The 72,089-nt window shown below is 44.2% G+C and overlaps 1 protein-coding gene and 4 non-coding genes across 5 annotated transcripts; 2 read left to right on the forward strand and 3 right to left on the reverse strand.

Annotated features, from left to right (window-relative positions):
- Positions 1 to 27,803: 27,803 nt before the first annotated feature.
- TRNAN-GUU (transfer RNA asparagine (anticodon GUU)) lies at positions 27,804 to 27,877 on the reverse strand. The gene has a single exon. It is a non-coding gene; the product is annotated as a tRNA-Asn (tRNA).
- A 2,194-nt stretch (positions 27,878 to 30,071) lies between these two features.
- On the reverse strand, positions 30,072 to 30,145 carry TRNAN-GUU (transfer RNA asparagine (anticodon GUU)). Its single transcript has one exon. It is a non-coding gene; the product is annotated as a tRNA-Asn (tRNA).
- Positions 30,146 to 46,988: 16,843 nt separating this feature from the next.
- Positions 46,989 to 53,520, reverse strand: LOC147850750 (uncharacterized). Its single transcript, XM_087335988.1, has 9 exons — positions 53,110 to 53,520; positions 49,554 to 49,679; positions 49,388 to 49,391; positions 49,145 to 49,258; positions 48,620 to 48,908; positions 48,296 to 48,431; positions 47,826 to 47,920; positions 47,562 to 47,685; positions 46,989 to 47,446 (listed from the first exon to the last, which is right to left on the reverse strand). Exons 1-9 carry the CDS (start codon positions 53,518 to 53,520, stop codon positions 47,378 to 47,380), a joined length of 1,368 nt encoding a protein of 455 aa, XP_087192114.1. The 3' UTR covers positions 46,989 to 47,377.
- Positions 53,521 to 65,840: 12,320 nt separating this feature from the next.
- Positions 65,841 to 65,914, forward strand: TRNAN-GUU (transfer RNA asparagine (anticodon GUU)). Its single transcript has one exon. It is a non-coding gene; the product is annotated as a tRNA-Asn (tRNA).
- Positions 65,915 to 69,014: 3,100 nt separating this feature from the next.
- TRNAN-GUU (transfer RNA asparagine (anticodon GUU)) lies at positions 69,015 to 69,088 on the forward strand. The gene has a single exon. It is a non-coding gene; the product is annotated as a tRNA-Asn (tRNA).
- Positions 69,089 to 72,089: the final 3,001 nt, after the last annotated feature.

Below are 72,089 nucleotides of genomic sequence, written 5' to 3' on the forward strand. Positions count from 1 at the left end.
CTTTTAGAGCGAGTTAATGGTGCCAAGTTTTTTACTAAAATCGACCTACGAGGAGCGTATAACCTCGTGCGGATCCGACCGGGAGATGAATGGAAGACCGCCTTTTGCACGCGGTATGGGCATTTCGAGTATATTGTTATGCCGTTCGGCCTAACCAATGCACCCGCAGTATTCCAACACATGGCAAATGATATCTGTTTGATCATCTATCTGGATGATCTATTGATTTATTCGAAGACCCAGGAAGAGCACGATTCTCATGTACTATTAGTACTAAAGCGACTCTGCGAGAATGATCTTTATGCCAAGCTAGAAAAATGTAGCTTTGACTGCAAGCAAGTGGAATTTCTAGGCTACGTCATCTCCTCAAAGGGCATCGCCATGGATCCAGCTAAAATCCAAACTGTACTAGAGTGGCAAATTCCATGGTCGGTACGAGATGTACAATGTTTTCTAGGTTTTGCTAACTTCTACCGTAAGTTTATACAGGATTACTCGAAGATTATTTTACCTCTCACACAACTTACGAAGAAGGGCCAAGCATTTCTTTGGTCCATCGAAGCAGATATGGCTTTTCGACATCTTAAGAAAGCCTTTACATCAGCACCAATTCTAGCTCATGTGGATACAAGCAAACCATTCATCATGGAGGCCGACGCATCAGATTTCGCCCTCAGTAGCATCCTTTCTCAACAAGGAGATAAAGACGAGTTGCATCCGGTGGCTTTCCATTCGCGCAAATTCGATGTCGCAGAAATCAACTACGAAATACATGACAAAGAGTTATTAGCCATCGTGATTCATTTGTGCAATGGCGGCATTTCTTAGAGGGCTCTCCACATCAGGTCATTGTCTTTAGCGATCATAAAAATCTTGCTTATTTTCAGAACGCTCGCGTACTAAATCGACGGCAAGCTCGGTGGGCGCAATTCCTCACGCGTTTCGACTTCAAAATCACATATCGACCGGGGAAGCAACAAGGAAAAGCAGACGCACTATCACAGCGTTCATATCTTGCACCTCGTCCTGGTGATGCAACATTTGATAATCAAAAGCAAGTAATTTTGGGACCAACACGATTGCACACGACGCGGATTTTTCACACCCCGATGGATTCACGGATTACCGATGACATATGTGTAACCTTGAAGACGGATAGTTTTGCTCAAGACATCATGGCGCACATTGATACTTCTCGGGCATCCTGTTCTCGGTCTCAACAACCAGGTATTGACAACCGACAATTCGAATATCATGATGGTTTATTATTCTTTAAAAAGCGCGTATATGTCCCCGATTGCTCCTGTCGCCTTCAAATCGTCCAGCATTGTCACGACACCCATACGGCGGGACATTTCGGTAGTACTAAGACGTTGGAGCTAGTGCAGCGATCTTTTTGGTGGCCCCACATGCGCCGTTTTGTCGACGACTGTTGGGATTACGGTCCCTCCGGATGGGATGGTCGGATGTCCGGGAATCGGGAATGAAGTCCCGAATGAGGAGTACCCGGTATCGGAGCCGGATGATGAAGACCCGGTTCCGGATCCGGATGATGAAGACCCCGGCTACGGAGCCGGATGATGAAGACCCCGGCTACGGAGCCGGATGACGAATGTACCCGGAGGGAGATCCGGATGCGGGGACATATTTGTGAATATGTTTGCCAAGGGCCCTTCAGGCTATACTTGTCAATAGCCCGAAAGTCATATGTGTATAAATATGACTTAGGGCAAACAGTTTTGTTGTTGTTGCTCATTTTTCTGTTTTCCACTTAGAGAGAGCGAAGTGAGAGCAGTAGAGAGTGAGAGAGAGAGAGAGGGAAACGAAGAGGTCAACGCCTCTGTGTAATACCGCCACCTGTGGTGAGGACAGCGAGCTCAAGGTCGTCGCCTTGCAGCTCGCCATTGTACATTCCCTGCGTATAGTGATAGTTGGAGTCTTGCACTCCCGTGGTTTTTCCCGTCTAGGGTTTTCCACGCTAAACCCTGTGCATTCGTGTCTCTCTCTGTGTTTTCGATTTTCTGCTGCATTGATTCGTGTTTCCTCGGTTGTGGCCGAGAGGTGTAGAAATTGAAAGCGTCAATTTCTAACAATCTGGTATCAGAGCGACTACAGTGCAGAAAATGGAAGGCGGCAGCAGCGGGCAGCCGGGGATGATAGTGTTGAATGCGCAGAACTACGCCGACTGGAAGATAAAGATGAAGGATCTGCTCATTGTTCGGGACCTGTATGAACCGATCGATAGGTCGGAAATACCCAAGGGGGTACTTGAGACGGAATGGAGGCTTCTGAACCGGAAAGCCGTTGCAACCATTCGGCAATACGTCGACGTGAGCGTTCTACAACATGTGGCGAACGACACCAACGCATATGAGATGTGGCAGAAGCTGTCGGGCCTCTACGAGAGGAAGAATGCGTTGAACCGGACCTCCCTGATGAGGAAGATAGTGAACCTCAAGTACCGGGACGGCGAGAGTATGGTGGAACACGTAAGCACGTTCATGGGATTCGTGAACCAGCTTGCGGCGATCAAGTTCCCGTTGGAGGATGCAATGCAAGCCATCATCCTGATGTGTACTTTGCCGGCAAGCTAGGAGAACTTGGTGGTGACTCTCAGCACCTCCTGCACCGAAGATAACTTGTCCTTACAAACGGTAAAGACAAGCATTTTGAACGAAGAAGCGCGTCGGAGAGATAAAGAACCGGCCTCCGATCCGAAGATGCTGCTTACCGAATCGGATCGGGGAAGACAACGGAACCGGAGTCCGCAAAGACGGGGGAAGTCGGGGACCCGGTCGCAGTCAAGAGGAAGGCCCACATGCTTCCACTGTGGGAAGCCGGGGCACTTCCGAAAGAATTGTCGGCATTACCGAAAAGACAACGGAGCCGACGACACCGATTCGAAGAAGTCTTCGGAACGGAACGGTGCTTACCGGGGAGCCACGGACCGGAATGGTTCGGATCGGCGAGAGCAGGACCGGAAAGGAACGACGGCACTCGCGGCAAGTGAAGAGGAGATCATGCTCATCACCGAAGAAGGTGAACTAAACGTTGCCGGCGATGAGACTACCTGGGTGGTCGATTCCGGAGCGTCGTTCCACCTGACCCCGGAAAGAAGATACTTCTCATCTTACACAGTCGGTGAGCATGGCTGTGTTCGGATGGGAAATGAAGGTACGTGCCGGATTGCCGGCATAGGAGACGTGTGGTTGACAACCTCGACCGGATGCAAAATGTTGCTGAAGGATGTCCGACACGTTCCGGAGGTTCGATTGAACCTGATTTCGGCCGGGAGGCTAGACGATGAAGGCTACACAGGTAGCATCCGGAACGGCGTAATGAAGTTCAGCAAGGGGAGCCTGATAGTGGCTCGGGCCCGGAAAGTCAACACACTGTACCTTATGAATGCCTGGTTGTGTCCGGAGGAGTTGAACGTGGCAGCCGACACTGCCGGTGAGCTGTGGCACAAGAGACTGTGCCACATGAGTGAGAAGGGGATGAAGAGGCTTGCAGAAGACAACCTTATTCCAGTGAAGCATGTGCACCTGGAGAAGTGCACCGATTCCCTGGCCGGTAAGCAGAACCGAACCTCTTTCCACTCAAGGCCACCGACGAGACGTAGTGCACCATTGGAGTTGGTGCACACTGACGTGTGTCAAGTAGAAACGAAGTCACATGGCGGAGCCCAGTACTTCGTGACATTCATTGATGACCACAGCCGGAAGCTGTGGACGGCACCGTTGAAGACAAAGGACCAAGTGTTGTGCGTCTTCAAAGAACTCCACGCGAGAGTGGAAAGGGAATCCGGCAAGAAGCTAAAAGCGATACGAGCGGATAACGGAGGGGAATACCGAGGGCAGTTCGAGGAGTATTGTCGCTCGAAGGGAATCCGGCTCGAGTTTACTGTGCCGAAGACGCCGAATCTGAACGGGCTGGCCGAGAGGATGAACCGGACCATAATGGAGAGGGTCCGGAGTATGCTGGCGCATGCGAAATTACCCAAGGGGTTTTGGGCTGAGGCAATGTCGACGGCGACATACGTGATAAACAGATCACCCTCAGTACCTTTGGACGGAGACACGCCGCAGAGAGTGTGGACCGGTAGGGAAGTATCCTACCGGCATCTGAAGGTGTTCGGGTGTCTCGCATATGTGCATGTGGCAAAGGACCGGAGAGGAAAGCTAGATCCAAAGACCCGACCATGCATATTCCTCGGTTACGGCGATGACGAGTTCGGCTACCGGGTATGGGACCCGGTCGACAAAAGGATATTCCGGAGTCGTGATATCATCTTCATGGAGGACAAGACACTCGCCGACTGGGAGTCAGAGAAGAAGATGAAGAGCTCCAAGTCGACCAGTGAGGATCAACTCTACGAGGAGCAGTCCCGACCGGAAAGGGACAGGTTAGCACTCGAGGATCCGGCCGAAGACGGTGAAGAAACAGAACCGGCCGAGGAAGATGAAACTGATACCGGAACCGGCCCCGATCCCGAAATGGATTCGGATGAAGAGGAAACGGAGGAGCCGGTTACCGAAGCTCCGGAACGGAGATATCCTCTAAGAGAGAGAAGGCCCCCCGGAGATTTCCGGAACCAGAGCACGTGCTGCTAACCGACGAAGGGGAGCCGGAGAGTTTTGAAGAAGCAAAGCTTGACATCCATAGCCGCAGGTGGTTAAGTGCCATGCAGGAGGAGATGGATTCCCTGCATGAGAACCACACATATGAACTTGTGGAGTTGCCGAAAGGAAAGCGGGCACTTCGAAACAAGTGGGTGTTCAAGCTGAAACCGGGAGATGCCGGAAACCCCCCGAGATACAAAGCCAGGATCGTGGTGAAGGGGTTCCAGCAGAAGAAGGGCGTCGACTTCGACGAGATATTTGCCCCGGTAGTGAAGATGACCTCCATCCGGACGGTGCTGAGCATAGCGGCAAGCATGGACCTCGAGGTAGAACAGATGGACGTGAAGACGGCATTCCTTCACGGTGACCTCGAAGAAGAGATCTACATGCAGCAACCGGAAGGATTCGAGAAGAAAGGGAAGGAGCACCTGGTATGCCGGTTGAAGAAGAGCCTTTACGGACTGAAGCAGGCTCCCCGGCAATGGTACCGGAAGTTCGACTCTTTCATGACCGACGAAGGGTACCACAAAACGCAGTCCGATCACTGCGTGTTTGTGAAGAAGTTCGAAGGAGGAGACTTTTTAATACTCCTCCTGTACGTGGAAGACATGTTGATCGTCGGACGGGACCAGGTCAAGATACGGATGTTGAAGAAAGCGCTTCACCGAACCTTCTCAATGAAGGACCTGGGTCCGGCGAGGCAAATACTAGGGATGCACATCATCCGGGACCGGAAGAAGAAGCAGTTGTGGCTGTCACAGGAGAAGTACGTGACAAAGGTGCTTCACCGGTTCAACATGTCGGAAGCAAGACCGGTCGGGTCAACCCTTCCGGCAAACTGCAAGTTGTCCAGCAAGCAAAGCCCCAAGACAAAGGCTGAGAAGGAGGACATGATGAAAGTACCATATGCCTCTGCCGTCGGAAGCTTGATGTACGCAATGGTGTGTACAAGACCGGACATAGGATATGCAGTCGGAGTGGTGAGCCGGTACATGAGCAATCCCGGCAAAGAGCACTGGAACGCGGCCAAGTGGATACTCTGATACCTGAAGGGCACGGCAAACGTGTGCCTCCGATTCGGCTCCGGTAAGCCCGAACTCGACGGCTTTACCGATTCGGATATGTTGGCTGATGCAGATACCAGCCGGTCCACATCAGGGTATGTGATGACGTATGCAGGGGGAGCTGTTTCGTGGCAGTCGAGGCTGCAGAAGACGGTTGCATTGTCAACCACGGAGGCGGAGTACATGGCGGCTGTTGAAGCCGGCAAGGAAATGATATGGATGAAGGACTTCATTAGAGAGCTCGGTATCCGGCAGGAGGAGTACCGACTCTACTGCGACAGTCAGAGTGCCATCCACCTTGCCAAGAACGCGGCCTATCACTCCCGGACGAAGCACATCCAGCGAAGATATCACTGGATCCGGGAAAGGATAGAAGACCAGGAGTTCGTGCTGACGAAGATCCACACGGACGAGAACGGGTCAGATATGCTGACCAAAGTGCTCACACCCGACAAGCTGGAAGCGTGCCGGAAGAGGGTCGGACTGGAAAGACATCCCATGCCGAAGTGAAGGGGGAGTTTGTTGGGATTACGGTCCCTCCGGATGGGATGGTCGGATGTCCGGGAATCGGGAATGAAGTCCCGAATGAGGAGTACCCGGTATCGGAGCCGGATGATGAAGACCCGGTTCCGGATCCGGATGATGAAGACCCCGGCTACGGAGCCGAATGATCAAGACCCCGGCTACGGAGCCGGATGACGAATGTACCCGGAGGGAGATCCGGATGCGGGGACATATTTGTGAATATGTTTGCCAAGGGCCCTTCAGGCTATACTTGTCAATAGCCCGAAAGTCATATGTGTATAAATATGACTTAGGGCAAACAGTTTTGTTGTTATTGCTCATTTTTCTGTTTTAGAGAGAGCGAAGTGAGAGCAGTAGAGAGTGAGAGAGAGAGAGAGGGAAACGAAGAGGTCGACGCCTCTGTGTAATACTGCCGCCTGTGGTGAGGACAGCGAGCTCAAGGTCGTCGCCTTGCAGCTCGCCATTGTACATTCCCTGCGTATAGTGATAGTTGGAGTCTTGCACTCCCGTGGTTTTTCCCGTCTAGGGTTTTCCACGCTAAACCCTGTGCATTCGTGTCTCTCTCTGTGTTTTCGATTTTCTGCTGCATTGATTCGTGTTTCCTCGGTTGTGGCCGAGAGGTGTAGAAATTGAAAGCGTCAATTTCTAACAACGACTACGTTCGGACCTATGATGCTTGCTACCGAGCAAAGATGCCATGACACCATCCATATGGCTTGTTGGAACCCTTACCGATTCCAAGTAAGCCGTGGCAGTCTATTTGTCTTGATTTTATCATAGATCTGCCGGTCTCGAAGGGGTTCGATGCTATCCTAACCGTCGTCGATCGATATACGAAGATGGCACATTTTGTGTCGTGTACTAAAGCCATCACTAGCGAGGAAACCGCCGCCCTTGTTATGCGTGAGGTATTTCGCCATCATGGCCTCCCAGACAGTATTATCAGTGACCAAGGACCGCAATTTGTCTCCAAATTTTGGTAGCATCTCTTCAAGATGCTCAAGGTCTCTTGCAACCTCTCCTCCGGCTACCATCCTCAAACCGACGGGCAGGCAAAACGAACAAACCAAACGCTGGAGCAATATCTCCGATGTTTCCTGAGTTATCAACAGGACGATTGGGCCGAGATTCTCCACTTTGCGGAGTTTGCGTATAATAATGCTATTCACTCCTCGACTCGGGTCTCCCCATTTTTCGCTTATACCGGTTTCCATCCTCGCTGGTCGGTGATCGACACCCCGGAGCTACCTACCAACCCTCGTGCCGAGGATCATTTGGAGAGGCTACGCAAGATCCAGATGGATCTCTCTACTCACCTTCGTCATGCTCAACACACACAGAAGACTTATGCGGATCGTCATCGCATTCCCTCCTCTTTTGCCATCGGAGATCGAGTATGGCTCTTACGTCGTCACATCAAGACTACTCGACCGTGCGACAAGTTGGATTATCGACGACTCGGTCCCTTCCGTATTGCGGGTAAGATTAATGATGTCACATTCCGCCTTGATCTCCCTCCACAACTTCAGATACATCCAGTTTTCCATTGTTCTCTTCTTGAACCTTATAAAGCCAACACCATTCCCGATCGTGTGACACCTCCGCCGCCCCCGCTGGAGTTGGACACCGGCCCGGAGTATGAAGTTGCTGCCATCCTCGATTCCAAACTTGTTCACAACAAACTTTATTACTTGGTCGATTGGCTCCGTTATAGTCCGAGCGAATGTACTTGGGAACCTGTCGAGCATGTTGCCAATGCACAGGATCTTCTTGCTTATTTCCACCGAAAGTACCCAGACAAACCTGGTCCGCAATCAGCGCCGACTCGTTCCACTCGTCGTCTTTAAGGGGGAGATAGTGTCATGATATGGCAAGACTCGAACCCATGTCCTTAGGTTATATGGGTCGAGCTCCTGACCATTAGACCATCTATTGTAATACGTAGGATATTATTTTCATTTACATTTTATTATAGGAAATTAGTGTATATTCCAGATTTCTCTGGAACATTCTAGAAGCTTCAGGATTACTCCTGAAAACACTATAAAAGAGGGCACTAGGCATTATGTTTAACCAAATTGGTTCAACGCCAGTCTTAAGCCTCTTAGGCGCTTTGTACTTATCTTTCACATAATATATTAGTTGTTGTCATCATCTTTCTCTCTCTCTCTCATTCTCGCTATCTCTCTCTCTCCTCTTCTCACTTCCTCTCTCGGGAGTCTTACGCAGTCCCGTCCTCTTAGTACTAATAGTACTGCTCTTCTTTAGTACTAATTCCATCTCTGTTTTAGTACTATTCCTGACAACATGTGGCCGCCTAACGTGAAATCAAGGTGGCAGATTAACCCAATGGGGCGAACCAATCGCATATCGGTCATCCGAAGCCAAAAGGGGCAAGGTTCACATTGGTTCAGTCCGAGTGTGTGACATGTGGCCTCACTGATGACATTCACGCCGGACCCACCGTCAATTATGCATCCATGAAGGCCACCGTCGATTTTGGGAATCCATGATGGGTGGGCTCGTCTCTGTCGTGACTTGAGAATAGGAGAGAGAAAAATAAGATGACAGTAGAAGGTAGAGGGAGAGAGAGAGAAAGAACACTCGAAATGGAAAGAGAGTTTATATTATAAGAGTGCAAGGATTACAAAGAGTAGGCTAAGGGGCTACAAACTGGTGTTGAACCGAATGAGTTGTGATGAATGAACACCTATTTATAGGTCCTTATGGAGTATTCTGGAATGTTCTAGAATATTTTAGATATTTATGATATAATCATGGAATATCCTAGAATGTTCTAGAATACTCTAGAATGTTCTAGAATACTCTAAATGTCTTGTAATAACTAATAATATATTTATTATAACTATACATCATATATGTTAGTATAATGTTTAAAGGTCTAACATATAGACCAAGACGTCTTGAGCTCGAATCCTTGTAAGGCCAAAATGTATGTCGTCATGACATTATCCCCCCTTTTCGACGATGAGTTCCACGAGTCGGAAGACAAGATTTCTGACTTGGCTTATGAGGATATTTGTTGTGAAATGCAGCAACCATTTCAGAGGCATTAGCAAGATTCTCAAGAGGTTCCCATGTTCGATCCTTAGGTGTATAACCTAACCAGTCAACCAAATAATACAGTTTGTTGCGAACGATCTTGGAGTCGAGAATGGCAGCAACTTCATATTCGGAGCCATTCGAAATTTCGATTAGAGGTGGGGAAGATGTAAGACGGCCTGGAATAGAGCTGGTTGTGTACGGCTCCAAAAGTGAAACATGGAAGACCGGGTGAAGATGCATATGAGGGGGAAGATCAAGGAGAAATGCCACATCATTGATCTTACCAGATATCACATATGGGCCAAAACGTTGATAATCCAATTTGCAGCAAGTTCGGGTTGTTTTAATGCGACCTTGTAAAAGCCATACTCGATCCCCCACTTGAAACGTAGTCGATGAATCACGTCGATGACGGTCGGCAACCTTCTTTTGAGTGTTTTGAGCATCACATAAATGGTGCAAAAGGATATCTTGAACTTCTTGGAGTCGGGTGAGCCGATCTTCAGCAGCCGGGTTTGTCGAGAGTTCGGGATGTTCAAACATAGTCCAACGAGGATTGTACCCAATGTTTGCAAAAAATGGGGAATATCCAGTAGAAGAATGTTCTGAGTTATTGTAAGCAAATTCCACCAAATGTAATAGATCAACCCAATCATCTTGTTGATAGTTGACAAAACAACGAAGATATTGTTCTACTGTTTGGTTGGTGCGCTCACTCTATCCGTTAGTTTTTGGATGATAGCCGGAAGAGAGTTTGCAAGAAGTATGTAAGAATTTGAACATGTGCCGCCAAAATTTTGAGATGAACTGGGGACCCCGATCACTGATAATATCATCAGGAAGACCATGATGCCGAAACACCTCTCGCATGAGTAACTCGGTTGTCTCTTGGCTCGTAATGGCCTTTGTGCAGGGAAGAAAATGTGCCATCTTGGTAAAACGATCTACTACCGTGAGAATAGAATCAAAACCCTTGGAAGCTGGTAGATCCATAATGAAGTCCAATGAAATAGATTACCATGGACTCTCAGGAATAGGCATTGGCTGTAATAAGCCATATGGATGATGTTGAGGTTTTTTGGACGGCAACATGTATCACAACTACGAACATAATCCGTAACAAAATGGCGAAGTCGTGGCCACCACTACCTTCGAGAAATTAACGCCAAAGTCTTGTGGATGCCAAAATGTCCAGCCATTGGTGTATCATGACATTGTTGCAAGACTTGGAGTCGAGAAGGACCATCAGGCACATATAGGAGATTTTGTCGAAAAAGTAAACCATCATGCCAATTGAACTGGTTGTAGTCTTGACGAGGATTTTGAGATTGTGAACAAGAAGCATGATTTGGGATAATATGGCTCAGAATATCTTGGGCGAATTCATCAGTCTCAATATGCTCCCGAATGGAGTCTAGAAGACTTGAATCCTCGGGTGTGTCTATAGCATGAAAAGCCATTAGTCGTAAACGGTCAAGACCCAAGAGGATTTGCTTCTGACTTTCAAATGCGGCCTCTCCTGGTTGAAGTTCCATATATGAACGCCGAGATAAAGCATTTGCTTTGCCTTGTTGCGTCCCAGGGCGATATAGAATTACGAAGTCAAAACGAGTTAAAAACTGCGCCCAACGAGCTTGTCGACGACTCAAGACTCGAGCACTTTGGAAGTACGTTAGATTTTTGTGATCATTATAGACAATGATTTGTTGAGATGAACCCTCCAAAAAATGACGCCATTGTTGAAAAGAATCCACAATTGCAAGAAGCTCTTTGTCGTGAATTTCATAGTTGATTTCTGCAGCTTCGAATTTCCGTGAATGAAAAGCCACAGGGTGCAGTTGGCCATCATTGCTAATCTGGGATAATACGCTTCCTAGTGCGAAGTCGGATGCATCAGCTTCCAGTATAAAGCGCTTCAATGGATCAACATGCATCAAAATTGGTGCGGATGTAAATGCTTGCTTTAATCCTTCAAATGCAGAGTTTGCATTTATACTCCACACAAATGGTTGATTCTTCTGTGTCAGTTGAGTGAGGGGCAATACGATATTTGAATAATCTTTGATGAACTTGCGATAAAAGTTTGCGAACCCTAAAAAACATTGTACATCTCGCACAGACTGTGGTGTTTGCCAATCCAAAACTGTTTGAACCTTTGCTAGATCCATAGAGATGCCATGTGAAGAGACTATATACCCCAAAAATTCCACTTGACGCTGGTCAAAGCTGCACTTCTCCAATTTTGCATAGAGACCATATTCATGCAATCGTTGCAAAGCTTGTCGAACGTGTATATCATGATCCTCTTGAGTTTTTGAGTGGGTCAAGATATCATCTAGGTAAATTATGACGAAAATATCGAGGAAATCTTGAAAAATGTCATTCGCCATATGTTGGAAAACTGTTGGTGCATTCGTGAGACCAAATGGCATCACTGTATACTCAAAATGGCCATAGCGAGTACGAAAAGCAGTCTTCCATTCATCCCCAAGACGAATTCGAACAAGATTGTAAGCACCTCGAAGATCTAACTTTGTGAAATACTTAGCTCCATTGAGGCGTTCCAGAAGGCTCGAAATCAATGGTACAACATATCGGTTTCGAATAGTTACTTTATTCAATCCTCAATAATCCACGACCAGACGAAGCGAACCATCTTTCTTCTTAACGAAAAATATGGGTGCGCCGGTAGGAGATCTTGAATGCTGGATAAACCCATTCGCCAAGTTCTCATCAATATATTCCCGAAGAACCTCTAACTCTGTGGGTGAAAGGTTATAAATTGGCCCCCATGGAGGCTCTTTTCTAGGCTGCAAATCAATCGGGCAATCATATGGTCGATGCTCTGGTAGTCTATTGGCCTTCACCTTATCAAAAACATCGGAGAATTCTATATATTTCTTCGGTAGTTGGACCCCCGATTCTTGTGAGCTCGATGTGGGAGTTCCTAAAACTGTGAACACCAACATGTCTTCCTTTCGTCCTTCCTCACGTAATTGATGTATAGAGATTGTCGAAATCTTTTGGAATGTCATATCCTTTGTTGGAGTTTTAAGAGGCTCAGAATGTATTGTGACTTCTTCGATGGTTCTTTTTCTCCAATCAATAGTTGGGTTATGTAGCTCAAACCATGGAAGACCAAGAACTAGGGAGTGCTCTGGACTACTAATGATGTTGAATGAGATGACACTAGCCAAATTGCCTAGGACTACATGAATTGGTTCAGACTCTTCAACTATATCACTTGATGCTATGGGGCGTCCATCAATGACTCCGACGGACATTGGGCTTGGGAGCTTATGCAACTGAATATTATGCATTACAGCAAACTCACGATCCATGAAACAAGAGTTGGCTCCAGAGTCTAAGAGGGCAGAAGCTGGGACTCGATGGCACGTAGATGTGTTAAGCTCAACTTGTGCAGAGAAAACTCGACTAACTTGACCGGATGAAATGGAACCACAACTAGGGACGGACGTTACATGCCTAGGGTTGTCCAACCAAATGGCTCCGATTTTGGCCGGACTTACTCGTTTAACACATCATCTAATTGTCTCAAGACATCAAATGTATTTTTATGACAGGGACTACCAGGCCTACTTGGGTTACGAGAAGGCGGGGCAGAAATTGAGATGGGATTGTCATGAGCACTTACTTGGTTAACTTGTCGTCATGGTTTATGTGGACAATTCACAGCAATATGCCCTGGACCACCACAATAGAGGCATAGACGATTCACTCGTCGTCGTTGCTTTTCAGCATCCGATAATGGTCCTCGATGTCGTGTTGTCTCGATTTCCATTGGAGTAGGGCCTTCCACCACACTTGACTTTGATACTTGGGGTGGAGTTGCAACCACCGAAGCATATGTTTCTATTGGTCGAAAACGTAACATTTGTTGGCGCTCAGAACGCCGCTCAAATAAGCGATTGTCACATCGCACGGCCCGGCTTACTGCTTCAGTAAGAGATTTTGGATCATCATGGAAGGTAAGAAGTAAATCCTTCACATCATTGCGCAGACCTTGACGAAATTGGTCCATTAATGCTGCCTCGTCCCATGGAATATCACATGCTAGAAGGCGAAAATCTGCAGCATAAGCAGAAGCAGGACGATCTCCTTGTCGTAATCGCCGAATTTTGTTTATTGCAGTCCTCATACTATCAGTGTCTCCAAAGTTGGCTTGGAACTCATTAATAAACCCTTCAAAATCTTCTAATAATGGTGAGCGCTTCTCTAGGAGTGGTGCAAACCACGCTAATGCGGTACCCGTTAACAAGGTACCAACTAGACCCACACGAGCAACATCAGTTGGGTAACGGCTAGGATGCAATTTAATCACAAGCCGTACCTGATTTAAAAATCCACAAAACTGAGACCTTGTACCATCAAACTTGGTCGGCAGACTAATCTTGGGTTCCTTCGGCGAGGTTTGAACTTCCGCCGCTTGTTGTTGCAATAGAGTAGTCTCCAATTGATGCACCCGTTGAGATAATTCTTCATATTGTTGTACTTTTTCAGCACTTAATTGTTGTAGGTCTCCCAACAATCTTTGATTTTCATGCTCTAGTGCCACGAATTTGGTTGTTAGCATTTCGAACTCGGAGAGAACACGCATATATTCTTGCTTGCTGACGGACTCCATAGTTGCGATAGAAAATTGCTAGATTTGGTTGAATAAGGTTAAGATAAGAAGAAGAAGTTGGAGAAGAAGAAAAGAGATAGATTCGGTTCAAACTGTCGTGACTTGAGAATAGGAGAGAGAAAAATAAGATGACAGTAGAAGGTAGAGGGAGAGAGAGAGAGAAAGAACACTCGAAATGGAAAGAGAGTTTATATTATAAGAGAGCAAGGATTACAAAGAGTAGGCTAAGGGGCTACAAACTGGTGTTGAACCGAATGAGTTGTGATGAATGAATAGACACCTATTTATAGGTCCTTATGGAGTATTCTGGAATGTTCTGGAATATTTTAGATATTTATGATATTTAATATAATCATGGAATATCCTAGAATGTTCTAGAATACTCTAGAATGTTCTAGAATACTCTAAATGTCTTGTAATAACTAATAATACATTTATTATAACTATACATCATATATGTTAGTATAATGGTTAAAGGTCTAACATATAGACCAATACGTCTTGAGCTCGAATCCTTGTAAGGCCATACAAAATGTATGTCGTCATGACAGTCTCTGGCTCTGTCAGGTTAACAGGGAGTGCGACCGATTTTGTCATTAGTCGTGAGCATAGCCAAGGTATCCCGAAAGCGCAGCATGAGCGATAAAAGCTTATGCACGAGAACTGGTAAGGGCTTCCCACATATGTTCATCTTCTACCACAGTGGATGGTCCTGCGGTGGTGCACCGATGGTCACGTCCTGCATCTCTGTGTGCATCCGTTCCACGTTGCTTTTATTGACGGTCTCAATCCATTCCTTGGCTGCATGTCGGACGTCATCTTGTTCTTGCCTTTGGTTGGCTTCGGTCTTGCTACATGTAGTCACGTGTTGAACGTCAGCCATAATAGTATTCACAGTTGGGGCCTTGCCGCGGTCCGTGGTTGGGCATTGGGTAGCGTTGTCACGAAGATTCGCGCGTGCGTGTGCTACTCGAGCGACCACCGGGGTCTTGGACTGGGGAGGATGTTTGCAGAATTATCGAAGAGATGACGATCAATGTAAGATTAGATGAAATTGGTTTACTTGAGAAGAAGAAAGATTGTACACTTGAGAAGTAGAAAAATATGAAGAAGATAAAGACAAATATAATTATATTGATGATAGTGGTGTTGGTGATATCACATATTGAGCCCCCCTTACACAAGCCCAACTAGAGGCTTTTATACTAGGTCTTTCCATGCTTGTGACATGCACAAAACCATGGGCTAAAACCATGGTTTTGTGCACACAGTTTTGCTTATGTCATGCACAAACCATGGGTTTAGAACCATGGTTTTGTGCACATGGTTTTCTAATGGTTGTTTCATCTATAATTCATATATGAAAAGTAAATACATAAAATCTACACTATATGATAGTTGTCCTAGTCGTAAGGCAATTATCTTGTATCTTAGAGGTGCAAGGTTCAAACCTTGCTTGCACCCCTGTGTATGAACTCAAGTGCCACTAGGCCTTAGGTTTATTTGCTAAGTGCATGTGCAATGTTGCACATCCTTGGTTTATTCGTCTCACTCGGTTTCACACCGTAGCCGAAAATCGTCACAACAGCGTAGTGGCCGGGTTGGTTACACTTAAAGCAGGTAACTGATGCCGAGTTGTTGTTGTCACCGTGCTCTCTGTGAGGGAAAGGTTGTGAGTGGTTCCCGGCTGCTTGTGTAGGCGTGTTGGCCCGTGGCGTGTTGTCCAGGATGTTAGGAAGGGGGTCCCAACGACGATTGTCATTCTGTCGTCGATTGTTCCGCGAACCTCTGTAAGAGTTTCTTCTATCGTTTCGTGAATACTGTTGATCGTATTGGTCATCCCGGTCATCATCGTACCGGTCATACTCATCGTTTGCTCTATATTGGTCATCGCGGTCTTGGTCACGGCGGTCGTTCGATCTCCTGCGGTTGTCGTGGTGATAGCGGTCGTCGTCGCGGCGGTAGTCGTCGTCGCGGCGCCAACGATCTGGGGATCGTGGTCACTCGTTCTCCCGATTTTGGTATGACTGACGTTCGTCCTGCCATGAGTAAGTATTCTGAGGCTCGATCTGGTGAACCAAAGCCGTCGTTGTGTGGTTGAGCATGTTGTATTTGCATTGTTACCGTGTGGGATCGAGACTTACATATTGGACAATGTGGCCGGTGAGGGCACTCGAGAGCCAGATGGCCTGAGCCCGAACAAGTTGTGCATTGGAGGTCTTGTCGAAACTGGTTGTCCTCCTGAGGAAGAGTTCTTTGCAAAGAGCCCATGGAGAAAATCGTGGTATGTTGTGTCCGATCAATGGCAAGGACGTGTGCGATGACTTGCTCGATTGTTTGGTTCGAGAAATTGCTAAGTGCGAGAGTCATCCGTAGAGGCTCCCGTAGACTGGAAAGGAAGGTATCTGGAATGTGATGAGCGGAGACATCATTGGCCAGTTGTCGGTAGAGATCCTGAAACCGGATCGTGAATTGGGCGACCGTCTCGTGAGGTTCTTGGCTCATGGAAAAGAATTGCCGTAGCAGTTCGCGCTTTGGAACTTCGCGGTGAAATAATTCTAGAAACTTTGTTTGGACGTCCTGGAACGTTGTGACCTCCCCCACATCAAAGCGGGAATACCATCGAGCAGCCGGTCCATCGAGGGATAAAGCAAATTCCGAGATTTTGGAGGACTCGATTTCGGCAGCTGATAACCACTGCATCGAGTGGTTGGCCTGCCATGTGGACACGAAAGCACCGGTGTTTAATTCCGCGTCGGGGCCATCTGTATATCGTGGGAAAGGGTAATGCATGGTATCAAGATCCGGGTCTTCAGGTAAAGCCGGAAAAGGGTTAGGGTCAGGTTGGGTGACCTCTAGAGGGCTTGGCGGGGAGGTCGGTGCGGAATCAACTCGCGACTGGGTATCGGGTGGCGAGGATTGCAACCGGTGAGCCTCTGATAGTTCCTCGAAAGATTGTTCTGTGACCGCCGAGTCGGAAGTTCCTTTGACTGGCTCAGGGCATCGGGCAAGTGGCCGAGACCGCGTGATGCGATTGGGCGCCGTAATGGCGGCTAGGGTTTGCCTCCTACGTAGTTCGCTGTGACCTTACAGTTGTAACCGTCCATGCCAAATTGTGTTAACTGTTTCTGGGGAAACACCTTTGATGAGCCCACAGGCTATCAGTATCAAGGGATCATGTTATGTGGAAACCTCTTTTACACTGAGAAGAAAATATGAGAACGAGGAGCTTGCACGGGCTACAACCCGTTAAGCATAGACGTAGCTTGGTTGCGAGTACCGGGGAGAATACACCAATGAAGGAACAGTAAGAGTGAGATTTATATTAAATGAAAAGCTCACAATGATTATAGTACACGGCGCTCGGCCAAAAACAGGTTGTGCAAAGCTCAGTGCTACCCTTTGAGGTATGCATATCTCAAGTTATATAGTTTTCCTCTTCAGACAGAGCCGATCCATCGGCTGATTGTGAGGGCTAAAGACTCGACTATTTCTAGTTCTACCTATTTCCTCACCTACTATTCTACCTACCAACGAGTTTACATAATGTATTTATATTTCTAGCCTATGGACAACAGCGTGTGTAACTCTGTAGCCTTCTGTTGATGAAGTTGAATCTCAAGGTCGTTGCCTCGGAGCTTCTAGTTGTACTCCTCCTTTTAGCATAGTGATTCTGTTTCTCAAGGTTTGTAGACCACCGTGGTTTTTCCCATTTCGGGTTTCCACGTTAAAATCGTGTGTTTCTATCTCTTGTGCTATTTCTGTTTTTCTTACTCTGTCTAAGTGCATTCTATTTTATGTTCCTTGCACCTGAACATTTGAATGAGAAGCTAGTTGTGGCCGGTCACGATTGTCGACAAAGTGGTATCAGAGCGAACAACACAGGAAATGGAAGAATCATTCGACGGCATGTTCAAGCTCACTGGCTCCAACTACTTAGTGTGGAAGTCGAAGATGAGGGATATGTTGTTGGTTAAAGATCTTTGGTTGCCTGTTCAGTTCAGGGACAAGAGACTAGATAAGATCGATGCCACAGTGTGGGAGGTGATGAACATGAAGACAACGGCATACATCCGGTGCTTCATCGACATCAGCATGTACAACAATTTCAATGAAGAAAGTAAGGCTCATGAACTCTGGGAGAAGATCGGCATCATGTTCCAGAACAAGAATGTTGTTAATCGCGTTTCAGTATTCCGGAAGCTAGTGAGGCTCCAGTACCAAGACAACTCTAGTATGGCAAAGCACATGAATGCCTTCCAGGGACTGATAAACCAGGCAACCTCGTTGGAAGTACCTCTCACCGATGAGGTACTCGCATTACTCCTGCTCGGTTCCCTCACGGACAGTTGGGAGACGCTAGTTGTCACGTTGGGCAACGCCAAGCCGGAAGGAAAACAGTTGTCCCTAGCAAGAGTCAACTCAAGCTTGCTAGATGAAAAAGCTCACCGAAAGGACCAGGAGTCCGGAACCGATCTGAAGGTCTTGGTTACGAAAGATGACCACAACCTGGGAAGAGGCCGGTATCTGAGTCCCCAAAACCAGGACAAATCAGGGACGAGGTCAAAGTCGAGAGGAAGGCCCACATTCCTCTATTGCGGGAAGTCGGGGCACTTTCAAATGAATTGCTGACATTTCCGAAAGGAAAAAGGGGGAGCCAATAGTGTGCAACCAAAAAAAAAAATCAGAAAGCAGGAACATTTCGGCGATCGCGACAAGTGAGGAGAAGTTGTTGCTCATTAGTGAGCGGAACGAAGTGAACCTTGTCGGCGATGAATCGACGTGGGTGGTTGATTCGGGTGCATCATTTCACCTAATCCCTGACCAGAAATTCTTCTCATTGTACAGAGTCGTTGATCTCGGATCCGTAAAGATGGGAAATGAAGGAGCATGCCGACTGGCTGCAAATTCGTGCTGAGAGGTGTTCGACACATTCCAGAGGTTCGATTGAACCTGATATCAGCTGGTCGGTTGGATGATGAAGTCTACACGGGTAGCATCCAGAATGGTGTGATGAGTTCTGCAAGGGGAGCCTAATCGTGGCTCGAGCACGGAAAACCAACACAATGTACATAATGCATGCTCGATTATACCGTGGGGAAGTGAATGTGGCAGCCAAAACAGTCGGTGAATTGTGGCACAGGAGGTTGTGCCACATGAGCCAAAAGGGGATGCGAAAGCTTGCCGAGGACAACCTCATTCCGGATGTGAAGAACATGCAACTTGAGAAATGCACGGATTGCTTGGTTGGTAAGCAAAATCGAACATCCTTCCGAACAAGGCCCCCAATGAGGAAGAAAATACCGTTGGAACTCCTACATACGGATGTATGCCACGTGGACACGAAGTCGCATAGTGGTTCACAATATTTCATGACCTTTATAGACGACTATAGCCAGAAGTTGTGGGTTTCCATGCTGAAGACAAAGGATCAAGTGTTCAAAGAGTTCCAAGCGAGGGCCGAGAGAGAAACCGGTCGTAAGTTGAAGGCAGTCCGAGCGGACAATGGAGGAGAGTACCGCGGACCGTTCGAAGAATATTGCCGAAAAGAAGGAATCTGGCTTAAGTATAACGTGCCAAAAATGCCAAAGCTGAATGGGCTGGCCAACAGAATGAATCAGAACATAATGGAGAGAGTCTGAAGCATGCTTGGGCTGAGGCGCTAATGACAGCAACATATGTGATGAACCGATCACCTTTAGTACCCTTGGACAGTGATATTCCACAATGGGTGTGGAACGGCAAAGATGTGTCGTACCGACATTTGAGGGTGTTTGGTTGTCTTCCTTTTGTGCATGTGGCAAAGGACCAGAGGGGGAAATTAGACCCGAAATCTCGTTCATGCATATTTCTCGATTACGGCGATGATGAGTTCAGCTATCGGCTATGGAACTTAGCCGAGAAGAAGGTGATTAGGAGCCGAGACATTGTCTTCATGGAAGAGAAGACAATGATTGTTTTGGAGAACAAGAAAAGTCTCCAACCACCGAATCGAGCCAAGTCGATGTTTGGCTCGATCGTGTAGATGACGGTGATCTATCAAATACTTGGCAAAATCGAGAAACGATTGATCATCAAGGGGATTCGGCCGAACGACGAACCGAAATCGACTCAGATGAAGAGCTTGAACAACTAACCATACCGAACACAGGCCGAAAATACCCCCTTAGAGAGTGAAGAGCCCCCTGAAGATTTCCACATGAAGAACGTGTACTGCTAACCGATGCGAGGGAGGCGGAAAGCTAAGAAGAATCTAAGAAAGATACCCACAGCCGAGAGTGGTTACGTGCCATGCAAGAAGAGATGGATTCCTTGCATGAGAACCACACATACGAATTGACCGAGTTACCGAAGCGGAAGAATGCACTCCGAAATAAGTGGGTATGCAAGTTGAAACCAGGAGATGGTGGAAATCCACCCAGATACAAAGCACGAATTGTTGTAAAAGGGTTTCATCAAAAGAAGGGCATGGATTTCGACGAAATATTTGCCCCGGTAGTGAAGATGACATCCATCCGAATTGTGTTGAGCATTGCGGCCAACATGGATCTCAAAGTCGAACAATTGGATGTCAAGACAACGTTTCTGCACGGAGATCTCGAAGAGGAGATATTTATGCAGAAGCCGGAAGGATTTGTAGTGAAAGGTAAAGCAAACTTGGTATGCCGATTGAGGAAGAGCCTGTATGGGTTGAAGCAGGCTCCACAGCAATGGTATCAAAAATTCGAATCCTTCATGATTGAAACCGGGTACCACAAAACGTAGGTCTATCACCGTGTATTTGTGAAGAAGTTCGATGGAGGAGATTTCCTCATCCTTTTGTTGTACATGGACGACATGCTAATTGTCGGACGGGACCATATCAAGATCCAAGCACTGAAGAAGGCCTTGAACGGGTCATTCTCAATGAAGGATATGGGTCCTGCAAAGCAAATCCTGGGTATGCACATTGTTCGGGATAGAACAAAGAAATTGTTATGGCTATCACAAGAGAAATATGTGACAAAGGTGCTCCAAAGATTCGGCATGGAAGGCGTGAAATTAATTGGCTCGACACTGCGGACGAACTGCAAGTTGAGTAAAGATCAATGTCCGAAATCGAAAACCAAAAAGGCCGAGATGTCAAAAGTCCCCTAAATGCCTCGGCAGTTGGAAGTCTGATGTACGCAATGGAGTGTACCAAGCCGGACATTGGATACACTATCAGAGTGGTCAGCCGATATATGAGCAATCCCGAGAAAGAGCATTGGGCTACCGTGAAATGGATATTTCGGTACATGAGAGGCACCTCGAGCGTGTGTCTTCATTTTGGCTCAGGTAAGCCCACATTGGAAGGCTACACGGATTCGGACATATCGGCTAATGCAGATACCAGCCCTTCCACGTCCAGATACGTAATGACATACGCAGGGGGAGTTGTCTCGTGGCAATCAAGGTTGTAGAAGGTTGTGGCGTTATCTACCATGGAAGCCGAGTACATGGCCACAGCGGAAGCCGGCAAGGAAATCGAATGGATGAAGGAGTTTATTAGTGAGGTGGGAATTCGGCAAGAAGAATTCCGACTCTATTGTGATAATCAGAGTTCCATCCACCTTGCGGAAAATGTCGCCTACCACTCGAGGACAAAGCACATCCAATGGAGGTATCATTGGCTCCGGGAGAGGGTAGAAGAAATGGAGTTCGCTCTAGTGAAGGTCCACAGGGCCAAAAATGAATCAGATATGTTGACTAAAGTGTTTCCAGCCGAAAAGCTAAGTGCGTGCCGATGTAAGATCGGATTGGTGCAGTACCCCATGTCGTAGTGAAGGGGGAGTTTGTTACGAAGCGGGTCCCTCTAGATGGGAAGAGAAGAGCCGAGTTGATGAGAAACCGAAATCGTGTAGACAGCCAACTCGGACGACTATACTTGTAAATAGTCTAAATATGCCCTTATGAGCTACACTTGTAAATAACCCAAAAGGTGTACTAGTATAAATACTTAGGGAAATCATAATATTATGGAGAGTTGTTGTTAAAAAGGTGACTAAGAAGGTTGTTGCCTCTGTAACTGTGTAACAGTAAGTGAGTGAGAGTGAGAGCGTGTGTAACTATGTAGCCGTCTATTGACGAAGTTGAATCTCGAGGTCATTGCCTCGGAGCTTCTAGTTGTACTCCTCCTTTTAGCATAGTGATTCTGTTTTTCAGGGTTTGTGGACCCCCGTGGTTTTTCCCATTTCAGGTTTCCACGTTAAAATCACGTGTTTCTGTCTCTTGTGCTATTTCTGTTTTTCATACTCTATCTGAGTGCATTCTATTTTACGTTCCTTGCACCCGAACATCCAAACGAGAAGCCAATTGTGGTCTGTCAAGATTCTCAACAAAGGGCTGTTAAGAATTAGGTGATTAAGTATGGGTTAACTAGTACCTAATTATGTGACTAAGATAAGCGGAGGATTATGTCATATGTGTGTGAGAGGAAGAGAGACAGGAATAATTGTTACAAGATGGGCGATGATTAACTCTATACTAAATTAACATCATCAAGTTACAAAATACCCACAATGATGTATATATAGATCTCAAGTGGTGTGAGGAGAGTATAGGTACAATGGTGTAAGTCCTATATTAAATATACTTGGAAGTGGAGAATCTAGAATATCCCACTTAAGTAGAAGGTCCTATTTAAGGCGTTATAGTCAATACTTCTAACTAGATTCTTTCTAAGTAACTACGAAGTTACGTGGTTGACTAACTAACTAACTCTAGTTGAGCTTGATCTCACAACACGCCCCCTCAAGCTCAAGTGTGAGGTGTCTGACATCCAGTTTAGCTTTCGGTGTTGCCCGGCTTTCGATGTCGGCTTCTGTGTGATTTTCATTGTCGGCTTCTGCGTCGTGGTAGTTTCGGTTCTTTTGGTTCCTAACCCTCAAGCCTGTGACGAAGGCTTGGGTTGACTACTTCCACCCATCATGGGTCACGAGCCACTTTTGTAGAGCTCTCGGGCTCTTGTTCGACTGCTACCTTCATCGCGAAGGCATAATTATGCTCCATGTGCTCGTTGTAGCCAACCCGAGTGACGAGATTCTTATCTCTCGAAGAGCGTCGAAGTTTTTGGCTTGCCAATGTCTGCGCCTTCTGTACTCCGGGTATCCTCATGATGGGTACACCAAACTCACTGTCTACTGAGCAAGCTGACACATCCGAGTCACTGGTGTCGGGATGGTCAACTTCGTATTCGGGCATCTTACCTTTGCCATTGTCCAAGGTCGTACTTGGTCATGACGTGGTTGGATTGCTTGAAGGCTCGGGTAGGCTTGGATTGTCCTTTGGTAGAGTACTTGTCCGAATATAGTCCTCTGAGTTGACGTTCAACTCTTCCTCGGTCGAGTAGGGTGGAGCTGAATCGGGCTTATACCAGGATGTCGATTCATCAAAGACTACATCCCGACTTATCCGAATTGCTCGGGTCGAGGGGTTGAAGCACTCCTATGCCTTCTTCTCAGATGAGTATCCTACGAGGATACAATTCTCCGACTTCACTTTGGGCTTATGTCATTGTTCATTCGCGATGCATACATTCGCAATGCTTTCGAATACCTTGAGGTGCTAAAGGATTAGCTTCCTTCTGACAAGGAGCTCGTATGCAATTAGCCCATGCACTCCATTGGTGGTGCATCGATTCATGAGGTCGACGATCGTGGATGCCACTTCGGCCCAATAGAAGTTTGGCATGTGCTTCTCATGCATCATGGCGCATGCTACCTCAATTATGTTCCGATTCTTCCTTTCGGCGACTCCATTTTGTTGGGGTGTGTGTCAACATGAGAATTCTCTCCGGATGCCTTCACTTTGGAGGCAGGAGGTGAATTCGTCAGAGAAGTGTAACTCCTTTCCTCCATCTGATCGTAAGCATCGAATGTGCCGACCGGTTTCTTTTCCCACTTGGCCCTTGATCTTTTGGAAATGGGAGAGCACTTCACTCTTCTTCTTCATCTGAAAGATCCACGTGTAACAGGAATAGTTGTCAATGAAGATGACATAGTATCGGCATCCGCCGATCGTAAACTAGTAAAATATATCATGACCAATATTGATATCTTTTATGACCACTCCAAGTTGCGTTTGAACCACCAAGCTTATGGTTAACAACAATACACTCTAACCAACTTAGCTACTAAATAAGGTGACAATCTAACTAATGTGATTGATATTGGTAACCAATTGAACCATTGACCTTGTGCTAAACAGCCATATGATCAAATCAATTGAACTATTCAAGAAAGGAAACACTACTTCTATTTGTTAAACCTTGAACTTCGATGACATCATTAGTTTATAACAGCCTAAACAATATGATCGTCTTCACAAAAGTGGGACTGAGCTTCTGAACCAATGTAATACTTTATTTATAGTAGTAACCACCTTAGACCGGAGACCTTATGGTTTAGGGCTATACGCTCTAACCAATCACGGACCTTATGTTTAAGGTCCATATGCTCTAACCAATTGAGCTATTGAAGGAATGTAACGATAGTTTACTTGATTGATACTTGTAACCACCTTCGACCATTGACCTTATGGTTAACAACTAATGACTGCGCCAAGGTGGACTTGAAACACTGACCTTATGGTTAAGGGCCATACGCTCTAACCAACTAAGCTATTGAATCAGCATAATATAACTTGCACCAAACGAAACACACATTATTGATAATGATAAGCATCTTGCACCATTCAACTTATGGTTAACGACTGTTTGGTCAAACCAATTTAACTATTCAAGAAGTGGATGCGTAATTATGATTGGTAATCCTTGAACTTAGATGACATCAACATTTTATTGGATTCTGAACAAGATGATCATCTTCACAATAGTGCGCTTGAACCTCAACTATATATTCTCATTTACAATCTATAGATGTATTCAACCTAATAAAATATATCATGACCAATATTGGTGATTTTTATGACCACTTCAAGTTGCGCTTGAACCACCACGCTTATGGTTAACAATGATACACCCTAACCAACACCTAAACAATATGATCATCTTCACAAAAGTGGGCTTGAACCTCAACTGAGCCATATGCTCTAACCCATTTAGCTACTGAAGAAATGTAATGTAATTTACTTGATTGATACTTGTAACCACCTTGGACCAATAACCTTATGGTTAAGGGCAATACGCCCTAACCAACTGAGCTACTGAACCAATGTAACACTTGATTGATCGTAGTAACCACCTTAGACTAGAGGTAAGACCTTATGGTTAAGGGCTATATGCCACGGACCTTATGTTTAATATCCATATGCTCTAACCAATTGAGGTATTGAAGGAATGTAACGGTAGTTTACTTCACTAATACTTGTAACCACCGTTAACAATTGCGTTATGGTTAACAACTAATAAGTACCGCTCCAAGTTGGGCTTGAACCACCAACCTTATGGTTAACAACCATACACTCTAACCAATTGATCTATTGAAGTTACATAACATAAATTGAATCAAACATAAACACACATTATTGATACTGATAAGCATCTTGCACCATTTACCTTATGGTTAACGGTTATTCGGTCAAACCCATTTAACTATTCAAGAAGGGGATACGTAATTCTAATACGTAATCCTTGAATTTAGATGACATAAAAAATTAGACTCAAGATCCGAGTGCTGAAAAAGGCTTTGAGCAAATAGTTCTCAATGAATGATATGGATCCGGCAAAGCAAATCCTGGGGATGCACAATTTTCGGGATGCACACTGTTGTGTCTGTCACAAGAAAAATACGTGACAAAGGTGCTCCAAAGATTTGGCATGGAAGGTGCGAAATCGGTCGGCTTGACACTGTCGATGAATTGCAAGCTAAGCAAAGAAAAATGTCCGAAATCGAAAACCAAGAAGGCCGAGATGTCAAAGGTTCCTTATGCCTCAGCAGTCGGAAGCTTGATGTACACGATGGTATGTACCAGGCCAAACATAGGATATGCAGTCGGTGTGGTTAGCCGATACATGAGCAAACCTGGAAGAGAGCATTGGGTTGCCATCAAGTGGATATTGTGGTACCTAAAAGGGACCTCAAACATATGTCTTCGTTTCGGTTCAGGTAACCCCACACTGGAAGGTTATACTGACTCGGACATGTCGGGTGATGTGGATACCAGCCAATCCACGTCCGAGTACGTAATGACTTATGCAGGGGGAGCCGTTTCGTGGCAATCGAGGTTGTAGTAGGTCGTGTTGCTGTCAACCACGGAAGCCGAATATATGGCCACAGCGGAAGTCGGCAAGGAGATCATATGGATGAAGGAGTTTATCGGTGAGCTAGGAATGCGGCAAGAGGAATTTGAACTACATTGCGATAACCAGAGTGCCATCCACCTTACGAAAAATGCCGCCTACCACTCGAAGACCAAACACATCCACACTACATATCATTGGCTCCGAGAGTGAGTAGAAGAAAAGCAGTTTGCTCTAGTGAATATCCACACGGCCGAAAATGGATCGGATATGCTGACAAAGGTGTTGTCAGCCAAAAAGCTAAACGTGTGCCGACAGAGAGTCAGTTTGATGAAGTACCCCATGCCGGAGTGAAGGGGGAGTTTGTTGGGAAACATGTCCCTCTGAATGGGAAGAGAAGGAGCGTGTTGGTGACTACCTCGGTTGAGGCCAAAACCAAAACCAAAACAGAAATCGTAATCCGAAACCGTAATCGAAAACCGAAATCGTTTCGGAAGACTATAATTGTAAAATGTCTAAAATGCCCTTGTGGGTTATACTTGTAAACAACTAGAAAGTTGCTTTTGTTTATAAGCAACTAGGGAAAATTTTACTATGAAGGTAGTTGATAATTATTGAAAAGTTAGAACGATGTAGTTCCCGCTATAACAATGACCGTGAGAGAGTGAAAGTGTTACTCTGTAGCCGTCTGTCACACAAAGGAGAACTCGAGGTTGTTGCCTCAGAGTTCCATATATGTACTTCCTCTCTACTACATTGAGTTGTTTTCTTGGGGTTTGTGGACCCCCGTGGTTTTTCCCATTTCGGGTTTTCCACGTAACATATCGATGGCTCTGTGTTTGCACATTTTTCTGAAACTGGTTGTGGTCGGTTGATTTCTAACAATTGGTAATCCTTGAACATAGATGACATCAAAAATTTTATCGGATCCTAAACAAGATTATCATCTACATAGTAGTGTGCTTGAACCTCAACTATATATACTCATTTTCAATATATAGATGTAATCAAACTAATAACATATATCATGACCAATATTGGTGATTTTTATCACCACTCCAAGCTGCGCTTGAACCACCAAGCTTGTGGTTAACAACCATACACACTAACCAAGTGAGCTAGTAAAGAAATGTGACACTAAAAAATAACATGATTAATATTGGTAAACAATTGAACCATTGACCTTCTGCTAAACAACCATATGATCAAACCAATTCAATTATTCAAGAATAGGAACCCAACTTCTAGTTGTTAAACCTTGAGTTTCGATGACATCATTAGTTTATACGATCCTAAACAATATGATCATCTTCACAAAAGTGGGCTTGAACCTCAACTGAGCCATACGCTCTAACCCATTGACCTACTGAAGCAATGTAATGTAATTTACTTGATTGATACTTGTAACCACCTTGGACCAATAACCTTATGGTTAAGGGCCATGCTATTGAACCAAAGTGTTAACACTTGATTGATAGTAGTAACCACCTTAGACCAGATACCTTATGGTTAAGGGCTATACCCTCTAACCAACCACGAACCTTATATTTAAGGTCAATATGCTCTAACCAAATGAGCTATTGATGGAATGTAGCAGTAGTTTACTTGATTGATACTTGTAACCACCTTCGACCATCGCCTTATGGTTAACAACTAATGACCGCTCCAAGGTGGGTTTGAACCACCGACCTTATGGTTAACAGCCATACGCTCTAACCAACTGAGCTATTGAAGCAACATATTGTAATTGGACCAAACGTAAACACACATTATTAATTTTGATAAGGATGTTGTACAATTCACCTTATGGTTAACAATTATTCGGTCAAACTAATTTAGCTATTCAAAAAGGGGATATGTAATTGTAATTGGTAATCCGTGAACTTAGATGACATCAAAAGTAGTGCGCTTGAACCCCAACTATATATTCTCAATTTCAATCTATAGATGTAATCAAACTGATAAAATATATCATGACCAATCTTGGTGATTTTTATCACCACTCCAAGTTGCGCTTGAACCACCAAGCTTATGGTTAACAACCTTATGCTCTAACAAACTCTAACAAACTAAGATACTAAAGAAATGTGACACTCTAACTAACATGATTGATATTGGTAACCAATTGAACCATTGACTTTGTACTTAACAGCCATATGATCAAACCAATTGAATATTGGTGCCAATTGGGAGAAGTCGTCAATGATGAAGTGGATTCGATCCTCGATACCATAGCCTCTGGCATTGTTGCGTGTGTACTCGATCTTCCTCAGGTCGATATCTATGGCTATCACATGTAAGTTCCTGAAAATACCAATTTATGTGAAACATCATCAAACCCTAGCTTTAGTGACAAAAACAAGCATCATGATCAAACCATAGCTTTAACTTTCTAATCGGGCTCAAAGCTTTGGTAGTTTGTATCCTGCTCGAAAATTCGTCACCACTTGGTACATACAACAATCAAGCGAAATGACAGAGCATTAGGTCATCCTCTGAGATCTCCTCATGCAAAACTTTGCCCATCAAAATTCAGCCCAAACGGCGTTGCAACAACTCGAAACGTTGCAGCAGCAATCACATGAACCCGTGGGCCAATTTGGTGTTCGCCTCAATCAACTCCTCGTTCACGTTGACCCTACCATGCCCGAGCATGTGAAACTTTTCTTCTTATGGCCCCATTTGCGCCATGACATCACTCATCGCGCTCGGGACCAAGGTGCCATTCAACGACGCCATCCTCATTGCCCAATGCATCGAAGTTTGAACGTTATCCGACTCCCAAACACGTTGGCCCCATTATGTGGCGACGTAACAACCAAACCATGTCCCTGACTGCAAATGTCGGTGCAACCAAGCGATGTCAGTCCGCCTGATCTTTTTATTGGTCTCTAGAACGACATAGTTCCCGCTCTAACAATGAGCGTGAGAGAGTGGAAGTGTAACTCTGTAGCCGTCTGTCACACAAACGAGAACTCGAGATTGTTGCCTCAGAGTTCCGTATTTGTACTTCCTCTCTACTACATGAGCTGTTTTCTTGGGGTTTGTGAACCCCCGTGGTTTTTCCCATTTCGAGTTTTTCACGTAAAATATCGGTGGCTTTGTGTTTGTACGTTTTTCTGAAACCGGTTGTGGTCGGTTGATTTCTAACAATCGGTAATCCTTGAACATAGATGACATCAAAAATTGTATCGGATCCTAAACAAGATTATCATCTACATAATAGTGCGCTTGAACCTCAACTATATATACTCATTTTCAATATATAGATGTAATCAAACTAATAACATATATCATGTCCAAAATTGGTGATTTTTATCACCACTCCAAGTTGTGCTTGAACCACCAATCTTATGGTTAACAACCATACACACTAACCAAGTGAGCTAGTAAAGAAATGTGACACTCAAAACTAACATGATTAATATTGGTAAACAATTGAACCATTGACCTTCTGCTAAACAACCATATGATCAAACCAATTCAATTATTCAAGAATAGGAACCCTACTTCTAATTGTTAAACCTTGAGTTTCTATGACATCATTAGTTTATACGATCCTAAACAATATGATCATCTTCACAAAAGTGGGCTTGAACCTCAACTGAGCCATACGCTCTAACCCACTGACCTACTGAAGCAATGTAACGTAATTTACTTGATTGATACTTGTAACCACCTTGGACCAATAACCTTATGGTTAAGGGCCATGCTATTGAACCAAAGTGTTAACACTTGATTGATAGTAGTAACCACCTTAGACCAGAGACCTTATGGTTACGGGATATACCCTCGAACCAACCACGGACCTTATATTTAAGGTCAATATGCTCTAACCAAATGAGTTATTGATGGAATGTAACGGTAGTTTACTTGATTGGTACTTGTAACCACCTTCGACCATCGCCTTATGGTTAACAACTAATGACCGCTCCAAGGTGGGCTTGAACCACCGACCTTATGGTTAACAGCCATACGCTCTAACCAACTGAGCTATTGAAGCAACATACCACAATTGGACCAAACGTAAACACACATTATTAATTTCGATAAGGATGTTGTACAATTCACCTTATGGTTAACGATTATTCGGTCAAACTAATTTAGCTATTCAAAAAGGGGATATGTAATTGTAATTGGTAATCCGTGAACTTAGACGACATCAAAAGTAGTGCGCTTGAACCCCAACTATATATTCTCAATTTCAATCTATAGATGTAATCAAACTGATAAAATATATCATGACCAATCTTGGTGATTTTTATCACCACTCCAAGTTGCGCTTGAACCACCAAGCTGATGGTTAACAACCTTATGCTCTAACCAAACTCTAACAAACTAAGATACTAAAGAAATGTGACACTCTAACTAACATGATTGATATTGGTAACCAAGTGAGCCATTGACTTTGTGCTTAACAACCATATGATCAAACCAATTGAACTATTCAAGAATGGGAACCCTACTTCTAATTACTAAACCTTGAGTTTTGATGACATCATTATTGTATAGGATCCTAAACAATATGATCGTCTTCACAAAAGTGGGCTTGAACATCAAGTGTTCAAGCTACTGTGGACAACATTTTTAACAAAAAAGTCTGTTGTCTCTTCTCTGGAAATGGTTTTGGAACATGGGACAAAGTGAGCCATTTTCGAAAATTATGAGCACCATGTCATGGCCACCGACCAGAGGGAGTTCAGTTATAAAGTTCATGGATAGAGAGGCCTATGGTCGACTCGGAATTGGGAGGAGGTGGAGAAGATCGTATGGCCGATGGTGAGCCGTTTTGGACCGAGCACATACATCACATGTCTTCATAAATTCCTTGACAAATTTCCAAGTTTGGGGCCACCAAAACCCCCAAGATAGTAACTCCAGGGTTTTCGTGTCCCCAAAGTGTCTGGCAAGAGGATCAGCATGACATTGTTGTAGTATCCGTGTACGACACGATCCTTCGGAAACGTGCAGGAGATGATAACGATATAGTAACCCATCCCGAGTTGTAAATTGGTTGAGATATGAGCTTTTCATGTCCGTGGATGGGTCATTGATGCAGGCCATGATGTCTTTGGCGAATGGGTCTGACATGGTTGTCGTGGCGATCTCATTGAGCAAAGAATCATCATGCAACATGCAGGTGGCGAACATTTGAAGTTGATCGGGCCTCAACATACAATGGGATTGTTGCGAATATGCGTCATCTCCTGGGCGCAATGCAAAATCATGTCGCCGAGAAAGGGCATCAGCTCTCCCATGTTGAACTCCGGGTCGAAACAAGATCTCAAAGTCGTAGTCGGTAAGAAAAGATGACCATAGGGCTTGACTCTAATTCAATGTACGACTGGTGGTGAAGTAAATTAGATTTTTGTGGTCGGTCAACACCTGGATACGAGCTCCAATGGCAAAGGTTGAGGCGTCGGTTTGAACTTGGAAGGGCCTTGTGGGGTCGGGGTGAACCAACACTGGGGTTGTGAGAAAAGCTGCCTTGAGGGCATCAAAAGCTCTTTGCGTCGTTGAGGTCCAAAGAAATGGAGTATCTTTTCTAGTAAAGATGATTCGAGGTGGCACTAAAGAGGAAAAACCATTGATAAATCGTTGATAGAAATTTGCAAAACCAAGAAATGATTGTACCTCTTTCAACCGAGTAGGGACAAGCCAAACGGTGATTGCCGCTACCTTGCATGGCATCCATTGTGATCCCAGAGGGTGAAATCACATAGCCTAGGAATTCGATAGAGGTCTAATCGAATTCACATTTCTCACTTTTGGCATAAAGCCCATGTTCCCAAAGTTTGGATAGAACCAGGCAGACGTGTTGTGTGTGCTCCTCTATGTTGGAAGAAAAAACTAGAATGTCATCAAGTTAGATCACCACGAAGTGATTGAGATACTCACGAAATATATTGTTCATCATATGTTGGAAGACTGTGGGGGGGGGGGGGGGTGGTTGGTGAGACCGAAAGGCATCACCTTGTACTCGAAATGTCCATAGCGTGTTTGGAAGGCCGATTTCCACTCCTCTCCGGGCTTGATACGCACTAGATTATAGGCTCCCCGAAGGTCGATTTTGGAGAAGATATGCCCGGTTCGAAGTCAGTCGAGGAGTGTTGGAATTAAAGGCAAGGGATAATGATTACGTACCGTAAGTTTGTTGAGACCCCAGTAATCCACTCATAGTCGTAATGAGTTGTCCTTCTTCTTGACAAATAAGATTGGGGCCCCAATCGGTGATTTGGAGGGTTGAATGAAGCCCTTGGCAAGCTTTTCATCCAGATATGTGCGAAGAAACTCAAGTTCAGGTTCGGATAGCCCATAGATGGGCCCAAATGGTGGATGTGCGCTGAGACCGAAAGGCATCACCTTGTACTCGAAATGTCCATAGCGTGTTTGGAAGGCCGATTTCCACTCCTCTCCGGGCTTCATACGCACTAGATTATAGGCTCCCCGAAGGTCGATTTTGGAGAAGATATGCCCGGTTCGAAGTCAGTCGAGGAGTGTTGGAATTAAAGGCAAGGGATAATGATTACGTACCGTAATTTTGTTGAGACCCCAGTAATCCACTCATAGTCGTAATGAGTTGTCCTTCTTCTTGACAAATAAGATTGGGGCCCCAACCGGTGATTTGGAGGTTTGAATGAAGCCCTTGGCAAGCTTTTCATCCAGATATGTGCGAAGAAACTCAAGTTCAGGTTCGGATAGCCCATAGATGGGCCCAAATGGTGGATGTGCGCCATCTTGGAGTTTGATTGGGCAATCATAGGGGCAATGTGTCGGTACCGGTCTGCATTTCGCTTTTTGTACACATCCAAAAAGTTGTTATATCTTGCGGGCAAATTGGTGACACGAACAGAGACGTCCTGTGACACAACGGCCACAAACACGACCAAGCTAGAATAGGACATAACGGTGTCGCGTTGCTACGCGCGTGCGTGGAGAAGGGCGGGACCACGGGGGTCTTGGACTAAGGAGTAGAGGAGAAGGAATCGGACATGGAATGGAAGCTTTTCTCAAGAAGAAGGAGAATGAACAAGAGATTAGATCGAACAAGAGGAAGATGGAGACAAGATGATCAACAAGATATATTAAAATGAAATGAACGATTACAAAATGGTGGCCGCATAGGCCGCACCAAACGACTACTCGAAACCCTAACCGACGAAGATGAAGATAAAGATAAAGAAACCCTAACCCTAACCCTAACGCTCGACCTATGTGGTATACCTCGCACACTCAAAATAGGCAACCCCCACAATGGTGCCTTCCCTCTCCTTTTATAGCACAAGGAGGGAAGACCGTTTACAAAGTGAGACTAAAACATCCCCTTTCACTCAAAGGGGATATTTGCCTTGATTTGGGGAGGGTCAGATTGATGGCCCCTTAACTCCCACCTCCACACAAACAACTAGGTACCTATGTACCGCATAGTACCTCTCTCTCTCGCGCGCGTGGATGTGCGCACAAGACCACATCACCTTTATACCTTAGGGATCCTATGGGGCATTTCTAGCACCATACACTTTACCCTTATTACTATTACAAATACATTATGTACGTGTACAACGTTGCACATCGCTCTTTGGCTCTCGCTGCTCGGGTTTCCGCTTGTGGACGAAAATCTTCACGACATCCGTCCCCACCTAACCGCACATCCACCGGTATGTGCCAAACATAGGGGAGAGAACACGAGATTTTCGGCCACGACGACCGACCGAGTCCTTAGCGTACTCGTGGGCCCGCCCGGTTTTGTCTTCCACTTTGAGCAAGACCACCCCGTCCACACGAACCACCGCCGCCTTCCGGTCCACCACCCTCACCAAATGGTCTCGAACCGTCGGCGCCATCCGATCCGCCACACTCGACGATGTTCGCCGAGTCATTGCCTCCACCCGATCCGCCACGTCCACCGTGGGTCCTTGAACCACCGACTACATCCGACCCGCCGTATCCGATGCCCGTGCTTTCCTCCCCGTTCGGTCCTCCCGAACGCCGTCGCCGACCCGGTTGCTCTTCCTTTGTCCGCCTCGTATATCCTCTGGATGCGCTCCCGGTCGCATGCCGGATTCCGCCCTTTGCGTGCTGCGCACCTCGGTGTGCCGACTCTCTCCGCTCCACGCTTGCCTTCCGTAGGCTCTCCCCGTATGTCGATGCTCTCCTCCGAACGCGTGCTCGTGCTTCGGTCCTTCGATGAACCCATCACACGTTTTTCGCTTTCCCCTTGTTCGCCATGCTTTCTCGCGGTAGAGGGTGCCATCACCCCGTCCTTCTTCGTGGCTCTCGTTACCGCTTCGCCTCGACCCGCGCCCTCTTGGCCCGATTGGCCTCGCATGTCCTTCGGGACACCGCGTTTTCTCTTCCCGGTGCGTAGCCCTCCGTTCTCCACGCACCTCCTCCGTTTTCCTAGACACGACTCTCCGCTCATGCTAATCGCGCTCGGCCCATGTGGTCGATCTTGGTGTTTCGCCGCGCCGTCCTTCGTCCCGCGCTTGCCTCTCGAAGGCCTGACCCGACCGTCATCGTCGGTCAATCGTTGTCGCCCATCCGCCGTATGCATGCTTGTGTCTTGGCCCTCCACCAGCCGTATTGCATGCGTCTCATGTCGCGCTTCCGCTGTAGACCCGACCTCCGCGACCGCCGTAGACCCGACCTCCTCGCCGCCACCCACCGTTTCTTCGTTCTCCTTTCGATTCACGACCGCCGATGCCTCACGGGTAGGTGTGGAGGGTTCCTCCCACTCTCGGTCCACCACCGAGTCCTCGCCTCTCAAAGGCTCAATCGGTCCACCGTTTCCGGTCACTCGTTGACGCTCCCCCGAGTGCATGCTTTTTCCTTGACCCTCCGCCGGCCGTAGTGCATGTTTCACTTCACGCTCATCCGCCGTAGACCCGACCTCCGCGTTGGTCTCTATGTCCTTCCCACACCGGGCATCCGCTCCGGTACCCGATTCCGCATTGTCTTCCAACTCCTCGCTGCCACCCGCCATCTCTTCGGTCTTCCGTTGATCCGCAACCGCCGAAGTCCCAAGCATAGGTGTGGAGGGCTCCTCTTGCTCTCGGCCTCTCACCGACCCGTACTCGTCGTGCCCGGCTACGAATCGATCAAGCAATCCCGTTCTTGCTGGCTTCCTTCAGTTCGGGCCCGGTTGACCGGCCCCCGCTTCACTCTTCTTCCGCTCCGCCTCCCGGTCGGGTCGGATTACCGACCGGCTCGTCTTTCGGTCGGGTCGGCTCCCGACTCGCTCCTCGATGCCGCTTTGGACCTCTCCTTCGGTCTTTTCGTACGTGCCCACTCCGAGCCTCTCATCCTCACGGCCACCGCCCATCTCTCCGGTCTTATGTCCGCGCTCGGGCGCAACCGCCGAAGTCTCCGGCCCCAGTGTCGAGGGATCTCGCCTCCGTCCGCTACAAACCTCCTCTTCATCATTTCGGTTGCCCGCCTTGCCTCCGCCACCGTCCATCTCCCTAGGTCTCACACCGGCTCTCGGGCCGGTTGCCGGAGTCTCTAGGACCGGTGTGTGGAAGGTTGCGGCACCGCCGCTCGTCTCCTCTTCTTCTTCGATTTCGCAAGCCTCGAGTATGCTCGCGAAATCCTCGTAGAACGTTTCGGACAACCATGTCCCGAAACTTTCGCCCACTCTCGATGTGGTGTCCATTGCTCCGTAGATATCGGCCACATCCATGGCCGTCCTCTTTCCACAAGTCGAGAGGGTCGCTAGCTCCGCACCCTCTCCCACATCGTCACTGTGGTGGCCCGCCTTGCCGCCGCCACCATTCGTTACCCTAGGTCTCACGCGGGCACTCGGGCCGGCCGCCGGGGTCTCTTGAACCGGTGCGTGTAAGGTAGCAACGCCGCCGCTCGCCGATGCTATGCCCGTAGCCACCTCCATTTGGACATCGTCATCCGTGGCTACCCCACCTCCGTATATGCAAGCATCACTTAGGCTTGCCGCCTCCTCTTCCACAGTCTCCATACTGTTGTCTCGGTTGCCCGCCTTGCCGCCACCACCGCCCGTCACTCTAGGTCTCACGCCGGCAATCGGGCCGACCGCCGGTGCCTCTAGGGCCGGTGTGTGTAAGGTCGCGGCACCGCCGCTTGTCTCGTCCCCGCTCGATGTTTCGGGCTTCCATGCCCGAACTCTCTCATGTCCGCTCGAACCGGCGATCGCCGCCTCACCGTCCCCGACCTCGTCCTCGGTCGATCTTTCTCCGCATGTCGAGAGGGTGGCTCGCTCCGCACCCTCTCCCGTGGTACCGATGTACCATTCTCTTTCGGCCTCCTCATCCTCCGATCTGCTCGGGCCCGACTCCGCAATAAGCCCTTCTTCGGCTTCGATTTGTGCCTCTACGATCTCGTACACTTCCCGCACCAAGGCTTCGATGTCGAGCTCCTCCGAACCGATTTGCGTTGAGCTCTCTTCCGGCGTTAGTGCGTAGTCGGTCACCGCTCTCTCTTCTCCGCCGCTCGCAAGCCGCGTTGTGGCCGACCGCCTCTCATCACATTGTATGCACGCCCATTCCACCTTGTTCCAATCGTCGGTGAAGCCGTACGCCCCTTCATCATCTTCGAGGTAGGGAAAAATGGCCATTCTCCCCCTTTCGTTGACCGACTTCAAGAATAGTAGGACCTTGTCCGCCCCCACCGATTCTTGATCCCGGACTGAAAGTTGGGAAAACCGGAGATCGAACTCCCGGAATGCCTTCATTGCGCTTCGAGGAGCCTTTGCCGACGACACCCATAGATCGAACTCGCGTCGATCGTACTTGTACGCCTCTTCCCGTCTTTCTCTCCTTCTTGCGAAATCCCTTGTCATTCTCGTCATTACTTCCGCGATGTCTCCGGCTTCCATCTCCTTCCTCCCTTGCCGCCTCTTCACGTCGGGTTCACCAAAGATGTCGCGTTGCTACGCGCGTGCGTGGAGAAGGGCGAGACCACAAGGGTCTTGGACTAAGGAGTAGAGGAGAAGGAATCGGACATGGAATGGAAGCTTTTCTCAAGAAGAAGGAGAATGAACAAGAGATTAGATCGAACAAGTGGAAGATGGAGACAAGATGATCAACAAGATATATTAAAACGAAATGAACGATTACAAAATGGTGGCCGCATAGGCCGCACCAAACGACTACTCGAAACCCTAACCGACGAAGATGAAGATAAAGATAAAGAAACCCTAACCCTAACCCTAACGCTCGACCTATGTGGTATACCTCGCACACTCAAAATAGGCAACCCCCACAATGGTGCCTTCCCTCTCCTTTTATAGCACAAGGAGGGAAGACCATTTACAAAGTGAGACTAAAACATCCCCTTTCACTCAAAGGGGATATTTGCCTTGATTTGGGGAGGGTGAGATTGATGGCCGCTTAACTCCCACCTCCACACAAACAACTAGGTACCTATGTACCGCATAGTACCTCTCTCTCTCACGCGCGTGGATGTGCGCACAAGACCACATCACCTTTATACCTTAGGGATCCTATGGGGCATTTCTAGCACCATACACTTTACCCTTATTACTATTACAAATACATTATGTACGTGTGCAACGTTGCACATCGCTCTTTGGCTCTCGTTGCTCGGGTTTCCGCTTGTGGACGAAAATCTTCACGACAACGGAATTAGCAATGTCAGAGACTGAGTTGAAATCAACAGAATGTGCACCCAAGCTGAAAGCAACCCTCACACAAGTACCAGGGTGGGGAGTCCTGGCCCTCATTGGTGTTTGTGGAAAAATGATGGAGCGGTTGCACCAATCCACCATCGGATTATGTGTTTCCAACCAAGATAGCCCTAAAACAATCGGAGTCGAGGGGTTGCAATGAGGTAGAATGTTAATACCTTCTGGTGGAATCCGACTTGAAATATCAACAGGTCAGTGGCTTCGGTAACCGCCCCCGAAGAGAGAACCCATCCGTCGATATCTTCAACAAATATGGGTTGTGTTGTGCGGACGGTGGTGATTTTATGTGCTTAGACGAAACCGATATCGATGAAACAAGTAAATGCACCAGAATTGAGCAAGGCATGGGATTGTATTGAAGTAGACCCAAAACAAAGACTTACTTGCAAAGTAAAACCTCCTACTGGCGTGGCTGAATTGTAGGAGCACGGAGAAGTAGGGTAACCTGTTGACGAGAAACCTCCGCAAGACATGCATGGTGGGATTGATGATGAGGTCCGCACACTAGGCATTGGTAGATGACATGGGCGGAGGTACCACAATAGAGGTAGAGGCCATTGTCACGTCGATGTTGTCGTTGGGCATCGGTTAATGGTTGGAACCGAGCATGGTCGATCTCCATTCAAGTATGGGAGTCTACCTCCATTGGGGTATGAGTATCGTTGGAGGATGTCAATCATGGCATGCTTGGTGAAACTGATATATATGGCCTTGTGAGTGGAGCATTGCGGGAGTAAGACGGGAAGCCTCGAGTTCCCCATTCCTCCTATTGAAGCTCAAAAAGATGAGTATCACATTGAACGGCTTCCGAGATTACCTAAGACAACGATATGGGCTCCCGAAAGTTTAAGAGAAGAGTCTTGACATCGTTTCGGAGGCCTCGACGAAACTGGTCGCATAAGGCTTGGTCATCCCAGCTGACATCGCACACGATCTGACGAAACTCTGAAGCATAGACGAGAGCCTTGTTGTAAGGAATAGAGCTTCGTGAGAGCCATTCGTACCTAGTTTGTCTCTCAGAATGTGGCTACAAGCTCCCCAAGGAAGGCAGAAAAGTTTTCTCGGAGTGGGGATGAGGTCTCGATCAATGGTGGAAACCACATTTCTGCTAGCCAAGAGAGAAGGGTGCCAACGAGGCCGACCCTAGGCAAGCTGACGCTAGGTTCGAGGACATATGAATGGGAAGAGGAAGACGTTGGGCTAGGTGATGACGGATGGTGAGGCTCGACGAGTGGGAGGTTGTTGGATGGGCCATTTTAAAGCTCTTGTAATGATTGACGAAAGCTTTCATTTTCTAGTTGAAGTTGTTCCAAGACTGACATTACTTGGCTTAACTTGTTGACCAAGTCGAACATGGTAACAAGAAGAGGAAGGTGAACAAACTGTCACGGATGAGTAGACAAGGCCACGGACAAGTAGACGAGGCTAAATACTAAGAGAGAGAAAGAGAGAGAGAGAGAGAGAGAGAGAGAGAGAGAGAGAGAGCATACACAAGAGAGCATAGACAATAAGAGCAAGAAAGAGAGAGAGGAAGTGGACAAGAGGGCGAGAACTGAATTATGCTTTCTTAATTGGTGTTGTTCACCTTGATTGTAATCCAGGTGCACGCGAGTATTTATACAAGAATGTGGAGATATGCATGTAAGCTAGGAAACATCTAGAGACTGCATGGAAACTTCTAGAGAGTGCATGAAGATGCATTCTCTAGAAGTTTCTTGAAAGTTCTAGTGATTAACCTACAATGTAATAAGTTGAATCTTATACAATACAATAATGCATAAATGGATGTAGTTCAACTGGTAAGGTTGCCCAATAAGATTAGGAGGTCATGGGTTCAACCCTCCTACATTCCATCATGTCCATGTGCGTCTCTGTATCCGACAAAAATTGCTTTTCTATCTCTTTGTTCTAACTTGGATCGTTTTTCAGCAGGAACGAAGGTGTATATGCACGATTTTAAGATCCTGCGTGTTTGGTTTTACTCCAAACCATAACTCGTACAATGTGATTAACCCAAGTGTTTGATGATAGTTATGATTTTGGAGGTAACATGTTGTTGAGACAACTTCTTCCCAAAATGAAGGCAGACGAGACACTAGGCTAAGCATTCTTCGGGCCGAATTAAGGAGAGTTCCATTCTTTCGTTCGGCTAGGCCATTTGGTTGTGGTGTTGAAGGAACAAAAATTTATTGTAAAATTCCATGAACTTGCTAGATGTATATTCTCCCCCTCCGTCAAAATGTAGACATTTCAATTGTACATTTAGTTGCTTTTCTATTAGTAATTTTTAGTTTGTAAAAGCAATGAAATCTTTGTCTTTGCTTTTGAGGCATGTTAGTATCATAAACCTTGTGTAATCATCGATGAAACTAATGAAATATTTTGATTTTAAAAGTGATTGAGTAGGGAATCGACCACATATGTCACTATGGACGAGTTCAAGAGGTCAACTTCTTCATGAATTACTTGTAGGAAACTTTGATGATGTCATTTTGTCGAACAAGCACGTGTCACATAAATCAATTTTGCAAAACATATCCTTTGGGACTTCTTGAGAGAGCTTGTGAGTTTGGAGTGTTCGCATAGCGGCAAGTTGTGGATGTTTGAGTCGGTAGTGCCAAGTAAGGTTAGTTCCTATTGTCTTTAGATTTTGATTGCATGAACTTCGATTTTTGATTGGGTTATTGGATGTACACTAATTGGATATAACCTTCCTTGTCTTTTGCAAGAAGTTTGTATTGTGAGGCCATTTTGGAGAAAATGACGAATCACGGCTTAGTTATGATGGAACTCAATGATGGTTCCATTCGAAGTTGCTTGACTTGTTGAAAGGAGGTTCATGGTAATGTATGGCACGTGATACACATTATTAATGGTTAAGTGCCCTCCTCCAGAGAGATGAAATGTAAGTTGGCCTTTACCTAATGCTTGCTTTACTCCATTACTTCCAAATCTAATAGTTATTGGATTTTTTATGGGTGTGTACCTTTGAAACCAATCATATCGATGTGTGAGATGATTCGTTGCTCCGGTGTCGAGGTACCATTTGTCATCCTTCTTTCTTGGTGTATCCGGGGTAAGTGCTTCAACCACGAAAGCTTGCATCAAGTCGTTGTAGTCTTCTTCTTTGTATCCCAACCATATGACGAACCACAAAGAATGGTTCTCCGTTCTCGAGAAGCCGAAGAAGCCGATGGTGGTCAAAACCAAAGACGACACCCCACATCCCATCGAGCACATCAGGGATGTCCCTCTGAGTCATGTCGGCCAGAATGGAATCATGAGGAACATCCTGCATGTTCCAACGATCACCAAGAACTTGGTGCCGGTTGGCTAGATCGTGGATCAAGGAATGCAAGTCCGGTTCACTCACCATGGGTGCTTCATTGAGGAGGAAGGTTGGATCGTCGCGCAAGGGCACCGGGATGGAAGAATGTTCATCCTCGAAACCAATTATGTGGGCACAACTATGTTCGTGAAAGGGCAGAAGGTCAAGTTGGACATCGACTTGTGGCATAAGCAGATAGGCCACATCAACATCTGGAAGCGGTCGAAACATGTAGTTTTCAGATTTCCAAAGTTCTGTGGCCAAAAAGGCCAAATATGTGAAGCTTGCTAGCTCGGGAAGCAACACAGGCTTCCATTCCCCATCTAAAAGAATTGGAGCTAGAATCAGCTCGATCTTATCCATTCGGAAGTGTGGGGACCGGCACAAAATGTGAGCATCGACGGGAGTCGATATTTCGTCTCCTTCATCGACGATTTCAGCCGACACACCTGGATCTACTTAATCAAGAAGAAGAGCGAAGTCTTCTCGTGCTTTCGGGACTTAAAGAATCATGTAGAACGTGAAACCAGAAGGAAGATCAAGTGTTTGAGATCGGATGGTAGAAAAGAGTACTTTTCCGGTTAGTTCGTTATCTACAGACCAAGAGAATTCATCGAGAGTTCTCCTGAGGTACACGCCAGAGCAAAATGGCATGGCCGAACATCGGAATAGGACATTAGTAGAAGCGGCAAGGACAATGTTGGAGGAGAAGAGCATGCCCCGGATTTATTGATTGGGCCGAAGCAATTTGGACAGCCGTCTACATTCCGAATCGGATATCTACCTCAGGGACAAATGTGTCACCGCATGAATTGTACTTCGAGCGGAAGCTAAATTTGACGCACCTACGCGTATTCGACAGCATTGCATATATGCATGTGTCGGATGAGAAGCAAAAGAAGTTGGATGCCAAGGCCGAGAAGTGCATCATGGTTGGCTACTCTAACGAGCAAAAGGGGTACAAGTGCTACAACCCTCGTTCGAAGAAAGTTCAAGTTAGTCATGATGTCATTTTCGACGAATCGACATCATGGTACTTCTCATCACCCACACCCTAGCCGATTGTTGCGGATGAAGCAATGGATTCCGAAACAGAGGGAAGTATAGCGGAATCCGAACTCCCAGATCAATGGTCCAAATCCGGATTGGTTGAGCCGAAGTGGTCAACCGGATGACGAACCGGCGAGTAGTGAAGACTCGACCGTGCTCTCCACGTGTAAGGAGGCAAGGAGACGGTTCACAAACAAAGAAAAGGGGAAGAAGAAAATGTTGGGGTACAACACCGGCAAAGAAGAGATGGATCGGAGCGCATCCGACTCTGAAAAAAACCAAGATAGATCTTCAGAAGAGAAGTCTGAGTTGGTCAAGAGGGCCAAGAAATCCACAAACTAGGAGTTGCACCAATCCACTCGCCAAAAGTCTTCTTGTAATCTGGTACAGATATAACGAATACATGGCACATCATTATGCCTACATGGCGAAGATGCCAACCGTGTGTGAGCTGGACAGCTACACAGAAACGGCTAAGGATCCGAACTGGCAGAAGGCCATGGAGGAAGAGATGCACACGCTCATGGAAAATGAGACATGGGATTTAGTTGACGTTCCGAAGGGAGTGAAGCCAATCAGATGTCGATGGGTATACAAGGTCAAATACAACATCGACAGCTCCGTCAACCAGTACAAGGCCACATTAGTAGTGAAGGGCACGCGTAGCAGCACGGAATCGATTATGACAAGACTTGCGCGCCGGTTGCAAAGATAACAACCTTCTATGTCTTGCATGTCAATTAGTCAGATTCTTCACTCTTCATCCGGCAAGGTCAGAACGGGCCGGTAAGCATTTTACTTTATGTTGATGATTTAGTCATCGTCAGTGCCGACTTAGTAGAAATTGACCGCATCAAGTCACAACTTGTGGCATCGTTTGACATGAAGGATGTCGGTGACCTTCATTCCTTCCTCAGGATCGAAGTGATCCGCACCCCCGAAGGCATACTGATTAGCCAGTGACATTATATGTAAGTATGCTCTTCAAGTTCAGAATGATGGATTGTAAATTCGCTGCTACTCCTCTAGATAGGAATGTGAAGCTTCGCCCCGACTCCAGAATGGCATGCGACCCGAAAAGGTTCCGACAAATAGTCGGAAGCCTTGTATATCTAACCATCACCCGGCCGGACCTTAGCTAACCGATTGGACTAATTAGTCAATTCATCGTGCATCCGACCATGGAGCAACTTTAGTGTGCACATCGGATAATGCGATATGTCAGTGGCACTAAGGACAAGGGGTTGCTATATCGGACTGGTATGGCCGAACAGTTTGTCAGCTACCTGGATGTCGATTGGGCCAAAAACATCGGCAATCAAAGGTCAACCTTCGGATTTGCATTTTCACTTGGAAGTGTTGCGATCGCCTGGAGCAACAAGAAGCGGTCGACAGTTGCACTGTCGAGCACCGAGGCCGAGTAACGAGGAGCGGCTATCGCGACATGCGAAGCCATTTGGCTCAAGATGCTCCTAAAGGATCTGTGGATGAAGGTCTCCAACCCGACGATGATCTATTGTGACAGCGTCAACAATATCCAGTTGGCGAAAAATCACGTTTTCGATGCCCGAACCAAGTACATTGAGGTGCATTACCATTTTTTCCGTGATTGTGTCCTCTCCGGTGAAGTCGAATTGGTGTATGTTGCGACGGATCGGCAGGCGGCCAATGTATTCACGAAACCCTTAGGTCTTGACAAGTTGCAGCAATTCTCAGGCATGCTTGGGCTGCAGCACCGTGATGTGCCAAACTTGAGGGGGAGGACTGAAACATGAGAGATGGTCAAAACCTGTGGCAAGCTGAAAAAGAAGATGTCTGGAAAGCCAAATTGGATACCAAACTTGATTTCGGTCCAACTGAAGAAGTTAGAGTGTTTGGGTCGGTTGAAGAAGCCGAGGATGGATGGACACATGCAATCAGACGTAGGGGGAGTGACCACAAGGGAGATCCCAAGCCCAAGCCAACTGAAAAAGGGGAAGGTAATGCCAAGGAGGCTAAGAAGACCAAGACACAAACATGATCCGATGTCGTGAAGGGTCTGAAGATCGGAGTCGACTTGGACACATCTAGCTCGGACAAAGAAGAGAATGAATCAGAGATAGCTTATTCGACCGAAAATCGAAGTGAATCGGAAGCACCCGATTCAATCAAATTTTTCGATTCGAAGGAGTTGAATCGATTCGCCAAGAGGTTGAGAGTGCAGCAAAAGTCGACACCGTCACAGAGAGTCACTAGGTCAAGAAGTGCCACAATCACGGCAACGGCGACACTGACTTAAGCCAAAGGTGCAGACTAACCGACGAAGAAGGCCGAGGTGCACGAAACCGGACGAGTCGTGGGAAGAGGAACTAGACCGGATGAGGAGCGTGAGCCAGGCAGGAAGACGCCCGGAGGAGCCGGAGAAGGGGACCGGCGGACACAGACATAACCATCTAACCTCAAGTTGAGCTTGAGGGGGGAGTGTTTAGCAGACAAGCTCAACCGGATCCGGATTGGCTAAATAAGCCAGAGCCGGATGGGTATTTGGAAACCAAGGAACTAGATCATCCTCCGGAATAGTGTGAACCAATAGGTCGTTAGAGGCCTACGGTCTGAGCCTAGTACGTAGGCATATTCTTTAGAGTTAGTGTAGAGGCTCATTTATGAGCATCCAAGTACTTATGGTACTTCTGTCAGTCCGTGTAAGGACTTGTATAAAAGTGCTCTTTGAGCACACTCGATGAATACATAGTATTATTTTGAAATCAACTTTTGGTATTTTGCTCTCTCTCTCTCTCTCTCTCTCTCTCTCTCTCTCTCTCTCTCTCGTGTGTGTTTAAGGTCTTCATTAGACCTTCATCTCTATTTCTATGGTCTGTTCTATCCAGATGAGCCAGTTGTCTTAGATTCCGCAGGCTATCTTTTACACCATTTTTATAAAAGAGGGCTATTCGGCTTAGCGCTCATCTTGATGACAATCGATCAACGCTCCTAGGATTCTCTAGCCTTATTTGATAGATGCGGATATCTATTAATCTTATACCATGTAGAATTTGACAACCATACAAATAAAGAATGATTGCTAGAGAGAGATCACACATACACAAAATTGTTCTATATTCATTGTAATGTGTTACATTAGCCAAACGGCTTGTTTGTAGAGACAACTCAAAAAGCTATACCTCTTCAATGAAGAGTTGTCTCTTTACATAATTCTAACAATAAATAACTCTTCATACATTTCTTATTTTAATAAATATAATATTTAGGTTAAATATTTCCATACTACGCACATGCAAGCGAACTAGATGGCATTGCCATCAGCACCCATGAAAGGATCGATGATTGTGCCACCATGGCCACAACCAACATTGGCACAACAGGTGGCCTGATTCCTGGCAATGTCTTCGAGCGTGACAGAGAAGAGGCCTTGCCCATCCAGCATGATGCCTTCGTTAAACCAAAAACACAATGTATACCTCCTAAGCCAATAGCGGATGAGATCCCGACTGATCCCCTCCACCATGCTTGGGAGAACCATATTTAACTTCTCGTCCTTCTCATTCACATACATTGTCAATTGTGCATTCAAACAGGAGGCAAAGTCTTTAATCATCCATCAACATTAATTCATTTGGCTCAATACCCTCAGCTCCCCCTTTGTCATTTCTATAGTGTCAGTAGTTCTTCTAGAAGTGCCCCGGTTTCCCACAATAGGGAAACGTGAGCCTTCCTTTGGACTTCGACCCAAATCTAGATTTGTCCCTGTTTTGAGGACCTCTCTACCTGCCCCTTCATCTACTAAAGTCCCTTTCTGTAACTAGGGCTTTTGGTCAAAGTTGAACTATTTGTCCTTTCGTCAAGCTTCTTCATTCCGCAAGCTCGACTTTAGCATGTCTAGGGTCAGTTGTTTCCCTTGTGGCGTTGAGTTACCTAAAGTCACCAGAAGTGTCTCCCAGTTGTCTGGTAAAAAGCTAACAACAACAAGGCTAATACCTCATCAACTAGAGGTATTTCTAGGGAGATGGTTTGGTTTATTATCCCTTGAACGGCATTCCTGTATTCAGCCTTGCTAGAGCCACCTTGATATCTCAACCTCACTATCTTCCTAAAGATGGAGAATCTACCTTGGTAAGATTTTCGTCTCAGTAGACGGATATGCACAAAGACAAGGGAAACGAAGAAACGTCTTACACTTGATGTGTGCAGAGCCGTCAACCTGTTGGGGGGTGTCGGATTTGAGGGTCAGCCACTACACTAGCTCGACCTACACAACACACAGCTTGCACTCCTTTCTCCTTTTTCCTCTCTCGCTTCTCTTCTCTTACAATTCACTACACACTGACCATCACACACTGTAAGAAATATTGGGACAATGTGTAAGAAAAGTTGGAACAAAGAGGAGGGAAATTTGATAAAAGTGTATAATAAGACTCTATGAGAGTAACAACTGTCAACATAGCAACTGAATGGAAAATACTAACATTTGATACATACATACATACATATATACATATATACATATACATATATATATTGGAGAAGTAATTGTTATTTTGTCTTTTCCAAATACTTTTCTTGTAAGTCTTATTTTGTCATTGGATCTTCATATATAAGTTTGTTGTCTTTAGTTTGTTGTAGTGTTAGCAGGTAATCTTGAACCATTTCATGGATACTCTGTTAGGTGTTTCATGTCATTTGGAATATAGAGATTAAAGATGGTGCCAGACATAAAGAACATGATGACTATCCAATCCATTAGAGGCAATTAATTAGATAATAATAACAAATAATAAAATGTGGTTTGTAGTAAAGGCAAAGTAATATCTATCCATTATCATTCATGTATCAAGTGTATTGGGTATTACAAAGTAATTGTATATATATGTTGTACTGTCTGTGTCTGGTTTTGGTGGGCAATTCTTCCACTACACTATAATCCTTTTGATTCTTCTCCCCCCCCCCCCCCACCCATTTCAATCCCATGGACACAAAAAAAAAACAAAATACACACAAATACAATAGATTTTGTATAGATTTCTCATCTTCTTCCCTTCCAAAATTTGCAGTCTCTCTTTTGGATTAAGTAATGGGGATGTAAGATTATTATGATATTGGGGATTTTTTCATATGTTTGAAGAGACGGAAAGGCTACTAGAAACAGATACAGAGAGTTGGATATAAAGTATAAGCAACAGCAGCTATAAAGCTATGTCTCCATAGTAGACAGTCACAGCCTTGAGTTCATCTTGGACATAATTCTTCTCAATCTAAAAAAAAAAAAACATAAAACCAGATGTAAGTCCAGCATGTATGATAATCATGATGATACAAAAAATGTATATAATTGTAGCAATGATCCAAAATGTGATGAAGAAAGAGTACCTGGAAGGGTAGGGGAGGATCACAGACACAGGATAACTCAGCCATCTGCTCCGGATCGACCGTCTTGGGAAGGAAATATGCGACATTCGGAGCCACTGAGAGGGCTAACTTAAAGAGAGAGAATCTGAAGAATGGATCCAATTCTTAGAGGCTAATAAAATAGCATATGTTTTGTCTACATAATCATGAAATTTGGTTCTTTTTTTAACAATTGCATGTCTGTGTGCATATATGTCTTTGGCTAGTTATATTGCAGGCACTTACCCATCAGCAGGTTGTAGCATTGTCTTGATGTCATAGCGATCAGCCCTTATGTATTCAGGACCTCCCCATGGCGGCGACAAGAACACGACATCCGCCTACATTTCAACAACACAATAACCATTTTCGATTGAGATTGGGAGAAATATATACATTGAGCCATTGGAAAACAGGAGTATGTTATATAGGACATGGCATCTAAGTGTGTATAGAACTGGTATGGTATAGGACATGGCATTTGTATATATATAGAATTGAATTAGGACATGGCATCCATCAATGTATAGAAATGGTTAAAGATTTGGTATGTTGTAGGACATGGCATATATATATATATATATATATATGTATAATTGAATTGGTTAATGGTATGATATAGGACATGACATTTGAATATATATAGAACTGAATGGAATGGAATAGAATTAGTTAATGAATGAATGAATGAATGAATGTTGGGAGGATGAACCTACCTTGAATGTTGGTGCCAATTGGAAGAAGTCGCCAACGATGAAGTCGATTCGATCCTCGACACCATAGACTCTGGCATTGTTGCGCGCGTACTCGATCTTCTTCGGGTCGATATCTATGGCTATCACATGGAAGTTCCTGCAGAAACACCAAAATGTTTGTGAAACATGAGATCATCAAAACCCTAGCTTTAGTGACAAAATACAAGCATCATGATCAAACCCTAGCTTTAACTTTCGGATCGGATCCAGATCAGATGAGATCCGATCCCCGTAATTGGAATTGAATGAATCGGGCAGGCAGGCAGGCAGGCAGGCACTACTCACATGCACGCGAACTGGATGGCATTGCCACCGGCACCCGTGAAGGCATCGATGACGGTGCCACCGTGGCTATGGCCATGGCCAGCATTGGCACAGCGGGCGGCCTGATTCCTGGCGATGACTTCGGGTGTGACGGAGAAGAGGCCCTGCCCATCCAGCATGATGCCTTGGTCGAAGCGAGAGAACAATGTATACCTCCCGAGCCAATAGCGGATGAGATCCCGGCTGATCGCCTCCACCATGCCCGGGAGAAGCACATTTGACTTCTCGTCCTTGTCATCCACAGCATACACTGTTAATTTGCATTCAAACAGGAGACTGTCAGTCAGTCTTTTAAATCACCCATCATCATCTCATTCAATTCATTGCCATCCATCCATCCATCCATCCATCCAATTCAATGTATTTTACATGCATCACTCAATGATTCACATCAATAATCAGGGCCTTCAAATGAGGATTTGTTACTACTTGAAATTTGGAGAAGCAAATTTAATCAAATTTGGAAGAGAGAATAGACTGCCCCACATTTCTGAATGTGCTGAACTTGGTTGTCGATGACGATTTTGTTGGCATCCAGCTCTTGAAGGACCTTCTTATTATCAGTACTTGTAGGACTAGGAGTAGGAGTAGCACCAACATCTGCACCACCATCATCATCAATTTCAATAAATTTCAAGACACAATGACATATATATATATATAGGCAGGCATACAGAATGAATCCATTGACACAAGCTACATTTACTGAATCGATCAATCAATGCATACAAATCTGTTAATCATTGCAGACAAATGTGTTAAGCAATGCATACAAATATGTGTTAATCGGTGCACACAAATATGTGTTAATCATAATCAATGAATGCAAATGTGTTAATCAATGCATGCAAATGTGTTAATTGGTGCAGACATAAAGACGATATGTTTTATATACTTTAGCATTAACAGGGATTAACTGGCTCTGGTTATTAGCAGTAACGACAATTAATTTATTAGCATTAGCATTAAGGAAGGAGGGCACCAATAAGTATGATTGATTAAGGAGAATTCTACTAATCCACTAGAAATATAATTAATAGGTCAATTAGATAGATGCCTGATCTGTTGTTCTTGGCTGCAGAAGAATCGGTGCTCTTGGATGGCGCAAAGAAACCCATGGCTCAACCCACTAAACCCAATTGAAAGAATTATCCACACCCAAAATACAGAGACAGATGATATTGCGATTATGAATGAATGAACATATGTATGTATTAGATGATAGATGATTAGGGCTAATCCAATACATTAGGCATGAATGCAGATTCCTCCTATATATATGTATATGTATGTATAAATTATAAATGCAGGTATAGTATTTGACTCAAATAATTTATAAAATATAACTCAATTCATTCAGTCGTGTGGATGTTGGGTCCGGTTTTTACTTCTGATTTTTAGCCCCAGAAATCAATCCATAAATAAAAAACTTAAGGACCCGACATTTCTTATTGATTTCTTATAAAAAGATCAATAAAAAGGAAAGGGGAAAAAATACAGCAAAAAAATTCAATTCAAAAGAACAAAAAATTGCACAGAATTCAACTGAATTTAACAGAAGAACAGCGAGAAATCAATCCAATTCGCAAAAGACGGAGGAAACATGTACCAAAGATATCAGATTAGGTTCAATTCAGAACAATGCATTATTATCAAATCAATACAATTCCGCCATAACTTAGAGAGATCAATCAATCCATTTGATTCATTCTTATGAAATAGATTGAAGGGAGAAACAAAACAGAGAATAATTTAGAGACGATTGGGGACAGATTTCAAAAAGAGTTGTAATTGCTACTAATAATCTCACATTTCTCAGATTGGAGCTTCTGCTACTCTTCACTATCATATGATCTAATATCTTTTTCTCATCCATCCATGGCCATCAATGTTGAGCTGTAAGAGCTCAACTAAATTCATGTGCATATATATCAAAGGAGGCATTTTTGTCTATAGACTTGGGCATTATGTCCAGATTTAGCGGCTCATTATGGCAATTAATTGCTCCCTTAGCTACAAATCCAGACTCTCTTTTAAATGTGAGCTTTGCCAAGTTTCTGCAGATCATATGACCCATTTTTCGGATTCCGATGAAGCATCAAAGGATCTCCTCCCACCAAAATTGACACTCAGCAACCAAAATCGACACCAATATTTTATCAGAGCATTCAATCATTGCCATGTATGGGCGAATACGGATCATGATTCATGTCCATCTGAGTAGTGTTTTGAAGACGGATCATTGTACATTTTGTTTGAATGGAATGGAATCAACACATTAAGCCTATACAAAGTCTACATTTTGTTTGAATTGAATGGAATCGACACATTAAGCCTATACAAAGTCCACAATTTGTTTGAATTGAATGGAATCGACACATTAAGCCTATACAAAGTCCACAATTTGTTTGAATTGAATGGAATCGACACATTAAGCCTATCTTGTTGTCCCTTGTTGTTGTGTATCTTCTTGTTTTCTTTTGAATAATTTTGGACGACATAATCTTTGTCTCATATAAGTGATAAAGTGTTATCAAGATTCCGATCGCTATTCTCTGGGTCCAAGGAATTATAGAGTCGACTTTCTTGTGATGACGATGAGACAACGGAGAAGATGGCGTAAAGATCAACCACTTCGAAGAAGCCCAAATCATGAACAAATAGTGGGTTGGACTCTCTAACCCTAAAGAGAGTAGATGGCAGCCATTGAATCTTTAGTGCATTTACAATATCCTCGACAACCAACATAACTCTCAGCTAGAGTTATCAAAGTGGTCTAGTTTCGGTCTGTATGTGGGGATCAAGATGAATGGTCATGTGACTTAACACTTGACTAGGCTTAGATGATCATGTTAAGAGTTCATCTTGCCTCAAAATGAGTGAACCTGATTTCCAACAAAGTAGATGATGTGATGAAGTTCTTCTCACAATATCTGCTCCAATAGTTCAAATCATCACACCACACACATATTCGCACAAGCCCTAGTTCTCGGTAGAACTCCTCACAATCTCTTCTCCAATAGTTCAAATCATCACACCACACACATATTCGCACAAAGCCCTAGTTGTCGATGATCGATCAGAAGGGGACCACCATTTATCTCACATTGTTTAGTATAATTGGAGGCCATGAACCACTTCCATGAATACACCCAATGTTATACCTCCAATAGGACCTTTGATTAAGTTCCTTCTTGGTCAGGATCATGCATTTTATTGGACCTTTCTTTCCACTTGATCTAGATCCCTCCTTTCATGACCCTTTCCTTTGTTGGAGCCATGGTGCTCAAGGAAGATTTATTATCTCACTAATGTTGCTTGGCATAGCTACTACATGCTCTTTTAATGGCGACCTATCCTAAAATAAGACCTTCATATTCGAGTAAAATACCTAGGTCTCATATGTACTTAGAATCCATGGTCATGGCCCATGAGGAATTGTAAGACCTTTCTTGGAGTCTAATATAATCTTCTGAATTGCCAAGAGTCATGTTAATATTGGGTTGGACAAGCCACTAACACAAGGTGTCCTTCCGGAACACTTCACCAAAGGGGTGGTACGGTAAGGAATGGAAAGACCGTAACACAGAACCGATCCTCTCCGATTGTTATCTGGATCGATTAGTTACACGCATAGGATCAACGTTATTAAGCACATAATAGAAATGACAAGATAAACAAGATATGAAAATAACAACACTTCTCTATTAATTATCTGTCTCTGGTTACATCATATCCGGATCCTTTTATAGGTATTCGGCTGTGTTACAAACCGGTGCCAATCGGCAACCAGCAACCAGCTACGAACCGGTCCGGATCCGGATCGGCAACCTGATTCCGGGTCCGTCCGTCCGATCTTATAATTATCATAATTAATTCTAATTACAATTCCCTTTATCCCAAAACCGGCTCCCCTTTCATACTTTGGCCTAACCGGCCAACATATGGCATGCCCGTGGGACAGTACCTTGTACGTCATCGAACACACGGGTTAGCCTCTTTACTCATCTTCTAGAATGTCCAGAATACTCTGGTTCAAGGATTCCATGGTTCATTGGGTAGTTGCTCCATCTGCTTCTATTGTTGCTGCTCCGATTGTTGTTGTTGTTGTTGCTGCTCTCCGACCGGGTCCTCATCTCCGGCTCCATCCACTCCCAGCTTCACTGGTCTCTGCCCCTCCGGCTCTGGCTCCTCCGTCCTTGGCTTCTCCTGTTGCTCCCGTTCCACCTCCACTAGCTCTTCTGGTCTGGCTACTCCCGGTTGCTCCACTCGAGCTTCATCTGGTTGGCCTCCTCCGGTTCCGGCTACATTCGGTGGCTCCGGGGATTGCTCTCCGTCACTTATGTTGATTGCCGCCGTCATTTGTGATGCCACCAGCCGTCTACACTCCCTCTCGTACCACTCAAATTGGAGTTGAGTGGCGCAAGCTGGTCATCATCCAATTGTTCTACCAGCCGTCTCACAACCGCCAATTGTTCTCCTGCCAGGGACAAGAAATCGTCTGACAACTCCTCCCGGATGGTTACAATGCTCTTCGCATCCATCTTGTAGAAGTTGTCACCGTTCTTTCTCCGGTTCTCAGCATCAACTCGCAGAGTCTGTAATTCCACCGCCTGTTGTGCCCATTTTGACCACCATTGCACTGAGCTTTCCTCAATCATACTCTTTGTCCTTTCTTTCCATGCTAACACAATGGCACAGATCCGATTGAGCCCTATCTTGGATTTGTCCTCCGCAACCTGTTTTTCCTCCTTTAACTTCTTTATCAAGCCCGCGGTTGCCTGTGCTTGCACCCCATATTCCAGCAATTGGGTCTGATACGTTGTTTGAACCCTATTCAGAGCCAATTTTGCTCTTTCCATCTCGTCATAGTGTTGTCCGGTGAGCACCATCCTTTCTCTTGCCGCTTCCTCCAGCAACTTTGCTAACTCAACCGCCTTCGTTCGTTCTTCCGCCAACGCCTCCGTTTTCTTGGTTACTTTGTTCCGGAGTTCTCTTATCTTCTCCTATTGCCGGTCACATTCCACCATCAACTTCTGGTGCTCTACTTCCAAGTGCTTGTGATCCCGATGCAATTTTTCAAAGTCCTCGGTCTTCTCATTTAACCTCCGGTTGATTTGACTTCTTACTCGGTCTTCTCTATCTTTCTGTTTTCGGAGCTCTTCTTTCAGTCGTTCAATCTCTCCTTTTGCTATCCGGCGCAGCTTGTCTTTTTCTTGTAGCAGTTTGTTGTTTTCCTCTTTTAACCGGTTGTTGGCTGCTTGAGTCTTTTGGAGGTTTTCTTCTCTTTTTCGCTTCTCCTCCTCCATTGTCTTCTTCTGCTCCCTGTCTCTGGCCCGCAAGGCCTCCTGAGCTACTAACTCCTCCCTTAGGTTGGAGAGTTCTTGTTAGCGCATATTACTTGTGTTTGGCGTTGTAGGAGCTACCGTCGTGTTATTTATCTGTCTTGTCTGTCCCGGCTTGTGTTTGGCGTTGCGGAAGGGAGGTTGTAGTGGCATGAGGACTACTCCGAATCGAGGCAACATAGCCGTCGGAAGTAGTCGAGCTCGGAACCGATTATTGTAAAAACCACCGAAATTGTGGTGTCAAGCTTAGCAATTCCAAAGAAAACAAAACCGGTTTTGATTCATAGCCGTTTTCTATTAATCATGAAATGGATTCTATGTAAAAAAGAAAACCCACCGAAATCGTGGTATTAAATCTAACTTGTATATAAATTGCCCATGTCTTTGTCTTGATCTCCCACTTCATAACTACTTTTGTCTCCCAGGTCCAAGGCCCTAGCGGTCCCATTCAAGCGACACACGCACACGAAAATTCGCGACATTGGTGAACCCGACATGAAAGAGCAGTAGGGGAGGACAGACACAGATGAAGAAGATTTCGTGGAGAGGATGTCGAAGACGATGGTGGATTTCAAGAGGGCAAGGCGCAATGAAGAAGAAAAAAAAAACAAAGCTTGAGAATGTTTGGCCCTGCCACATCACTTTTTTCTTTGGCACATGCCGAAGGATGTGCGGTTTGGTGGGGGTGGATGTCATGGTGTGGCGTGTGTAGTGTGAGAAAAAGCGACGTTCCACGCACATTTCATGAAATAACACATAAAAATAAAATTATTAAGAAACTTGTAGTAGCTTAGTGGTTAAGGCGTATAAGTATATGTAGAGAGGTGTAGAGTTTGAGTCTCTCTTCCTATAAATTAAGGAGTATTTTGTTCCTCTTCCAATTTTGGGAAAGGGAAAAAAAGAAGCAACATGTAATGTTAAAATAAGCTCCTCTTTACTTTTAAGAGAGGAGGGATACGACTTATTTGGGGGTCACCCATTTTGGCTTAGGGGTGTACCACTATGGTTTCATCTTCTTCTCCTCTTCTTCTAGGGTTATGGTTTGGTAGCCTCAGTTTCTCCTTATCACTCTCTCTTTCATCTTTTGCTTCTAGGCTTAGGGTTTGAGAGCTCATTCTTTTCTCCTCAACATACTAGAGGAATAATTTAGGATTTTAGGGTTTGAGAGGTTTTCTTCTAGTATTCTACTTCTTACTCAAGATAATTTAGGGTTTGGATTTCCTAAACAACAGCTTTTCCGGCATCTCGGTGGTTGTAAACTCGGGGGCCGTTGCGGAAGGGAGGTTGTAGTGGCATGAGGGTTACTCTGAATCAAGGCAACATAGCCATCAGAAGTAGTCGAGCTCGGAGCCCACTAGACTCGTCTTCGCTAGATTATTTTAGCCTTTGTTTGATTTATAACCGATTATTGTAATAACCACCGAAATCGTGGTGTCAAGCTTAACAATTGTAAAAAAATTTAAAACAAAAACCCTAATCTATATAAAATATTATGTATATTTCCCCATGTCTTTGTCTTAATCTCCCACTTCCTCACTACTTTTGTCTCCCCGGTCCAAGGCCCCAGTTGTCCCGTTCAAGCGACAGACGCCTGCGGCTCTCATCAACTCAACTCTTCTCTTCCCATCTGGAGGGACCCGTTTCCTAACACCCTTAACCATAAGGTCTCTAGTCTAAAGTTGTTACTAATATCAATCAAGGAGATTATCGTTACATTGGTTCAGTAGCTTAGTTGGTTGGGCATATGTTTGTTAACCATAACATCGGTGGTTCAAGACCTCCTTTGAGAGGACATGAAAATCACCTATTTTGGTCTTATGACCTTAACCATAAGGTTGGTGGTTTGGTTAAAGCGTATGCCCATTAACCATAAGGTTATTGGTCCAAGGTGTTTACCAATATCAATCAAATAAATTACCAACACGTTCGCGTTCACAAGTGGAAGGATCACGCATAAATGGAAGGATAAGGAATATTTTGGTTGATTTTAGTACTTTTTCCATGATTTTACAAAACACATTGATACCAGTATCATACATGTTCATATATACTATGAAAAAGGTTAAAAATCCACTATTTTCGTGATTTAGAAAAAAAGAAGAAAAAGAGGAATTTCAAAAAGTTACATTCTCAATTTATATCACAAACTTTATAACCAATGTTATTTTATAAGAAACGATTTTTTAGAAATCATAAGAATTCAAAACACATGCTTTTATATTACTCGATTTGTTACAAGCGGAATGTAGTTACACTTAATAGCCCAAAATACATTCATGATCACTCCTTTACGGAGAATCACTACTATAACTAATATACAATGACGATTCCTCCTCGTCATCCTCGGATGTACCAATCAATGCATTATCTTCGTCATAAACCAAATGGTTTGACTCTAGATTATATGTAGCAGATCTTGTTTGCCTTGGACTCAAGCCACCTTGTGTCTAGACCTGGTAATTTTTCTTTTATTATACCTATTGTTGACTTCCTTAATTGTCCGGCTTTTGTAAGCGTGAAGTCGTACACGATGATATCCACATCAGAGATATCAAGGGTCGAGGTGTTACGAATGTTTTGCTTCCTCTTCCTACCTCCCCTTGTCGTTCGGCATTCAATCATCTCCAATGTATACTTACCTGTCAAAGCATTTGCACTTCTAGTGTTGTAGCAATGAACGTTTATAGACTTGATCATGTTTTCTATTTCATCCATTAGCACTTCTAGAATTTTACCAACCCAAAATTGGTGGCCATGGGAGTTCTCATCAGTCGGCGTTGCAATCAACATCCCCACCACGAGCTCTTGCAAATTGCCTTGCCATCTAACTTCGGCTGCTTTGGTCATCCTTGGTCCCACATAAATGTCTCTTTGTTGTGGATGGACCAAACTGTCATTAATCGCATTTGCTGGTTGCTCCGGAGTTTTATTTACACGATCATGTTGTAGCGACCATGTGAATGGCGTTTCCAAATTCCAATTATCACCAAATACACAATTGTCTATAATTCCTTTCTGATCACTAAAAAATACATCCCACCATGACGTGTCTTGTTGTGCGGCATATTTCTTGGCGGCCTCAATATGCTTTCTTTTTTCTTCTAAGGCTTGGAGCCATAATTGTTTTTGTTCCGATACCAAGTCACTATGCAACTGTCCTTTCTTATCAATTGGCATTTGTTTAGCTCCATGGACAATTGTACTAGGCATACAAAGTAATAACTGGCAACCACCTTCAGGTTCCCATGTTGTCGAAGATGAATATTGTTTAGCATACAAAAGCGTAGAATCACTTATTTCATTTTTCTTTATCATAAAAATGTGATTGATGCTTATATTGTTTAATTGGGCGAGCACTTTAACATTCCCAACACCCCCATTTGATATATATCTCTTAAAGTCATTTACCTCCTTGTGTAACACTTTTGGGCGTGGTTTATATGCATCACAAATGACATCAAATAGTTTTGGTAATGTGAAAGCATCATGCTAAGACAACTGTCTAGAGAATGTGCTAAACATCTGATCTATATGATCATGTGTGTGGCCAACCAAAAGAAAATTGACTTTCACTTTTCTAAACAATCCTTGGTTGACCAACATACTTAGATAGCCAAACACAGTTGAATTTATGTTCTCTCTAGCAGTATTGTCCAATTGAATGTATAGAACTGGGGGGAACGGTTGGCCCCAAGACATCAAAACTCGATGAATCACTGTAACTGTTAGGTTAGGGTCATTGTGAACATTGGGGTATGTAATGAAGACGTGAGGTCCAACCGACCTATTATAAGGCAAGCATCCCACCAAGTGCATTTGAACAAGGCACTCATCATTGACGTCTTTGGGGAGCTTCCGCATATATGGCAAGCACGTCTTCTTCTAGTCCATGCCATCTATCATTAAGCACATGTATTGTTCAGGCCTCTTCAAACACTTCTCTCTATGATGCATCGCCTTCTTTCGTTCTAATGATTGTGCCTCACGATGCTCCTGTAGTAACTTCTTACTCATATCCTTTTCTATTGATGTCTTTGCACCTTTAGCCAAACTTTTAAGATTTGCACAAATGGAGAAATACCCCATGCGTACTTTATACGGAATGATAACATTTGAAAACCGAGCTCTCCATAATCTTGTGAATTGGCTATATGTGATAGATTTATTACGTGAGCCCACCATATCAGATCGATAGACATCATAAACTTCCCGGTGTGAGTAATTATAAGAGAGGTGCATCCTACCAGTAGTGGGAATTACTTCACAATTAAACTTAAAGTAACTTTTCATCCAACCAATAACATGTCTTCCAATTGCACCTTTCATACTTCGAACCTCTTTACAGTTGAGCATCTGATCCCCGCTAAGTAGACATTGTTGTACTCTATGTAGCCACATGTTATTAACACATAACGCAATTTTGAATGCAACTATATATATCTGTTGCGCAAGGAAGATATAATACTTGAATGATACTTTGATCCCCGTACATTTGTCAGACACTAGTTGCATATGTGACCCGAGGTAAGTGTCTTGCTCATCACTAGTCATCGAAAAATAGTATCGCCTTAATTCTCGCAACTTCGATTTTCCAATCATAGACATACAACCACGGGCATAACATATTTTATTGACATCAAATCCAATCTGCTTATCTGATGTCACCAAGTTAAATCTGGCTAAACGAATTTGTGAAAGTGTTTTTAGAAATCAAGGTATTGAAGTCTACAAAAATATAAGGTATGGAGCATTCACACCCGAAGGCCAAGAACACGAGCTAAGGTTTCAAGTATAAGTCAAACTAAAAGCAAGAAAGATGGAGAAAAGTAAAAGAAGGAAAAAGCAGACCACCAAAAAGCAGTCATAAACAAACGCTCATAACTCTCATAACAAAAAGCAGACCACCAAATGTCACGTGTAAATATGGGTTAGAAAGCTTATGACGAGAGCTATCCGTAGCTTTTGGAAACTCTAAATTTGGAGCATGGATGAGGGAGATATGACGATTAGAAGATCGTTGTGTCATAGCTAAGAATAGGAGATGGAAAAGCTCTAAAAAAAGCATGGAAAAGAAAGCAAGCGAAACTTATCTACTAGAGGAGAACTTCATATAAAGCAAGAAGAGTGAGGTGGTGAGGAGGGCTTTTTTCTTGTGGTGTTTTGCTTGCCTATTCATGTAGTGCGTTTTTCTAGTGATCAATTCATCCTTGTAGGCTTGAGTTTATGTATCTTCTTTCTCTTGTTTCGATGATCATCACTCCTTATTAATATATCTTTGTAGATTTGGGTTTCTATATCTTCCTTCTCTCTCTTTTCTATCATCATCTCTCTTTTCAGAAATCTACGTGGGATTCTTCTAATATGCATAGGGCTTATAGATTTCTCTTCCTGCATAGAAGTTGGTGTAACCTTGTTACAATCCAATTCTTTGTTGTGACCATCGCCCATGATATTCAATGTTTCATTGGCACTACCTTCATTCTCCGTATCTTTATTAATATCGTATTTTTCAATAGAGGACTCTTCACATGTGTCATTATTCACATGTGTTGTAGGTGAAGATGAGCTCAAACAATACTCTTTGATAGAAATGGGTGAGTCTGTCGACAGACAATATTCTTTGATAGAAAATGGTGAGTCTGTTGATAGACAATACTCTTCGGTAGAAAACGAAGAGTCTAATGACAAACAATATTCTTCAATCGAGAACGGTGAGTCTTCACTCATGGCTTAAGGTCCACACAAAGCTCTTTAAGTTATGTGCTTGGGCTAATATAAAAAACTGATAAACTCCTCTCTAAACAGAAGCTCCCTCAATATAATATCTATATTATTTAATATTATATTAATACAATAAATAAAGATATTATTTTTAATATAATAATTTTATTCAACATATTAATAATTACTTAAACTAGTCAGTATAAAGTTGAATCAATTATATTTTATACCTTATTAATTCTATAATATATAATTTAAATTAAATTTACTTTAGCCATGAAGTATAATATAATTACAATCATTACCAAGCAATATATATGTTGGTTTAAAGTTAAAATCATTAGTTAATTAATGGCACCCATATTTAATATAGAACTTCTCAATCATTGGTTCATTCATGGCCACATCTTAAATACAAAACATTAGAGAGTCATAAAAATGTTGCTTTGAGTATTCAATCATTGGTTCATTCATGAACCTCTATCATTGTTTTCCTTCATGACCTTCAAAGTCATTGTATGTTAGTTTGAGTATAAAATAATCATTAATATGTTAGTTTGAGTATTTAATCATTGATTCATTCATAAGCATCATTTAATTCAAATCCATTAGAGAGTGATTGGTACATTCAAGATTATGTACTAAATAAAGTAACTAACTAACTCTTTCTTAGGTCTAACTAACTAACCTTAAGCTTACCAACCGTGGTTAAAGTGATTGTGGTTACTTTAACCACTGTGGTCAATCCCTATAAATAGGAAGACCTCCTCATTTCTCAATCACTCATGCGCATAACAAAGCACACAAGCACACAGAGCAGACAAAGCACAAAGAGCTCATAACACGCAACACCAAATTGTCATCTCCCCCTAAGCATTGACAACGTGAATCATGTCTTCGAAGAAAATTGAGCACCAAGAATCCAGGTAAGCACCTAATAGTCCGAACATTTTTTTAAATATGTTTTAGCACTTAAGAACTTGATATGCCATATCGAGTTCTTGTATAAAACACAAACTTTATACAGGAATTCGATATAGCGTATCGAGTTCATGTTTAAAGTTTGTGTTTTATATAGGAACTCGATACGTCGTATCGAGTTCCTGTTTAAAGTTTGTCTTTTATACAAGAACTCGGTATGCCGTATCGAGTTCTTGTTTAAAGTTTGTGTTTCATACAAGAACTCAATACGACATATCGAGTTCCTTTTTAAAGTTTGTGTTTCATACAAGCACTCGATACGCCGTATCGAGTTCTTGTTTAAATTTTGTGTTTTATACAGTAACTCGATACGCCGTATCCAGTTCCTATGTAAAGTATGTGTTTTATACATGAACTCGATACCCTGTATTGAGTTCCTGTGTAAAGTATGTGTTTTATACATGAACTCGATACCTTGTATCGAGTTCTTGTTTAAATTTGGTGATTTATACATGGACTCGATACGCCGTATCGAGTTACTGTATAAAACACAAAATTTAAACAGGAATATTATGTCTTTGGGGGAACAATTTGGTATATGTGTGAAAAGATACCAAATTTATGTCCAATTAAGACTTTTTTAATGACAATTGCTACATTTTGTAACATTTAGCGGCCTTACTTAAAAAGGTTTTATGACCTATAATAGCTTAAAATAATAGAAAATAACCCACGAATTACCTTTATGATACCAAATTTAAGTCTGTCGTATTAAAATTCTCAACAATGTGTATATGGAATCAATATAAGCCACACCTACCCTTCAATATGATACATATCCTTGTATAATTATTAAGATATATAATTTTCGAAGTTGAATAGCCCTTACTAGATTTAAAATCCGAATAAAGGTCTATCATGTTCACTCAAAGTATGATTGATATTTAGAGTTTAGCAGAAATCGCCTGCAAGTTTTTGTCTTAATCTACTTAGGTATATTTTAATATACAACCTTAATCTAGGCAACCACCTAACTTATATTTTCGCACGTCCTTTCTTAAAGAGGTCGTTTGAGAACTAGTCGGACCGACCTGTGAAGAAAATAAAGCTTCAGATTCAGGGCTCTCCAATTGAGACCCAGAAACTAATAGCTCCTCAAAACATGAAGAGAGGAAAAAAGCTTCTCTTCAATGAGGAAACAAAATCTCAACCATCCGATGATGTTAGCCAAAAGAAAATGTTAGCAGCTACTGGTGGTGAGGACCTTCCTGACCATGATCTAATGGACAAGGAATGGTGTATGCAATACGTCGACTCCAAGAAAAAAGTCGTGCTTTATACAACAAAGAAGAAGGGCGACGGTCAGCTTGAAAATGACACCGCATTTATGTATGGTCGTATTCTACAATTTGACTAGGAAGATTCAGATTCAGCCAACATTCTTGTAATGATAGAGTGCTCGAAGGGGGTACATAAAGTGTACCTTTCTGAAGATCTTGTGGCCCAGAATCTTTTAAAAAAGATCTACAAAGCTCAGAAAAGCTTATTGTCTCCTTGAGGCCTTATATACAAGGCCATGTAACTCTAAGGGAGCCCTTTCCCTCCCTAGTGAAGGCCCTGAAAAGGGCATCTAAAGTGCAATCAAGACCAGCAAAAAAGAAGACCACTAAAATGTCGGACTCCGACTCATCAAGCTCAAACGAAGATGAGGACACTAGGTGGACGCCAGGAGCTGAGCTGGCATCGGGTGTGTTGTGATCCGAGCAGAATAAGATACGGAGAGAGTTAACGCAGCGTAAACTGGTGAGAAAAGGGCAACTGTTTAATTTTCCTATAACACACATCCATCGGCCCCTTTTAGATGAAAAAACAAGACGAAGACCACTTGAGATCAGAGAGCCACACCGAATGCATGTTCAAAATCTCAAGAAAAAAATGAAAATTAATCCACATGCTACCATTGTGCCTTTTATTGTTATAGTGGATCCCGAAGAATGTGAAACCATTGAAGAATTCGACATAAGAAAGCATGATCAATACAATTACTTTGTAATTGGTGGATCGCATTCGGCGGAGGCACGTCGGCAACTTGTGAGAGAACATCCAATGACTTTCTTCTTCAAGTATGCCGACAACTGAAGAGGCAAAGCTATTGCCATGTGACCACAATAACGATAATGACTGTAGGCAGAAAATGTCATCGATTGAGCGTATAAGGTTCTTCCACCACGAGTACTTGGACGTCAAACAAAAGTTTGGTGTGAAGCTACATCCAAGCCTACGACGTCAATGCTTGCATGAAGTCGGCATTGTGGTGGATGATAATGTTAAGTCAGATGGTCTTTGGAAATATGAGTCCTAGTTTCAACTTGCCTTTAGAGATGGAGAAGTATGGGACCTACAAGATCAAATCTTCCTAATGTGGGAGAATAAGGAGGTCAAGGGTCAACGACAAAAGAAATGTAAGGTAAATCCTCAACTAGAATTAAAGTCACAAGCAGCCAAGAAAATTGATTTGACAATTGAAGAAACGGCTGACGACATGAAGCTGTGTCTGTGGAGAGTGATGCAAGGTATTAAGGACGAGCAACTTCTTGTGTCTGTTTTGTCAAGCCTTGAAGAAATGGTCACTGAGTTCAATAAGTAAGTCTTTCAAATAGTGATATTAAATTCAATATGGTGCAATTGAAAGTTCTAATCTCGCTTTCTCATTTCACAGTCATAAGGTGTACATGAAGATTCAAGAAATTATGATGACATGGGCCGAGCGCGATCGGCATGAGCGGAGAGTCGTGTCTAGGAAAACGGAGGAGGTGCGTGGAGAACGGAGGGCTACGCACCGGGAAGAGAAAACGCGGTGTCCCGAAGGACATGCGAGGCCAATCGGGCCAAGAGGGCGCGGGTCGAGGCGAAGTGGTAACGAGAGCCACGAAGGACGGGGTGATGGCACGCTCTACCGCGAGAGAGCACGGCGAACAAGGGGAAAGCGAAAGGCGCGTGATGGGGTTATCGAAGGACCGAAGCACGAGCACGCATTCGGAGGAGAGCATCGACATACGGGGAAAGCCTACGGAAGGCAAGCGCGGAGCGGAGAGAGTCGGCACGCCGAGGTGTGCGGCACGCAAAGGGCAGAATCCGTCATGCGACCGAGAGTGCATCCGGAGGATATACGAGGCGGACAAAGGAAGAGCAACCGGGTTGGTGACGGCATTCGGGAGGACCGAACGGGGAGGAAAGCACGGGCATCGGATACGGCGGGTCGGATGTAGCCGGTGGTTCAAGGACCCACGGTGGACGTGGCGGATCGGGTGGAGGCAACGACTCGGCGAACATCGTCGAGTGTGGCGGATCGGATGGCGCCGACGGTTCGAGACCATTCGGCGAGGATGGTGGACTGGAAGGCGGCGGCGGTTCGTGTGGACGGGGTGGTCTTCCTTGAAGGTGCTCCTTCCCTTTCTTCACAAATCCCTTCGTTTGCTGCATGTAGATCTCCTCTTCGAGGTCACCGTGGAGGAACGTCGTCTTCACGTCTAACTGCTCTACCTCGAGGTCCATGCTTGCCGCTATGCTCAGCACCGTCCAGATGGAAGTCATCTTTACTACCGGGGCAAATATCTCGTCGAAGTCCACACCCTTCTTCTGTTGGAACCCCTTCACCACGATGTCGCGTTGTTACGCACGTATGTGTGGAAAGGGGCGGGACCACAGGGGGTCTTGGACCGAGGAGCGAGAGAGAGAGACAGAGAGAGAGAAAGATTCACCGACACGTAGAAGCAAGAAAGGGAGATATAGAAAGTGACACTTAATTATAATGATAGAGATTACAAACTCCGACAGTTACAACCGACAAAGCGGCGACGGGCCCAACACGGGGACCCTACTCACGCACACTGACGACAGTCACCGACTCAAAGAAACAAAAGGGGGAAGGGGAGCGACTCTGCTGGAAGCACACAGGCTATCCACGAAGCAGAGGCAGCGACCTCCCGACACCCGCAGAGAGTGACGATTCAAGTCGAAGAGAGAGAGCTCCGCCTTCCGTTCTGCAGCAACCTCCTTCCTCCTCCTCGCGCGCGATATCTCGTTTTCTCTTCTCCTCTTCCCTTTATTCCCTGTCCCCCTCTGGGATACGCACAATCCCCCTCTAATAAATGCGTGTGGCTTAGTAGTCACATCCACCGGTTCGTGTACAAAGTATCCAGTCACACGTCCATCCATGTAGGGGCCGGTTTACGCACTTTCTCTCCGATTCCGCCTATGGCCGGTTTTCTTCACGACAACGATCCTGGCTTTGTACCTTGGAGTCGGCATCTCCCTATTTCAACTTGTACACCCACTTGTTTCGGAGTGCCCTCTTGTTGGGAGACAGGTCCCTCCGGATGGGAAGGGAGACAGGTCCCTAAACCGGATGAGGAGTACCCGGCTACGGAGAGCCAGATGGTGCAGACCCGGTGAGAACCGGATGAGGAGTACCCGGCTACGGAGAGCCGGATGGTGCAGATCCGGTGAGAACCGGATGAGGAGTACCCGGCTACGGAGAGCCGGATGGTGCAGACCCGGTGAGAACCGGATTAGGAGTACCCGGCTACGGAGAGCCGGATGGTGCAGACCCGGTGAGAACCGGATGAGGAGTACCCGGCTACGGAGAGCTTGATGGTGCAGACCCGTGGTTGTTTGTTTAGGGTGTATGGCTATTAACCATAAGGTTATTGGTTCACGATGGTTACCCGAATCAATGAAGTAAATTACATTACATTGCTTCAATAGCTCAATCGGTTAGAGCGTACGGCTTAGTTGAGGTTCAAGCCTAGTCTTGTGAAGATGATCATATTGTTGAGGATCCTATAAACTAATGATTTCATCGAATTTGGTGGTTCAATCACAACGTGGAGTGGTGATAGATGATACCAATATTGGTCATGATATATTTTATTAGTTTGATTACATCTGTAGATTGAAAATGAGAATATATAGTTGAGGTTCAAATGCACTACTGTGAAGATGATAATCTTGTTTAGGATCCTATAAAATTTTGATGTCAACGAAATTCAAGGTTTTCCAATTCCAATTACATGTCCCCTTCATGAATACTTAAATTGGTTTGACCGAATTGTAGTTAACAATAAGGTGAATGATGCAAGATGCTTATCAGTATCAATAAAGTGTGTTTTTTTTTGTTCAATTTATGTTATGTTGCTTCAGTAGCTCAGTTGGTTAGATCGTATGGTTGTTAACCATAAGGTCGGTGGTTCAAGCTCACCTTGGAGCGGCCATTACTTGTTAACCATGAGGTGCATGGTCAAAGGTGGTTACAAATATCAATCATGTAAACTATCGTTACATTCTTTTGTTTTTAATACTCAATTGTTTAGAGCATATGGACCTTAAACATAAGGTCGTTGGTAGAGCGTAGAGCCCTTAACAATAAGGTTTCTTGTCTATGATGGTTACTAGTATTAATCAAGTAAATTATTCTTACATTGGTTCAGTAGCTCAGTTGATTTGCGGGTAAGGTTGTTAACCATAACATCGGTGGTTCAAGCCCACATTTGACTGGATATGAAAATCACTGAATTTGGTTGTATGACCTTAACCATAATGTTGGTGGTTTGTTAGGGCGTATGGCCCTTAACCATAAGGTTATTGGTCCAAGGTGATTATGAATATCAATCAACGAAATTACCATTTCACTGCTTTAGTAGCTCAGTTGTTAGAGTGCATGGCTTAGTTGAGGTTCAAGCCCACTCTTGTGAAGATGATAATATTGTTTAGGATCCTATAAACTAATGATGTCATCAAAGTTCAAGGTTCAACAATTAGAAGTAGGGTTCCCTTTCCTGAATAGTTCAATTGGTTTGATCATAAGGTTGTTTAGCACAAGCTCAATGGCTCAATTGGTTACCAATATCAATCACATTAGTTAGAGTGTCACATTTCTTCAGTAGCTCAGTTGGTTAGAGTGTACAGTTGTTAACCATAAGCTTGGTGGTTCAAGCCTACCTTTGAGCGGACATGAAAATCCCCGATTTTGGTTGTAGGACCTTAACCATAATGTTGTTGGTTTAGTTAGAGCGTATGACCCTTAACCATAAGGTTATTGGTCTAAGGTGGTTATCAATATCAATCAAGTAAATTACAATTACATTGCTTCACAGTTGATAGAGTGCATGGCTCAGTTGAGGTTCAAGCCCATTCTTGTGAAGATGATCATATTGTTTAGGATCCTATAAATGAATGATGTCATCGAAGTTCAAGGTTCAACAATTAGAAGTAGGCTTCCCTTTCTTGAATAGTTCAATTGGTTTGATCATACGGTTATTTAGGCCCAAGCTCAATGGCTCAATTGGTTATCAATATTAATTACATTAGTTAGAGTGTCACATTTCTTTAGTAGCTCAGTTGGAGTGTATGGTTGTTAACAATAAGCTTGGTGGTACAAGTGCAACATGTAGTGGTGAAAAAAAATCACCAATATTGGTCATGATATATTTTATTAGTTTGATTACATCTATAGCTTGAAATTGAGAATATATAGTTGAGGTTTAAGCGCACTAGTGTGAAGATGATCATCTTGTCTAGGATCCTATAAAATTTTGATGTCAACTACGTTCAAGGATTACGAATTACAATTAATCCCCTTCTTGAATAGTTAAATTGGTTTGACCGAATATCCGTTAACCATAAGGTGAATGGTGCAAGATTCTTATTAGTATTTATGTTTGGTTCAATTTATGTTATGTTGCTTCAATAGCTCAGTTGGTTAGAGCATATGGTTGTTAACCATAAGGCCACTGGTTCAAGCCCACACCTTAGAGCGGTCATTAGTTGTTGACCGTACCGTCAATTGTCACAGGTAGGTTCATGTACCAATCAAGTAAACTACCATTACATTTCTTCAATAGCTCAATTGGTTAGAGCATATGGACCTTAAACATAACGTCCGTGGTTGGTTAGAGCATATGGCCCTTAACCATAAGGTCTCTGGTCTAAGCTGGTTATTAGTATTAATCAAGGAAATTATTGTTACATTGGTTCAGTAACTCAGTTGGTTGGGTGGTTCAAGCGTTCCTTTGAACGGACATGAAAATCACCGATTTTGGTTGTATGACCTAAACCATAAGGTTGGTAGTTTGGGTAGAGCATATGGCCCTTAACCATAAGGCTATTTGTGCAAGGTGGTTACCTGTATCAATCGAGGAAATGATCATTACATGCTTTCAGAGGCTCAGTTGAGGTTCAAGGCCACTCTTGTCAAGATGATCATATTGTCTAGGATCCTATTAACTAATGATGTTATTCGTCCAAGGTGGTTACCCATATCAATCAAGTAAATTACCATTACGTGCCTTCAATAGCTCAGTTGGGTAGAGCATATGGCTCAGTTGATGTTCAAACCCACTCTTGTGAAGATGATCATATTCTTTAGGATCCTATTAACTAATGATGTCATCGAAGTTCAAGGTTTAACAATTAGAAGTAGGGTTCCCATTCTTGAATAACTCAATTGGTTTGATTAGATGGTTGATTAGGACAAGGTCAATGGTTGAATTGGTTACCAATATCAATCACGTTAGTTAGAGTGTCACATTTCTTTAGTAGCTCAGTTGGTTAGAGTGTATGGTTGGTTGGTAGTTCAAGCTTGGACTAATTTTCTCAGAATATATTTTATTAGTTTGACTACATCTATTGATTGAAAATAAGAATATATAGTTGAGGTTCAAGCGCACTACTGTGAAGATGATAATCTTGTTTATGATCCTATAAAAATTTGATGTCATCTAGTTCAAGGATTACCAATTACAATTACATATGCCCTTCTTGAATAGTTAAATTGGTTGGACCGAATAGTCGTTAACCATAAGGTGAATACAAAAGGACCTTTTTTTTATGCACGGTGCCGTAACTAACTACCCTGCTATTTGGTATCCCCACCTGTCAACCACTTTTGCGGCGGCGAAGTATAAATGGGTTATTGTATTTCTTTATTTTCCTGGTTCTTTTACTTAGTGTAGTAATTCCCCAAGGTGTTGATGGGTTTTTCCTACCAATCGATGATCCACAGGGTTCATAGTTGCACCTCGCACCGTTCAACGTCTACTGATAAGCTTTTCTTGGGTGGATCAGGTATTCCCTCAGCCTAGAAAGCGATGGTTTGCCTGCCCCTACCCATGCCTCTACTTGGGGAGTGCTTTCTCCTCCTCAGACAGAACCCTTCGATCGCGTGATCAATAACTTTTTTATATTGAAATCTTTTTAGGTACTTGATTTTTCAATTTATCCGTAGTATCTCCCTTGCCATTCCTGTATGGTCTAAGATGCTTATCAGTATCAATAATGTGTGTTTTGTTTGGTTCAATTTATGTTATGTTGCTTCAATAGCTCAGTTGGTTAGAGCGTATGGTTGTTAACCATAAGGTCGGTGGTTCAAGCCCACCTTGGAGCGGTCATTAGTTGTTAAGCATAAGGTCAATGGTCGAAGGTGGTGCTATTCCTTAGCAATAGCTCAATTGGTTAGAGCATATGGACCTTAAACATAAGGTCGGTGGTTGTTTAGAGGGTATGGTCCTTAACCATACAGTCTTTGGTCCAAGGTGATTACTACTATCGATCAAGTGTTACATTGGTTCAGTTGGTTAGAGCATATTGTTGTTAACCATAACGTCAGTGGTTCAAGCCCACCTTATTTTCACCGATTTTAATTGTATGACCTTAACCATAAGGTTGGTGGTTTGCTTAGAGCGTATGGACCATAACCATAAGGTTATTGGTCCAAGGTGGTTACCATTATCAATCAAGTAAATTACATTACATTGCTTGTGTAGCTCAATTGGTTAGAGCATATGTCTCAATTGAGGTTTAAGCCTACTCTTGTGAAGATGATCATAGTATTTAGGATCCTATAAACTAATGATGTCATGGAATTTCACGGTTTAACAATTAGTATACGCTTTCTACTCTCTCTATCTTTCCGGTGTATTCTTTGTTCTTAAGGTTCCATTAAAGCTTCATTCTTTGTTTTATGTTACTACTTCTGTGTAATAATTTTGACATGGTATCAGAGGGCGAGGGTTGAGAACCTCCACAACCAACAAGCGATTACTGAAGACAAACCCTAACACTCGGTAAAGAGTGAAAGATGGACAGAGGTATGGCAAGTTGTCTTCCGACAGAGAAGCTTGACAGACACAACTATGCATCATGGTCGTACAATATACACCAGTATCTGCTCGAATATGGATACGGGAGTTATGTTGAGGGTGTGAATGAAATAGCGCCGGAGTTCTCGGAATGGGAACCAGGAGCAAGCAGAGTTCTATATTGCCTTGCATCCTCCGTGCACAACCAGATGATCAGCTACATTAGAGATGCTAAGACGTCAAAACAGGCTTGGGAAAATTTGAAAAAGATTTTCGCTATTGTTGTGAAATTTCGACAAAGATACGTGAACTTGAGGCAGGACCCCGAGGCCTCCGACCAGAGGATAACAAATTCGTGCGTTTTGTGAGATATGGGATTACAATCTTTCCCAAAGATTGGGATTACAAAAGTTTTAGGGTCTGTGAGATATGGTTTCAATAAGAAAAAAAAATTAACGTTTATGCGAGAGATGACTTTGATAAGAAAAAAAAAAAAAAAGGTTTATGTGAGAGATGGCGTCGATCCCCTAAGGAAAAATTAGAGTTGAAGGATTATCGAGACATGGCTTTTTCTCCCCCTGCCCAGTTACATGCATCCACACATTACCTTTACTTTAGTTGCATGGGCTCTCCGTTCAGATGCATGCGTCCACACATGACCTTTACTTTAGTTGTATGGCCTCTACATTCAGTTGCATGCGTCCACAAATGACCTTTACTTTAGTTGTATGTCCTCTATGTTCAGCTGCATGGGTCGACACATGGCCTTTACTTTAGTTGTATGGCCTCTATGTTCAGTTGCATGCAGCCACACATTTCCACATGTGCATGATCCGTACAGTCGTCTCGTCTAATCCGCGCATCCCGATTGTCCCGACGATTCCAAATCATTTTGAGCAATTTCATCCACATATGTGACCTTTACTTTAGTTGTATGGCCTCTACGTTCAATTGCATGCGACCACACATTTCCACCTATGCATGATCCGTACAGTCGTCCCGATTGTCCCGACCAATCCAAATCGTTTTGAGCAATTTCATCCACCTCTGTTCGTCTAAGAAGTTCCACCGCATCCGTTTGTCCGGACAATTCAGCCTAAATCACTCTAACCGTTATATGCTCCAAACGTACATATATGGAGCAATAGGTTCTAGTTTTCCTTATATATAGTTGGATCTAATGTTATCCTATCTATGTGGGATATCTCACAGTTCTGTTTTCCCTATCTTCTCAAACTTCATACTCACATAACTTGATACTTAGTTGTCCGTTTCATATGTTACAATGTGTTTAGAAGCTCTTGAAGGTGTCTATCTTTCCATACCAAGACATTAAGCTAATCTAAAATAATTATTTCATTATTTTTCATATCATGTGTGAAGGACCACACGGCATTCACCCCCACCAAACTTGCACATCCACCGGTATGTGTCAATTGCAGTGAGGTTCCTCTTTTGATTACTCTATTTCGTCGCCAATACCCAAGATAGAATCGTCTAAAGCTTCAAATCCGATTTCCATTCTATCTCTTCTCTTGAAGATATTGATGCTTTTCCCGGCAATTGGCAAAACAAGTGATGTACCATCCAGTTCTGCTAAACGATATGTTGCATTATCTTCCACTGTCTTCACCACATATCGTCCAAACCTTCACTGCGAAAATTTTTGAGCCGTATTATGTTGGTTATCTAGGTTACTGTCGTAAACTAGCACCCAATCTCCTTTAACGATTTTCCTCAGACAAAGTCGATGTCGTATGTCGAAATCTTTCTTGTTCTTCAGCCTTGCATTCTTTAGTCATGCTTTAGCCAGTTCTATATCTTTCGACTTTTACTCCAACAGTCGAATCCTCAATGCTAGTAGATCTTCTTTGCTTATCTAATCTTTTCATGTCAATGCCATCCTTGAACCAATACTTTGTTCCACTAGCATTATCGGCTTCTGTCCGAATATGAGCTCTGTCGGCATGTATCACGTCACCGTGCTATGAGTAATCTTGTCAACCCATAGTGCAAATGGCAACAAACGTGGTCATTCTCCTATTTTCCATGTCCACGTTCCACTTTCCCATTCGCTTCCAGATTATACGTCGTGGTAAGAGATAACTTGATTCCCATCTTGGTGAAGAATTCTCTAACTTCATTGGCGTCCAACTCACCTCAATCAGCCACTATCTGGCCAACGCATCCATATCTGCAAATAACATCTTCAAGAAGGAATCTACATATTGATGATGTCTCCTTTGTTCTCAATGCTCGTCCTTCAACTTGATTAGTAAGATCCTCTCTCATGAGCACAAGATACCT

Source organism: Azolla caroliniana, unplaced genomic scaffold (assembly GCF_043228905.1).
Source record: "Azolla caroliniana isolate FFs.n. ecotype wild unplaced genomic scaffold, voAzoCaro1.0.p SCAF_20, whole genome shotgun sequence".
Classification (NCBI taxonomy): domain Eukaryota; kingdom Viridiplantae; phylum Streptophyta; class Polypodiopsida; order Salviniales; family Salviniaceae; genus Azolla; species Azolla caroliniana.

Coding starts and splice junctions, on each gene's coding strand:
- LOC147850750 (XM_087335988.1), bottom strand. CDS start 53,520: ATGGAAAGAGCAAAATTGGCTCTGAATAGGGTTCAAACAACGTATCAG. Junction 49,680..53,109: donor TGGCGGTTGTGAGACGGCTG/GTAGAACAATTG, acceptor TTATATTTCTAG/TGGATTAGTAGAATTCTCCT. Junction 48,909..49,144: donor AGTTCAGCACATTCAGAAAT/GTGGGGCAGTCT, acceptor GCAAATTAACAG/TGTATGCTGTGGATGACAAG.